The sequence below is a fragment of the Lycium ferocissimum genome, chromosome 5 (genome assembly GCF_029784015.1).
Source record: "Lycium ferocissimum isolate CSIRO_LF1 chromosome 5, AGI_CSIRO_Lferr_CH_V1, whole genome shotgun sequence".
NCBI classification, from domain to species: domain Eukaryota; kingdom Viridiplantae; phylum Streptophyta; class Magnoliopsida; order Solanales; family Solanaceae; genus Lycium; species Lycium ferocissimum.
Genome location: NC_081346.1, coordinates 11,747,698 through 11,807,559, shown reverse-complemented (window position 1 = coordinate 11,807,559; position 59,862 = coordinate 11,747,698). Strand labels below are relative to the sequence as shown.

At 33.9% G+C, this 59,862-nt stretch overlaps 3 protein-coding genes, 1 long non-coding RNA gene and 2 pseudogenes across 4 annotated transcripts; 4 read left to right on the top strand and 2 right to left on the bottom strand.

Annotated features, from left to right (window-relative positions):
- The first annotated feature begins 6,882 nt into the window (after window positions 1-6,882).
- LOC132056017 ((+)-menthofuran synthase-like) lies at window positions 6,883-8,677 on the top strand. Its single transcript, XM_059448058.1, has one exon. It carries the CDS (start codon window positions 6,965-6,967, stop codon window positions 8,462-8,464), a length of 1,500 nt encoding a protein of 499 aa, XP_059304041.1. The 5' UTR covers window positions 6,883-6,964; the 3' UTR covers window positions 8,465-8,677.
- Window positions 8,678-9,702: 1,025 nt separating this feature from the next.
- Window positions 9,703-11,900, top strand: LOC132058201 (cytochrome P450 736A117-like). Its single transcript, XM_059450751.1, has 2 exons — window positions 9,703-10,784; window positions 11,169-11,900. Exons 1-2 carry the CDS (start codon window positions 9,888-9,890, stop codon window positions 11,772-11,774), a joined length of 1,503 nt encoding a protein of 500 aa, XP_059306734.1. The 5' UTR covers window positions 9,703-9,887; the 3' UTR covers window positions 11,775-11,900.
- Window positions 11,901-34,575: 22,675 nt separating this feature from the next.
- LOC132056016 (cytochrome P450 71A3-like) lies at window positions 34,576-36,517 on the top strand. The gene is made up of 2 exons (XM_059448057.1): window positions 34,576-35,523; window positions 35,733-36,517. The coding sequence occupies exons 1-2, from the start codon at window positions 34,621-34,623 to the stop codon at window positions 36,348-36,350; spliced, it is 1,521 nt and encodes a 506-aa protein (XP_059304040.1). The 5' UTR covers window positions 34,576-34,620; the 3' UTR covers window positions 36,351-36,517.
- A 5,698-nt stretch (window positions 36,518-42,215) lies between these two features.
- On the top strand, window positions 42,216-46,255 carry LOC132056015 (uncharacterized). Its single transcript, XR_009414705.1, has 3 exons — window positions 42,216-42,417; window positions 43,918-43,996; window positions 45,711-46,255. It is a non-coding gene; the product is annotated as an uncharacterized LOC132056015 (long non-coding RNA).
- Window positions 44,380-46,070, bottom strand: LOC132056014 (cytochrome P450 71A3-like; annotated as a pseudogene).
- Window positions 46,256-46,629: 374 nt separating the features above from the next.
- LOC132056013 (cytochrome P450 71A4-like) lies at window positions 46,630-48,549 on the bottom strand (annotated as a pseudogene).
- Between the last annotated feature and the right edge of the window lie 11,313 nt (window positions 48,550-59,862).

Genomic DNA, 59,862 nt, shown 5'->3' with positions numbered 1-59,862 from the left:
TTGTCTTGGCATATAATTCTGTTATCGCTTCTTTCTTTGTTGAGTTAGTTACATAAAATCAACATTCCTCACTTTAAGGAGTTTTTACCTTTTTGCTACATTTTGTTTAATTTAGACACAAATTATTTGTATTATTTATGTTAGTATAAAAAATTTCATGCATCACTATAAAGGGTTCACGTGCAACGCGCGTTCTCAGATACTAGTTTGATGAAATGTGGCGATCCAAAAATTATAAATATGTTGCTACCTGGATCAAACACACAATCTTAGGGATCATTTGCAAATCCTTAATCACTGCACTAAATCTTCAGCTTATGTCAAGGAGTGTCAACACTAGTATACATACTTATAAAATCAAAATTTCATCTTTCTATATAATGTAATTTCCCCAGACCCCACCTGGTGGGATTATACTGGGTATGTTGTTGTTGTATACAACGTAATTTCCCGGCAAAGGAGTGTCGCTTGACATCCCTCGGGTTAGTGTAGCTCCGCCCCTATCTAACATCGGTCCATCATAATTCATACCTACATCTTTGATATTTGATGATTTTGTTATTCTTGCATCTTCTTTGTTAGAGGTGTATTTGTTTTATGAGAAAAAAAAAATTCACATCGCTAAATTATAGCCTATTTGGCCAAGCTTATTGTAACACCTAATACCTTTTAACTGAGCCTTATGCATGATTCAGGGACTTAGAAACCAAGATGATAAGTGTAATTGGGATTTGGAAATTTGCCTCAGATCGGTAATTCACGTTTTTTTGTCAGTTGTACGGGCCGTACTTGTCACCGTACGTTATTGTATAGGACGTACTTCCAGTCCGTACCTCATCAGAGAGGATTTGAGGTTTCTGGTATTTAGCATTCTAGGTACGACCTAAGGGTGTCAAGTGGGATACCGGCCTAAAAACCCACTAAAAAGTGTAAGGGGCTGGGCTAGGTGGGCTTTATTAAGGTCAGGTTGATGGCCCACCGGGGCACCGGCCCGGCCCGGCCCACTTCAAATTAAAAAAAAAAAAAAAAAAAAAAAAGATAAGTACTACATTTATTACTAATAATAAATATTTTAAAAACATTATATCCTAATAAATTAGGAGTCTCTTTTTACGGAGCACTTTAGTTTTCTTTAAAATTGTATTTTAAAGCTAGACAATCTTGTTTTCTCAACAAATATACCTTTGATACATTTAGGTAGATAGTATGTATTAGATTGTGATAGTACTTATCTCAACAAATATACCTTTGATAAATCATTCGGTTCAATTTCATGCCTTTTCACAAGTGTCTACGCAACACAAACCGGGTCGTACTTGTAGGTCCCCCATTAATAGGATAATACTACGCTCCGGACTTGTGGAGATATATGTCACCATAATGTTGACATTTAACATGTTCCTCATTTACTCGCTCAAAATGCCCTTGAAGTCTTACGAGGAGAAGGTGGAGGTAAAGTAATGTACACTAGTTGAATGACAAATTTAGATAAAGAGAGAATTGTGGAAAAATTGTGTGAAAATGAAGAAGAATGGAGGGGTATTTATAGTTTGAAAATATGACCAAAGTGAAGTTATTCATAAATTTAGGGGTTCAAATAAAATTAGCAACGACTAATTTTTTAAATTTACAAGCGCTAGCTTTTTGAATTTGACGACGACTAAATATTTTTTTAATTTAGCAATTTTATCATTAGATGTAAATGTTAATTTTATTATTATTAGTAAATGTAAATGTCTATTTTTGTATTAGAACTTAAAAAAAAAAAAAAAATCCCGCCCACTAACTATGCCGGCCGTGCTAGCCCGAGTGTGCCCCTGTCACGGAGGTGGGTGGGCCGGACTTTTCCTTTTCCCCTCCAAGCCGGCCCCCCTAACTTACGGCCGGCCGGCAAAAAGTATACGACCACGTTATACCTTGTACATGGTGCCCGTACTTCGGGGAAGAAGTAGGAGTCGGGAATTTTAATACGACCACAAAAGTATGGCCGTACATGTTGCCCATACTTTTCCCGACACAGCAAAAAGTATAAATACGGGACTTCAACTTTTAATCCTATTTTTCATACTCTCAAGCCCTAGAACGAAATTTTTTTCCTCCCACCATTAAAATACACCAAGGTAAGCCTATTCCAAGTGAATTCTAACATATGTACATGAATTCTAAATAGAAATTCATTGTCTCTAACCTAGGGTTTTCAAGAAAACCCATCATCAGAATTCAAGACTAAAGCTTTTGGATTTCTTCTCAAGTTTATATCTTTTTTACAAGTTTTGGAGCGATTAAGGTATGTAGGGTTTCTATCCATGTGTGTGAACATCATTGTTCTTCCCCACGCACGATTCATCCATGAAAATACGAAGTTCCATAAACCTAGGGTTTCTACTCTAATTCATGATGATCCTAAGTTACAAGTATCATGCTATACTATGTTTGTATTATTATTTCATTATAGTGTTCTTGATATTCCATTTTGGTTATTAAGAATTCGTCCGTAATCCGTGAACACCTATGTTTTGCATTCCATGGGTTCGTAATCGCAAGATATGAATTATTATGCTTACTTTCATGAAATTCTACATGCTTCCATGTTTTCATACAAGTTATACTATATATCTATATTCATGTTATAATACACTCATGAATCATGTTTACAATCATGTCTATGTAATTCATGGGCTGCTAAGCCAATCATATCCATGTTCGTGGTTTGAGAGTTGCACAGATTACCTAGAAGGTTTAACTATGTATACCAGCGTAAGATAAGGATCTCTCCGCCCAATTAGAATGATTCCTTCATGTTACCCATTGCGGGTTACTGGATCCATTCATGTCATGTTCATGTCTTGTACCTCGGCAAGGTACAAGATGACTTAGTTGATCGGGCAGAGATCAGACGCTATGTGCTCACGTGGTGGTTACATGTCGGCTATACTAAGGCTCTCCCACTTAAAATGTTTTACTCATGTTATATATATACAATATATATATACACATATATATTATTTCATATATATATATACACATATATAGATACACACATATATATATATATATATATATATACATATATATACGTCTATATATGTATATATATACAAGACGATGAATCTACTCGTTAGGACTATTCACGTATCAACTATTGGCGAGCCTCATTCCATTCGGGGTGTTATCTTTACTTTATTTTCATATTAGTCAAGGTACATCGGGGCCTTGTCCCGGTAAAAAATTTAGCAGTCAGACTCATATCAGAGGTTTCATAGACTAGTCAGTTATGTCATGTCAGATGTTTAGTTGAGTTAGCCTCATAGGCTACATTACTATATTTCCGCATTCATGATATAATAGATTTTCAGACTTATGATTATTGAACCCCATGTTTTCACAAGTCCTGCATGTTTAACTTATATTTCGCATAAGTTTATGTCCCATGTTGACTCAGCAAACCATGTGGTTTGCTTGGTCACATGTAGCAATTAACCGAGTGCCGTGTTACATCCAGACCATGGTTCAGGGCGTGACACTTATTTTTCGCCAAAAGTGCTTATTTTAAAAAAATGAGGTGTTTGGCCAAGTTTTTAAGAGAAATAAGTACTTTTGTGGAGTAGAAGAAACAATTTTTCAGAAGGTAAAAAAATAGTTTTTGCCTAAAAACACTTTTTTGAAAAGCACTTTTGAGAAAAAGACACTTAGAAGCACTTTTTAAAAGTTTGGTCAAACACTAATTTCTGCTCAAAAGTACTTTTTAAATTAATTGGTCAAATTGATACTGCTTTTCACCAAATACTTTTTGGAAAAACACTTTTGAAAAAAGCACTTTTCAAAATAGGTTAATTTTAGAAGTTCGGCCAAACAAGTGGCTATTAATAGTTTTGTAGGATATATAGTGCCTAGCATTCTAGGACAATTCAAGCTAATTTGTGTATTTGTTCATGAATAACATTTACATTTATATTTTTCTTTTATATCTCCAACAGGCCGGTAAAAAATAAGGAACCAAGATTACAACGGATGCCCAAAGCGACAGGGTATCTCAAAGATTGAAGAACTTGAATCAATCAACTGAGATGAAATTCCAGGTCCAGAAATTTAGTCATTAGTGGTGTGGAGCAGTAAATTTGACGAAATTGTGGAACCATTTCTTGCTAAGAATTTACTGATTTGTTTTGGTGCATACTGTCTGATACACGTCGCCAAAGATGACCAATTTAGCAAAGTAGAAGAACAAAACATGTAAACACCAGGGGCGATAGTCCAAACAATAAATACAGAGTGTATATTGAAGATTAAAATTATTTTTATGTATATAAGAAAGGGACGATCTTTTGAAAATACGAAAGAGTCAATAGTCCAAGCAATAAATTAATGTTATTATAAAAAAGGGACGATCATACGAAAGAGGAAACTAACAACGTCGACATCACGGAATGGAAAATGATAAAATATTGTCGTAGAATTCAAAGGAAAAAAGGTTAATGTAGATGGATTTTGTGGTGGAAATGGAGCTTCAAAAAAGTCGACGTTAAGAAAATCAAATCGCCAATTCTGAAGGTTGAATATAATTAATTCTTCCACGAGTATGACTAACGCTGATCAGCAGTCCCACTCTTCAGTGGAAAATCGTTTCCCATTGTCTAAATTTGATGCTTAACTTTTCCGTTACATACTTAGTAGGCGTTTGGACATGCGATTTCATGTCATGATATGAATACTTTCTATAATAACATTCCATTGTGGGAAAATAATACTCCCTTCACATGTTTAATGAGAACGGCAATCCTCGTTATATTTTTAAGTGAGCTTTTTCTTTTTTTGGGATAAAGATTTTAAAAAAAAAAACGAAAATATGAACTCTTATTTATTAAATATAAGCTGCACATATATTTGCATAAACATAAACACTCAAATAAGATGTCGATTGATTTCATATAAAATCAAATCAGATCGATTTTTCAAAAAATAAATAAATTATCTACTTGGCTTATCAGAGTGGTTTTCAAAATTAAAAAAAAAAAAGAAAAAGGTTTAAAATAATCAATTTTATGTGAAAATTCATGAAATATATCTTAGATGATAGAATTGCGACTATACTAAATAATTATTATTTTTGTGTGTTCTTTGTAATACTAACATTATTTTATTACAGTCATTATTGAACTTATCCTGAAAAAGGCTTTCTTAAACATAATTATGGTTAACAAGGTCATGTTAGAAATTCATTATCTCATAATCATTTAGAAAGTATCTAGTTGAGGTTCGTGGAAGAAATATTTGATTTCATGAAATCAGTCGGCGTCTTATTTAAATTAATTGAGTGCTTATGCTTATGCTAATATATGAGTAACTTATATATAGTAAATAAGAATTATATATTTTCGTATTTTAGTTCTAGGAAAAAGAAAAGTCTCACAAAAAAAAATTGCATAACGGTGTTACCCTTCCCTTTGAGCATATGGAGGGGGTATTGTTTCCCAACCCTTAAATATTAAAGGGGTAAAATGAAATGACTCTATGTTATATTACATGCGGAGGTGGACCTAAGGTTGAATTTTATGGGTTTCATTAACTATCTCAAATTAAACTTTCAATAATAATTGGGTTTACAATCAAATTTGCACAAGGTCTAGATGAAAGCACTTAGTTCTCGTGAACCCACATGACTTAATGTAGATCCACCCCTAATTACATGTTCTCCATAACATATTTTACTATAGCGAAATATATTCGGATAAATGATACTGTTATTGAGAGGTTTGACAGTACTTATTATGTTCCTGCATAGTCTTGAAATTATATTACGCTCAAATATTTCATATATTAATAGGGCGGGTTTATTTCATTTTGGATACAAAAGAAATAGAAATAAGTACTAATTTTTAGCATTGTAAATTCATATATCATTGCTTAAAAATGACAACTCTTAATTACTTCAAAATTTAAACCTACTGCCAAAAATTAAGTAATTAGTTCTAACTTTCTTACTTGTTATGTTTTTTTCTCACGCCTCTTATGAAAACATTAACTGAAAGGATAATTTGATTAAATTATTCTTATTTTTTTTAATCCCTATTTAATATTAATATCTCTCCACATTTATTAAGAGTAAAGATGAAAACTACAAGTAAATTAATTATATCTTGATTTTGAACAATAACAACTATTTTGAATTATATATGTTTAGTTAGGACAACAACTAAAATGGACCGAAAAGAGTACATACTACCCCTCCATTTCATAATAAGTGATTTTTTTAGGCTTATGCACACCGTTAAGAAATTATTCATCCTAGAAAATTAGGAGTGTTTTTACTAATTTATTCATAATTAATTTTGACTACTTTCAAGAAAAAAAAAAAGATAGTTATGAATCTTGACTATTTAAATAAGGGCAATCTTGAAAGAATCTGTCCAAAGTCTTTTTGAATCCTAAAATATCATTTATTTGAAAAAAAATTGAAAAAGCTAAAAACTACTCCTTCCGGATAAAAAAAAAGTTCACTTAGTCTTTTTTTCTTGGATAAAAAAAAGAGTCCACTTAGCAAATCAAGAAAGAATTAACTTTATTTTTTCATATTTGCCCCTAGTAAGTGTTATATGATCAAATTTCAATTTCTATTTAATTAGGGTAGCTTAATCAAATTATTTATTTTTATCTAGAAGTTAGTATTTTCTTAAGGGGTGTATAAATGAGTAAGTGCTAATTATTACGAAAGGATGGGAGTAATATGATTCTTATTTAATCTGTAATTTTCTTCAAATACGCTACCTCTCGCTTGACTTTTTGAAACTAGTCACTTTTGTTGTCCTTTGACGGCTCAATGCATATGCTTACACAAATATCCCCCCTCCCAATCAACATCTATAAAAGCAGAACAACTCCCCAGTTCTTAGTCATGCAAATTTAACCAAATATCTCTTCTATTTCTAGAAATTAAAGGATAAAACGAATTACAGTCGAAAAGAAAATGCTATCCATATTTGCACTTTTTCCTTTCTTAATTTTCTTGTCATTTGTTCTAATATCACTTTTCCAGCTTTCATCCAAAAAATCAAAGAAAAATCTTCCTCCATCTCCACCAAAGCTTCCATTCATCGGAAACTTTCACCAACTGGGCTTACAACCACATCGCTCTCTCCAAAAACTAACGAACCAACATGGCCCAATGATGATGCTTCAGTTTGGCAGCACACCTGTGCTCATCGCTTCCTCAGCCGAAGCAGCTTCCGAGATCATGAAAACCCAAGATAGGAGCTTTGCTAATAAGCCCAAGTCTAGCATCCCCAGCAAGCTTTTCTTCGGCCCGAAGGACGTGGCCTTTACCCCATATGGAGAGTACTGGAGGAACGCTAGAAGTGTTTGTATGCATCAGCTTTTGAACAACAAAAGAGTCCAATCGTTTAGTAAAATCAGGGACGAAGAAACTTCTCTTCTTCTCCAAAAGATTGGGGACTCAATTGATAATTCACAAGTTGTTGATTTAACGGAGCTGTTTGTGAGCATGACGAATGATGTGCTTTGCAGGGTGGCGTTAGGAAGGAAGTATTGTGATGGGGAAGAAGGGAAAAAGTTCAAGACATTGTTGCTAGAGTTTGTGGAATTGTTGGGAGTTTTTAATATTGGAGATTACATGCCGTGGCTTGCGTGGGTGAATAGGTTCAACGGTTTAAATGCCAAAGTGGACAAAGTAGCTGCAGAGTTTAGTGCATTCTTGGAAGGTGTGATTGAGGAACACAAGAAAAAGAAAACAGAGGATGGCGATGAAGGGGCGGATTTTGTGGATATATTGCTCCAAGTTCAGAATGAAAACAAGTCGGGTTTTAAGGTTGAGATGGATTCAATTAAAGCTATTATCATGGATATGTTTTCTGCAGGAACTGATACAACGTCCACTCTTTTAGAATGGACAATGAATGAGCTGATGAGAAATCCAAAGACATTACGAAAATTAAGAGACGAGGTGAGGCTGGTAACTCAAGGGAAGTCAGATGTAAGAGAGGATGACTTGGAACACATGCCTTATTTAAAAGCAGTGATCAAAGAGAGTCTCCGACTTCATTCTCCGGTGCCATTGCTTCCTCGGGAAGCAATAAAGGACACCAAAGTGTTGGACTACGACGTAGCTACCGGAACTCAAGTCTTTGTTTGTCCATGGGCTATATCGAGAGATCCAGCCATATGGGAAAATCCAGAGGAGTTCCAACCAGAAAGATTTTTGGATAGTTCTGTCGATTACAAAGGGTTGCATTTTGGGTTAATCCCTTTTGGTGCCGGCAGAAGAGGTTGTCCCGGAATTACATTCGCTAAGATTGTGAATGAGCTGGCATTAGCAAGAATGTTGTTTCATTTTGAATTTTCGTTACCAAATGGAGCAAAAGCTGAAGATTTGGATGTGGATGAAGCCCTTGGAATTACAGTCAGACGAAAATTCCCCTTACTTGTCGTTGCAACACCACGCATTATTTGATTTATTATGCTGTGGTAGTGAATTAGGAAGTTGCATTTCATGTTGGGATTTAAGCATGATACTACTCCAAGGTGGGATGCCTCCCAACCATACGCTAGGCAAATAATGTTCATCTTCTTTTGTTGTTAAATATGCTTCCTAATTTTGGTTTATCCATCAGTTCAATGTACCAACATTTTTAATAAGAATGTATCAGTATCTACAATTGAAAGACATGAGACCTTGTTTTTGTTGGAAAAATATTGGAGATGACCACATTAAGAAGATCAAAAAAAAAAAAAAAAAAAAAAAAAAAAAAAAAGACAGAGTTGAAATTTAAAAATCTGATTCAAGGCATGCTATGGATGGCGCTATCTTCGGAGTAGATTTTCGTCGCTATCCCGGTGCAAAAGTAAAGTGACGTTCTACTCCCAAGACACAATGGACCACTCAGAAATCTTCTAATGTGCACTCAAATAAAAGTTTTGGAACAACTCTTTTAATCTCTCGACTGCTTTAGTAGAAAGGAAGAGGCACGAATGCAGAATTTTATGATGCAGGAATTTTTTCTAAGCCGAGAATATTTTCTTAGTACTGAAAATCTACAGCATACCTATTATTTATAAGATGTAGAAAACAACTAACACACATTTTCAAAGAAACGATGCCACTCTTAAGATTGGATGACACTTTTTCACAATGAATAGATGTATCCTTTAAAGAATGGGTAACACCTCTTCATAATATATTATATTTTTTCAAAAGTGTGTTTAAATTTTGAATCACCTCAAAAATAAATTCTTAACAGTTTTTAGCTTATCTATTTCGCTAGTTGGCCTCTTCCAGATTTACTATCTTTTCAAGATATCTTGGTCCAACCTCCCACCGTCCAACGACTTCTCTCCCTGTCTGTATCTCTCCTTGGTACTTGAGTGCTGTCAAATTGAAAGAAAATTCTAACAAATTTACAATTAGTATATTACTCCCTCCGTTCCATAATAAGTATCGTCTTAGGAAATCAAGACATAAATTGACTAATTTTTTTCAATTCTGTCCTTAGATAATAAAGTAACATCTAAATGATGATTGAAAAAGCCACATAATAACTTGGTATTGTTAGATTCTTAATGTCAAAATGTTTACTTTTTGTGCATGCTCTAATCAAAAGGTAATTTATTTTTATTATATAGGGATAATTTGATAAACTTCATTATTGACTTTTTGATATGCATGTTTTTTTTACTAAGGTGACATTTATTATTGGACGGAGGAAGTATTTTTAAGCATGGGTCATGGCTCAGAAATTTAGTGCAAATTGGGTCTGCACTGCGATCTGAGATCAATAATTCAATTGGTAGTATTTGCTTGAAGCGCGCATCATCTGAATCGTAGAGCTAAACAACACCTTAACAGCAAAAAGTTGTCTATTGACAAAAGTACCAAAATGTTCTGCCATTCTCCCTCATTTCTTGCTGCTATATCCTCAATTCTGTTTATCGCGATCATCCTTAAATGGTTCTCTCACACCAAGAAAACGTTGCCTCCTTCTCCATGGAAGCTTCCGATTATTGGAAATCTTCATCAACTTGGCCTTTACCCACACCGCTCCCTCCAAATGCTGTCCAAAAAATACGGTCACTTCATACAGCTTCAACTAGGCACAATTCCAGCACTTGTTGTTACCTCAGCCAATGTAGCTCAAGAAATACTGAAAAATCATGACTTGGTTTTCGCAAACAGGCCTAAAACAACCTTCCATGACAAACTACTTTACGGTTCAAAAGATATGGCGTTCAGTAAATATGGTGAGTATTGGAGGCAAGTGAGAGGCGTTTGTGTGCATCAACTTTTGAGTAACACTAGAGTCCAATCATTTGGTACAGTACGAGAAGAAGAGACGTTGTTAATGATTAAGAAGATTAGAGATTTAAGCTCTGTTTCACTGCCTTCAGAGTTCAATTTGAGCGATATTTTGAGGTCATTGACAAGTGATGTGTTCTGTAGGATAGCTTTAGGTAAGAAGTATTCTGATGGCGAAATCGGGAAGAGATTTAAGTTTCTGCTGAAGGAGGCCGTTGGGTTATTAGGCGCATTCAACGTGGGGAGTTACATTCCATGGCTCCGATGGGTGAATCGTTTCAATGGATTGAATAAAAGAGTAGAATTAGTGGCTAACGAATTTGATGAATTCCTGCAAGGTATGGTTGAACAGCACATAAACGAACGCAAAGGCGGTGAAGCTGAGATTGCAGATTTTGTGGATATTTTACTTGAAGAATTTCATAGACAAGACAATGCTGACTTATCCAATCATACTGACACGGTCAAGGCTCTCATCTTGGTATGTCTTATCCTATTTTGCAACAAATCTACAATCTATTTTCTGTACCTAAACATGCTTTTTAGATCTCCACCGTTTCAATCTAAATATCTTACTTTTATTTTTAAAAAAGAACGTTTCTTTCTATATTTGATGACTCTCTAATCCGATATTCTACTTAACATTTTAAATAACACAAGATTCAAAGTGTATTCTGGTACATTATACATATCTTTAGCTTAAGATTACAAGATTCAAAAGTTCTCTTTATTTTGTTAAATTTTGTGTCTGGTCAAACTTAAACACTTGAATTGAAACAGAGGGAGTATGATGTTCAGTTCCTTCTTAGTCTATTTTCATAACTTCATCCAATGTCTGTTAATTTGCCACTCCTTTCAACAATAGGATATGTTTGTAGGTGGAAGTGACACGACATTTGCTCTTCTTGAACGGTCAATGACAGAACTGTTAAGAAATCCCAAAACCTTGGAGAAATTGCAAAATGAGGCAAGAGAAATAGCCCAAGGAAACTCTTGTATAACAGAGGATGATGTACCAAAAATGCCGTATCTGAAAGCAGTGATCAAAGAGAGCCTACGACTACATCCTCCAATCCCATTAATCCCCCGCGAATCAAGTCAAGATATCAAAGTGATGGGATATAATGTGGCAGCAAATACACAAGTTTATTTTAATGTTTGGGCACTTGGAAGAGACCCCTCGTTGTGGGAAAATCCTGAAGAGTTTCAGCCTGAGAGGTTCTTCGGCACAAACATTGATGTCAAAGGATTTAATTTTGAGCTTATTCCATTTGGTTCAGGGCGAAGGGGATGCCCAGGATCCCAATTCGCCCTCGCTGTTAATGAACTTGCATTAGCAAATTTGGTGTTGAACTTTAACTTTGCATTGCCTGATAGACCAAATACGAAGGATCTGGATATCGTGGAATCGACTGGCCTGGCTGTGCATAAGAAATATCCTTTGGTTGTTCTTGCGATTCATTGTCCTTGATAACGTCTTTTTCGTTCAATTACTCTTACTATTATCAATTTACAAGTTTCCATACTTGTGTAACTTGCCCGGTAACTTTTTTCCTTCAAAAGAAAAAGAAATCTGTTGAATTTGGATTAGTTTCTTTTCAACCTTCATAGATAAACAAATTTATGGCAGCCAGGCCTACAAATTTATGACTACTAGATAATTTATCCGCACGAACCTCATTAAGCTTACCTATGATCATTCCCTATATTTGAATAACTTTAAGGTCATTTCTTGCGAAAAGTTCAATAATTAGACCACTATTTTCGAACATAACTAAGGAGATTTGCCATTATCACATATTCCTAATTCCAACTTCTCTGAGTTTAGTTTTGATTTAACTGAGTAGATGCAGCCTGGTGCCAAGATGGGGTTTAATGTGGTTTATGAGTGTTAAGAAGAATGGCAGTCTGTTTCCTACAATTCACCAAGAAATAATTACAGCATTATATGACATAATTTTTTTGGAGGGACAAGGCAAATTCTACATTTCACCAAGAAATAATTACAGTATGGAATTTTTTTTTTTTTGTATAAGGCAAAATAAGTGCATATCCACAATAAGTGTACCCGTTGGCCATTGAACAGAAGCATGATAAGCTAGTCTAATACCATTTTCTCATCCATAAGCCATAACCAATTGACTATCTCTATAAATGAAGTATGTTCCTGATTCTTCCAAATTAAGGGTAAAGGAACACATAAAATACACTTGTAATCTAGTGCTAATTCCTTCCTCTTTACGCTATAGAATATGGAGTACACAGTACTGATTGAACCAAACAAATCAAGGATTCATATTTGATTCTTCCAAGCGAGTCTCCCACAAACATGAGTCTCTTGTTCCTCAATTTTTCAAGTGGCAACTTTGGTTTAAGCCTAAAATTTAAAAACAAAAAGTGATTGTTCAGAAGAAAGTAACATGTTATGTGAGAAATTCACATTCAGGTCCATTGTAAATTGGGTGAGACATTGTCATAAACACATCGCCCTGTGAAATGATCAATCGTCATGTGGCAATTCAACATTCTCCTCTTTTTCAATAGGCATTTCAATCTTCTCTTCTCATGCTTTGCTTCTATTTCTATTTCAGAGCTACTATATGGGTATTCTTCTTTGTGCAATTCTCAAATTCATCACTCAATAGAGCAATATCTGCTAGACTGTGAAGCATGTGAACCACAACCCCATTGCACTAACAAATCAATAGTTTTATCATAAAGTTGATCCGCCAAGCAGCTATCATATTGGTCATGAAATTCAATTATAAGTTCTTTGAGGGTGAGCATTTTGTAACGTGTCTATTTTTTTTTTTAACTCCGGGTATTCTAACATGTCTTCTATGAGGATCTACGGCTTTTACAATCTTGCTTTCCTTATGATTAAAATTTCCGTCTCTAGAGCTCCAATACGGAAGTGCCTAAAGAATATAATTTGAGAAACAACAATGAATGTTGAGTGTAGCATCTCCATGTCCCCATGTGATAGACAAATGAATATGAAAAGGTAAACTACATGATATATAATTTTTTACTCGATATGTCATAGGAATTCAATTACTTGAACTTAACCATTTACTATATATCATGGACTACAAAAACAACACTTCTCATGAGAAGTATTTCACAAGAATACCTATTAGATGAAAGAGCAAAAGAAAAATAATATCAAACTTGTAGTCTCCTAATTTGTCCAATTATCATGATCTTATCAAAAGAATTTCATAGATGGAAGACAGGTGACTCAAAGGAATCCCTTTTGGATCTCCTGACAAAGGAAAAAGGTAAGAGAAAATTAACAAACACACAAAATCCACAGGAAAAAATAAAGTACATAATCACAGGCAAGAATATTGTACTTGTAACTCTTGATATCAGTAGTACATTGGTAATAGAGTCCTTGGAGTGATAAAATGGAAAATATAATATGGTTTGATTAACAAAAAATCAGCACTTTAAAATGCATAAAATGGGTCGAATAATCATCAAGTGGTCGATGACAAGCAAAAGAGCAATCTGTCAATCACTTTAGAGGGAGGAAAACTTGAGGGAAATACGAATCAAAGACAGAAGAAGAAATAAGGAGAAGAGATGGAGGCGCTTTGTTTCCATCAATAGACACCATAATCGGTGGTCAGCGAGAGAAAGAAGAAGAGAAGGGAAATAAGGAAGCGGCTGTTGGTGGTAAAAATAAAAGTGAGTGTTGATTTTTTCCTATGCAACACACATAAATAATAAATGAAAGAAATAGGCAAGCAAAAAAAAAAAAAAAAAAAAAAAAAAAGGGAAAAGTGAAAATTGCCCAAAAAAGGAGAAAAGAGATAGATGCAATTTCTGGACATAGGAAGATGCCACATCACCTTTTCTATTCCCAGTTTTATATTCATATATATAGATTTATGGTTTAAACCTTTCTTTTAAATTTGAGTCAGCTGAACTCTCGAAAGTTGAGAAAGTTAAAACCGAAAGCTAGCAAAAGACCAAAAGTGATTACAAACGGTAAAGGTATTATAATCACATTAGGTTGTCCAAGAGAAAACATGAAGTTATGGACTTACTTTCAAATATGCACACATTGAAATCAAGCTGAAATTTTGGCAAAAAATCAAGTGAGGTTCTTTGGAAAAGGGACTCGTAGGATTGACCGGTGCAGGCATTGCTTGCTGTGGCTATGTATAGAAGTTACGTCTACCAAAGAGAATATCACAATTAACATCGCAAATTGACCTTGGACCAAATCTACCAATAATGTTTTCAATTCTACTTCTGTTACTTAATCTTCTTTAGGACCTAATGTGACACACACACAAAGAAAAAATAGTAATTTTGTGACAATAAAACCTTAGGGTAAAGGGTTACTCCTCGTTTTCTTCTTGAAAAGAAATAATCAGGAATAAAGAAATAACAGAATCCTAGCTGCGAAGAGAGAAAGAAAATTTGATTTTACAATGTAAGGTAAGGAAGCTGAACATACCATGAAATTCAACTTCATGGAAATGACCAGAACTTGTGTGGAAATTCTTCATGTATATATGAAGTGAGTGCTTCATGACATTGATCCCTATATGCTTGATCCAAATCAGGAATTTCAGTCCCAGTTGACACTTTTCTATCAATTCCACTACTTAGCATTTGTGAAACTTCGTCTGAAACGTACAACCAATAAAAAATTCTTAAATATCCAAAAATACTTAGTCAAAGAAGATGAATTGATTATATTTAGGTTTTGTAGTATGTACCTGGCGGAACATCTATATTTTCCTCTCTCTCTTCTTCCCTTTCCCTAGCTGAAAGAATTTGAGCTCGGTGATATCTAGATGTTTCTTGGACATGTTCCATGTTGGAAAATTGTCCATAAACCTCTCTTTCTGAATGGCATAGAAAACAAAATCATTCTCATCTTCTTCAATATATATAGAGTATCATCTAGATCTGTAAAGTACAAATGCTTTATCATCAAACTTGCCAAAAAATAAGAGTTCAAGGAAAAATGAGATTTTTGCCACTAATTCTTTCAGAAAAGAGCATGCCAAAAAAAAAAAAAGGACAATGGACAAAGATAATCTAAATCAACCTAAAACAACTTGAAAATTCAATATAAGTCTCAACCTACACTTCTTCAAGGCTTCACAATTATTGAGTTTTCAAAACAACACCTTGAGTCAGCATATGATTATTACAAGCAAAAGAAAGGGGCTAGCACCTATATCTCCCAATTTCAGAGGATATAAACAAATCCACAACTCTATAACCTGAGGCTTGCTCCCTCCACAAAGTCTCAGAATTCACAAAAATAATTTTACAAATAGAAAAAATGGAAGCTTCTTCAAATACAGAAAGAATACTGAAGAAAAACTAAAGAACTTAATAACTAACAACATTAATTTGATCATTCAAGTAATTAGCATCAAATACATATTTTTTATAATGGAAATTACACAAACATCAAGAAACAGAGAATGAACCAAAGGAAAAAAAACAGAAAATAGAAACCCTTTCCTTTAAAAAGGAACATAACCTGACAAAGGAAATAGTGGCCAAACATAAAGATAATAAAACAGTGATATAATGAATCCGAAAGTTCACAAAACACATAAATGAATCCGAATGCAGTGTGAAATCAAATTTATGCAAACGTGATGAATCGCCTATCATCCATAGAGACTGACTAGTTAGTAATCTCCGATGCTAATCAACTTGCCAAAATCCTATTTAATGCATATTTATTGAATCAATACCCACAAAGAACAAAATCGGAAAAAGAAAAATCTATATATGTCACTAAACCTATAGAAAATCTGAAATCAATAAGTCAAACTTAACCCAAGATGAATTCAACCTAGGTGCATATTTTGGCAATGTCAAAATAACCTTGTGGGTTGAACAGAGCAGGCTAATTCCTTGCACTTAAGAATTTACTAGCCTGAGCAAGTAGATTAATAGATACATGATTGAGAGAGGGGTCAGTAAGAAGTTTAACTAATTCAGAAACAGAACACATTTATGAAAATTTAGCTATGGATCTAAAATAACTTAATACACCAATCTGTGCTCAAAGTAGAAGGGGATTGCTGAAAGAAGTAACCTATAATTAAAAAATATAGGAAAAAATGTAAAATACTATGGATACCTTATAAGGATGGTTCATAATGGCGTCTTTACATAAGCCTTGTTGAAATCTTCTAGGGAAGCAGTTTAGGGACAGTCGGTCGCAGTCGACGATGGGTCATTATACTTTGCTACTATATTGAACCCATGCTTCGTCGTCCGTTAGGCATTAAAAAAAAAAAAGTGTGGTCCCCATATTAACACCAACCAATATTTTAAAAAAAAAAACACCAACCAAAATTAAAAAAAAAAAAACCACCAACCAATATTAAAAAAAAAAAGTGGAACCTACCATCTCCAAAATCACGAAAAAAAAAAGTGAATCCCGTATTAACAAAATCAAGCAATATAAAAAAAAAAGTGAATCCCATATTAAAAAAATAAACAATGTAAAAAAAAAAGTGTAAACTTTGTATTAAGTAGAAACACTAATATAATAAAGTTTTAGATACGAAGACAAACTACTGATGTTATATTAATCGTGTTTTGAATATATATAAGTGAATCCCCTATTAAAAAAATAAATAATGTAAAAAAAAAAGTGTAAACTTTGTATTCGTAGCAAACATTAATATAATAAAGTTTTAGATACGGAGCACAAACTACAATGTTATATTAATCGTGTTTTGAATATATATATATATATACATATTATATGCATAAATTTAAACTATATAGAAGCATGGGTTTGCACCCATGCTTCGTCCGTCTTAATAAAAAATAAAAAAAAAAATTGGGCCCCATACGAAACACAACCTAATCAATAAAAAAAAAAGTGGGTCATATTAATAAAATCAAACAATATATATAAAAAAAGGGGTAGGCCCCATACTAAACACCACGATAAAAAAAAAAAAAAGTGGACGCTTTATATTAACAAAATCGAAAACGATATAAAAAAAATAAAAAGTTAACCCCATATTAACAAAACAAATAATGTCAAAAAAAGAAAAAGTGCGAACTTTGTATTCGTAAGAAATATTAATATAATAAAGTTTTAAATACGAACGTAAACTACTGATGTTATATTAATCGTGTTTTGAGCGTATATATATATATATATATATATATATATATATATATATATATATATATATATATATATTATATGCAAAAAAATATTGCAAACTAATGATGCCCAAAAAAAAAAGTGCACCCTATAAAGGATGGGCCCCATACTAAACAACACCAAGCAATATAAAAAATAAAAAAAATAAAAAGAAGAAAAAAAAAGTGAAACCCACCATCTCTAAACTCGGAAAAAAAGTGGACCCGTTCATCGTCGTAGCCCCTTAAAAAAAAAAGTGGTAATAAACACTAACTAAGCAAGAATATAAAAAGTGAATCCCATATTAAAAAAATAAATAATATCCAAAAAGAAAAAGTGCAGACTTTGTATTCGTAGCAAATACTAATATAATGAAGTTTTAGATACGAAGCGCAAACTACAATGTTATATTAATCGTGTTTTGAGCATAGTGTGTGTGTGTATATATATATATATATATATATATATATATATATATATATATATATATATATATGCATAAAAATAGTCAAACTAATAATGTCAAAAAAAAAAAAAGCACACCCCATACTAAACAACACCAAGCAATATAAAAAATAAAAAAATAAAAAGAAGAAAAAAAAGTGAAACTCACCTTCTCTAAACTCACGGAAAAAAAAGTGGACCCCATTTTAACAAAATCAAGCAATATCAAAAATAAAATAAGTGAATCCCATATTAAAAAAACAAACAATGTAAAAAAAAAAAAGTGTAAACTTTGTATTCTTATCAAACACTAATATAATAAAGTTTTAGATACGGAGCACAAACTACAATGTTATATTAATCGTGTTTTGATCGTCCGTTAGGCATTAAAAAAAAAAAAAGTGTGATCCCCATATTAACACCAACCAATATTAAAAAAAAAAAAAACACCAACCAATATTAAAAAAAAATAGTAAAAAAAGTGGAACCCACCATCTCCAAACTCACGGAAAAAAAAAGTGGATCCCGTATTAACAAAATCAAGCAATATAAAAAAAAAAAGTGAATCCCATATTAAAAAAACAAACAATATAAAAAAAAAAGTGTAAACTTTGTATTCGTAGCAAACACTAATATAATAAAGTTTTAGATACGAAGCACAAACTACAATATTATATTAATCGTGTTTTGAATATATATAAGTGAATCCCATATTAAAAAAAACAAACAATGTAAAAAAAAAAAAGTGTAAACTTTGTATTCGTAGCAAACACTAATATAATAAAGTTTTAGATACGGAGTACAAACTATAATGTTATATTAATCGTGTTTTGAATATATATATATATATATATATATATATATATATATTATTATATGCATAAATTTAAACTATATAGAAGCATGGGTTTGCACCCATGCTTCGTCGTCCGTAGCCCCATAAAAATAAAAAATAAAAAAGGGTGGGCCCCATACGAAACATAACCAACCAATAAAAAAAAAAAGTGGACCCCATATTAACAAAATCAAGCAATATATAAAAAAAAGGGGGTGGGCCCCATCTAAACACCAACCGATAAAAAAAAAGTGGACCTCATATTAACAAATTCAAGTAATATAAAAAAAATAAAAAGTTAACCCCATATTAACAAAATAAATAATGTCAAAAAGAAAAGTGCGGACTTTGTATTTGTAAACATTAATATAATAAAGTTTTAGATCTGAAACGTAAAATACGATATTATATTAATGCGTGTTTTGGTATAGTATATATATATATATATATATATATATGCATAAAAAATAATAATCCAATAATGTCGAAAAAAAGTGCGCCTTACAAAAGGATGGGCACATCTTAAACAACACCAAAACGATATAAAAAATAAAAAAATAAAAAGAAGAAAAAAAAGTGGACCCCATTCGTCGTCCGTAGCCCCTTTAAAAAAAAAAAGTGGTGGGCCATACTAAACACCACCAAGCAATATAAAAAAAGTGAATCCTATATTAAAAAAATAAATAATGGCCAAAAGAAAAAGTGCGGGCTTTGTATTCGTAGCAAATACTAATATAATAAAGTTTTTAGATACGAGAAACTACAACGTTATATTAATCGTGTTTTGAGCATAGTATATATATATATATATATATATATATATATATAAAAATAAAAAATAGTAAAACTAATAATGTCGAAAAAAAAAAAGTGCACCCCATAAAGGGTGGGCGCTATACTAAACAACACCAAGCAATATAAAAAATAAAAAAATAAAAAAGAAGAAAAAAAAAGTGAAACTCTCACCATCTCTAAACTCACTTAAAAAAAAAAGTGGGCCCATATTAACAAAATCAACGAATATCAAAAATAAAAAAAGTGAACTCCATATTAAAAAAACAAATAATGTCAAAAAAAAAAAAAGTCACGACTTTGTATTCGTAGCAAACACTAATATAATAAAGTTTTAGATACGGAGCACAAACTACAATGTTATATTAATCGTGTTTTGAACATAGTGTGTGTGTATATATATATATGCATAAAAATAGTGCAAACTAATAATGTCCAAAAAAAAAGTGCACCCCAAATTAAAAAATCAAACAATATTCATGTAATTTTCAAAGTATCTCATTAAGTCAATAATGATGGATTCGTTATCGCGTACGTATCAATTCATTAGTAGGAGCAAATGACATTGCTTTTCTTCAAAATGTTATGTAGTCAAACCATACAATTTTTTTTTTTTTTTTTATATTAGCTTGAGATCTAATCTAGATATTAAATCGTCGTATTCTTATTCCGCCGTCATTTATTTGTTATGTTTACTAAAATAAATATACTTAAAATATTTATATTTTAAAATAAGATAGAATTTAATTACTTTTTTTATTTTTATTCTACTCTCTAATAAATGTGAAAAGAGATTAATGTCGTAAAAAAAATATACCAAATGGAGATCAAATAATGAACAAGGTAAATTAGTCAAATTATAATTCTAATAGACATTTACTTAAAAAATCATGCAAAAGACAACATGACAAGTAAAATGAGCTAAACCGAGAATATTTATCAAAAATTAAAAAAATAGTATTTCTTCGTTTAAATAGAAAATCAATTTCTATTTTGTTTCGTTTTAAACATGTAAAATTAATTTAATAATTTGAACTAGAATTATCCAAATCAAAATTTGATAAAAAATAATAAGTATTTTACACCTTTAAATTAATCGAATTAAAATTAAAAGTATCAACTAATGCTTAAATATTGCTATTATTTTATCTCAAAAAGAGGAAAATAGTTTCCTTTTAAATAAGTCTTCTCTTTTAAAAAATATTAATAAATTTGCCGATTTTGTATTCGTAGCAAACACTAATATAATAAAGTTTTAGATACGAAGCACAAACTACAATGTTATATTAATCGTGTTTTGAACATAGTGTATACACACACACACACACACACACACACAAAAACAATATCCAAACATAACTACATACACATAGATACACTATAATCTAAAGTGTTGGGTCCGTGCGCAGCACTGGCATAGACCGTCTAGTTCAGTAATAATGGTAGCAACATATGTCGGTTGGAAAGAAAGGAGTGTAAAGCGTTAAAAATTAAAGTTATTTTTTTTGGAAGAATAAATATCATAAATATCTAGAAGAGTTTCCAGAAAGTTATGTTGTAATATCCTTGATAGTTGTTGTACTTAGAAAATGTCTAGAAATTCTAGACACTTAAATATTTGTAGGAGTGGATAGAAATATCCAGATATTCTAGAGCAGTGTTAGGAGATAAAACTTACTAGATTTTTCTTATAGATGTATCTAGAAGATATCTAGAACCATCCATATACAACTATAAATAGGGGTAGTCTTGTACATTTGTAATCAACCCAATACAAATCTAATTCATAGCCAATTCAAGAAAGTCTTCATCCATAACCAAGTTCTCCTTCTCATATCTTCCTCTTTTTAATTGAATCTTATGATTTTAGTTAACAATCTTGGGCTAGCAGAAGGTCTCCCCAGTTTAATTTTTCTTCTGCTAATTCTCTACATGGTATCAGAACCATAACCATACGTTGGCTTCTGAATTTTTATTTCAAGATCGGGCTAGTGGTAGATTCAACTGGTTTTCTGAATTGATTTAAGCGATCGTGTTAGTGGATTGGGGATAGAGTTGTTGAACCAGTCCAATTATAAGGTATGGAAGACATGTATGGAGTGATACCTTGTGGGCGAGGATTTGTGGGATGTTGTTAATAGGAGTAACACAAGTCCTCCCGCCGACAGACCGAAAAATAGCAGCGTAAACAAGAATTGGAAGCAGATTAATGAGAAAGCGGAATTTGTCCTAAAGAGGTCCATCTCCCACAATTTATTTGATCATATATAAGGTGTAAATCAGCTCATGAAATATGAAGGACCCTTGATCGCTTGTTCAACAAGAATGATGAAGCTCGGCTACAAATTTTGGAGAATGAATTGGCTAACACCACTCAAGGTAATCTATCTATTGCCGAGTATTTTTTTGAAGATTAAGAATTTATGTTCACAGATCTCTTTATTGAACCCCGACGAGGCTATCTCTGAAGCACAAATGAGAAGAATTATCATTCGTGGTTTGAAGTCAGAATATATTCATTTTGTTACATCAATTGAAGGATGGGCTCAACATCCGTCCTTGAAGGAGTTTGAGAATTTATTATCATCACAGAAGCTACTAGCCAAACAAATGGCTAGTGTGTCTATTAAAGAAGGGGAAGGAAATGCCCTTGTAGCCGACAAGAGGAGCTTCAAAGGGAAAACAGTCAGAGATAGGCCACACTTTCGATTTCAAAGTAGTTCAAGTTCGCCAGAGAAGGAGGGAGAGTCTACTAATAACTATAAGAAGACTCTCAAATGCTATCGGTGCGACAAAATAGGGCACAAAAAAAAAAAGATATTGCCGAGCAAAAGAGAGCAATATGGCTCAAACTAAGAAAGTTGTTGAAGAAGAAGAAGAAGACTGGGGAAGGTGCTTCATCGCCGAGATTCGAGCAGTAGATGCTATGGCTTCTGTCAATTTTGAAAGAGACTGGATCGTTGATTCAGGATGTGGGCAGCATCTCACTGGAGATCGATCCAAATTTTCCACCTTTCGCTAATACAATGGACATGATGTCATTGTGACAACTGATAATTCAGTCCAAGGTGTGGAAAAGGAATGCACTGTTTTCATCAACGAGAAGCAAGAAGACCCTATTACTCTCAACAGTGTCTTTCATGTTCTAAGGTATGAAGAAAAAATTATTTTCAATTGCAAATGCAGTAGATGCGGGATGTTATCTACTTTTCGGCCCACATGACATGAAGTTCCTCCGAAATATCAAGGAACTCAAATTAGATATCATTCATATCGGTAAGAGGGTTAACGATTTCTATGTTTTATCAGCTGCTAATTCATATGTTGAGAAGATGAGTAGCAACGATAATACACATATATTACATGCTAGGCTTGGACATCTTAGCATGGATAATTGAAAGCCATGCTACTACTCGAATCTAGTAAAAGGATTGCCCAATTAAACCATTTTGGTGGAGGAGATGTTTGTGAAGGATGTCAATACGGAAAGTCACATCGACTTCTATTTGACAGATCCGTCAAGGGTGAAGGTCTCCGCTGAGAACCAGTTCACGGAATTTGACGGGGCCGAAGCACTTTCTTTTGTTCTCTACCTTATACGCTAATTTCATTGACGATTTTACTAGATTCATGTGGGTTTATTTTGTGAAGCACAAGTCAGAAGTCTTCAACAAGTTTATGTAATTCAAAGAAACAATTGAAGGCGAGCTAGGTTCGAGGATAAGGCGGTTGCGAACGGATAATTGAGATGAGTACACTTCTGATGAATTTCTCTCCTTTAGTCGTCAGCATGGAATTAAAAGAAAAGTCACCCGTGTTGATACGCCACAACAAAATGGAGTGGTTAAAAGGAAGATTCGACACCTAACATAGATATGTAAGAGTTGGCTTTATGCTAAAAGTTTACCTAAAGCCCTATGGGCTGAATGTAACATCCCGTAAATCCGAATTAGGTATGAATGTATGAATCTAGTATAAAGGTGATATTTTAGCTATACGAATCTATTTGGGACGAACACAGTGATAAAAATACTGCTTTGAAGTCAAACCAAAAAGTGAAGTTCTTAAGGCCTTCTAAATTTGTCTAAGTCTAGGAACCGTAAGCATGGCTCCGTTTTTTACCGCTTTGTGGAATTTCAGAAAAACGTCCTTCTTGAAAGTCAGAGTCTTTTGAAATACCTTTTCAACGATATATTACGGGGGTCAAGGGGACATCTGTATAAAACGTTATGGCCATTTTACTAAAGGATTATAGGCGTACCGTTCATCGATCATGTTATACGAACTCGTTATATCGCCCATAATTTTATACGGACCGTATAACTCGTCCATGCTTCAGACGCTCCAAATTGACATTCCTACAAAGCCATGATAAATATGGTCATATTATACGGACCGTATAACTTTATACGGACCGTATAATATGTCCATATAACCTCCGCCTTACTTTTGTATAAATCCAAGCCTCGAGTTCTTCTATTTCATTATTCACAATTCCATGCCCTAGCAACAATACAAAACATCAAGGTAAGTCAATCCAAACCCTTCCAACTCAATTCTAACATATATTCTAATAATCTAAGCTAGAAATCATTGTTCCTAAACTAGGGTTTTCAAGAAAACCAATCTCAAGGTTCAAGAAATAAAGACTTAGGAAATCTTCTCCAAAATTCAAGTCTTTAATCCAAGATTTTGGATCAATTAAGGTATGTAGAACTTCCATCCACATGTGGGAATCTCTACGTTCTTCCCCATGCTCCGTTTCTTGATATCCATGAAGTTCAACTCCTAGGGCATTAAACCCAACATATTGGTAGCCCGTATTTATGTATTTGTGTACATGCATTTTGTATCTATATTCGTTATTGTATTCCTAATCTTCCATTACGGTTATTAGGAACCCTAGCTTAATCCATGAATCATGAATTCTTCCTCATGTATTCTCATTATGTTTATATTAACTTTTATGATTTTATGCAGTAGTTAAAGTTACAAAGATGTTTTCAAGTCAATTATATATATAATTATGAACTATTGTTATTACTCATGAATCAAGAACATGTTTGCAAGACTACGACAAGTTATCTCATGAAACCCTATTACAAGATATTTCATGAAACCATGTTACAAGTTATTTCGTGAAATCATGATTACAAGTTATTTACAAGTTATTTCACGAAAATCATGGGCTTCTTAGCCAACTATATCATGTTCATGTTTTTGGGATTTGCTTAGTTAACCGAGAAGGCTCAGATAGCCTGAAACTACGTAGCCACCGTAGGATAAGGGTTGTCAGCAAGGAGGCAATACCTTCATTATGCAGTTTGGATCCTTACATGCTTATTATTACTTAAATCTCATATCCCTAGCAAGGTGTGAGTGTTCTGCTAGTAGGACGCAAGTACCAGATCATGTTGTCGGATATACTATAGCATTCCCCACGTTACAAGCAGTTTTATATACATGTATTTCCATTGATTTACTGTTTTTAGACTTTACCCACGTTTTATGCTCATGTTTAAGTTACATTCAGTTTCAGTTCATGTCCTATACCTATGTTGTGCCATGTTCTTCATTTCAGCAGGTTTTACATACTAGTACTATTCACCATGTACTAACGTCCCTTTTGCCCGGGGCCTGCACTTCGCGGTGCAGATACCGATTTTCAGGAGCATACGCCTGCGCAGTAGGATCACCTCAGTTATCAGCTTATTAGTGAGCCCCACTCCTCTCGGGGTTCAACATGGAGTCTGCATTAGTATTCAGTTTATGGTAGTCCAGGGCCATGTCCTGGTAGTTAGTATTCAGACATGTTTTAGAGGTTTCATAGACAGATATTAGCTCACAGAGTCAGTTATGCTTTCATGTTTGCAGACTATTACGTTTTCATGAATTTTCATGCTATGAGATAATTTCAAGACTTTATTCCGCAAATTACATTTTCATGATTCATTTAAATTGCATCATATAGATTATATCGTTTTGATGCCCATGTTGACAAGCAAGCCATGAGGTTCGCTCGGACACATGCAAGCAAGGCCCGAGTGCCGTGTTACGCCCAGGCCATGGTTCGGGACGTGACAAAGCTTGGTATCAGAGCCCTAGGTTCAAGTGTCTTAGAGAGTCTATGAAACCGTGTCCAGTGAGGTCACTTTTATATATGTGTGGGGCCCACACATATAAACAATTGACCACCAAGACATTTAGGATTGTCTCACTTCTTTTAACTCTAGATCGTGCAATAGAGCTATGTTCTCAGAAATCACTCGGACTCGTGTGTTGTTTCCCGTTCTGCTGAATACGCCACGTCTCAATGGATGAGGAAGATGTAAATCTAATCATTATCAATGTGTTGCTTTTAGATAGAGTCATCTGGAATTATTCTAATTCGTATGAAGCTTAGAGTGTAAGTAACATTCTTTTTCCATCGAATTCAACGTATCAAATGTGTAAGCGGCAAGAAAGAAATTCGAGACCCAAGACTTGCTAAATAGTGCATGGTGTGTTTATCAGGTGTTAGTACCATTTGAAAGACAAATTTTGGTATGGTAGCACACGTAGGTTATATATACCCTAGAGTAAGTTTATTTGGACTCTTTGACTATGGAGCTATAGTATAAGGGTGATGGTTCATATTTAAGACCCCACGAGGTAGCGTGTTATGAAGTTAACGCAAAGCAGCATAAATTGTCCACGGTAGTTTTGAGTAGGAAATAGCCTAAGAGCCAACCACCGTAATACTAGAAAGTCCCGACTTTTTCAAGGATATATATATTTTTGCCATATGATCTATGCATATGACTAGGAAGGAACTGATGCGATAAGAAAACCACAAGCAGACGATATTGAATTTTTTTAGGGTTAGTTTTAAATTATTTAAGCTTATTCAGATCAGACCTGGAGAGTATGACGTTAGTAAGTTACCACAAGAAGCAGATATTACTATGAGATAAAAGATATGACAATTCCCTCTTAGGTCATGTGATTAAGTATTTATCCCTGATGTGTATAGTATGATATAATTTTGAAAGTGTATAGGGAGTTTGGGGCTAGTTGTTACAATAGTATCATATAATTTTTAAAATGTATAGGGAGTTTGGGGTTAGTTGTTCCAATTCCTTGTTTGAGACAGATGAAATTTTCCTAAGTGTGATCCATGTCTATAGTTCGAAAGATAGTATACAACCCCGAATTATAGTCGGACAAGGAGGAAAAGTTAGAAATAATCGTATGCTTCACTTTAGTACTCAGAGAAGAATTAGAGAATATGATGCTAGCAAGTGGTTAACAGAAGCATAGTGAGTAAGTTTGAATGGATACAGTGAATTAGAAATTTTCAGCAGAGTTAGTAGAAGTACGATTTAGCACTACTAAGTGGATAACTGTCTGAATACACCAAAGGCGTATTAGAACCCAAAGGGTTTAAGTTAAATTTGAGGTATAGAAATTGTGAAAGAAGAAAACCATCTAAGCAAAGAAGAGAGAAAGCTACAGAAGAAGAGCCTTTAAGAGTTATCAGAAAAGAGTTTTCCCCAAGACTGACAAAGCTAGTATGCTAGTTATGTACATTAGAAACCCGTTCATTTAAGTAATTCAGTTTTCGTAGTAAGTAATACTTGTTTGAAGTAAGTCGAAGAAATGAGTTGTCAGTATGTTGGAGGAAATTAGCGAAACCACTAGATGACCACTTATTGCTAACTCAAGGGATCCACAGGCTTTAAACGTCAGCTTTTGAACTAAGGGGGAGATCGTGTGATAAGTTGCCAATATGGATTATGTGTTTCGTAAGTTGATAGGTGTTAAGGAGATTATGTCAGAGGATCACAGTTTCATGTAGCCAAGATAAGGTGCGTAGAATGTGATTTTTGTCACGTCGTTGAGATCAAGTACTAGGTAATTATGTTATGAGATAAAGTTAGATCGAATAGCGAATTTTAAGGGTATAACGGTTCCAATTCCAGAATAATTCATGCACTATGTAGTACCAATGCCCAAACGTACTCTACACATGCCTAGCATACCTCTCTTATGCCCTTGTTAAAGCTTTACACTCCATATTTAAGATACAAGAATTAAGACTTCATACGATAGTAAGCTATGCAAGGGAATGTTCTTTCATGTTTCTCACATCAGGTTGTACTCATGTCCAAGGTTAAAGACCGCATTCATGTCTCACGTATTTATCTTGCTTTATACCCATGATCACGTTCTAGCTCCTAAGTGATTTCTTATTATGATGTTGACGTTGATAAGGATCGAAGGGAAGGTAACATAATAGTTTAAAGACTAAGAATCCTATGGAATGCACACCTATTCCTTGGACAAGAGGAAAATGCCTTAGGTAAATGACTTATTTCGACTCCAATGGTATACTACCTATGTTTTCACGTACTCATGTCCACGATAGACTTATTCGAGCATCCACCTAAAGAAATAGTATAAAATGATGTTGGTAGGCAATAATGAGAGTAAGTCATGATGGATGTCCTATCCACGATTCTATGTAACACATGCTTATGTCCTGTTTTACAATCATTATGACATGATCCCTTTCTCCTTTCGCTAAATATCTATGTCTCGTTATGTTCAAGGTGACTATCTACCTATGTCTTAGATGCTCGAAGAACGAAGTATTCATGCCTATAATCCATTCTTTCATGAACCTTATTTATATAAAAAAAAAAACAAAAACAAAAAAAAGGGCGTTTACTCACGATGATAAGAGTAAGCTATGTTGAAACATGTCCCATTCTTTCGGTATATCTAAATCCTAAAGGTAATGTTTTATCCATGCCTATGTCTCCGACTCAAAGTGAAGCCTACAAAATCGTGCTCATCTGCAAGTCACACTTATGTCTTAGTCATACTCCAATACTCATAAACTCAAGTCCATACGCTATGGTATGCAGGTACCCATGTAAATTCCATGTTTCTCATGTAGCCATGTCCCATGTCCTACTACTCACGTATTCATGTTTCATGCCATATTAATCCTATTACCATGAATGTTCCATGTTATGTCCTTCCGTTTGATGTACGTATGCCACGTTTATGTTCTAAGACAAAGTGCCTCGTATGATTCGAACGAATGATTCCTCGCTCTCAATCCTTTATGATCCGCGCACGATAATAAGCAAGGTATGCCAAGGTATTCCTATCTATGTTTCAGAGCAAACAAGAGTTCCCTTCCTTCACCCTATGGGGCTTATCTCAGGAGTATTCTACTCAAATTCGACGTATTTATGTCATGCCTATGCTAGACCTTTATGAATATGTAGGTAGGATAATGTTCCTATTATATGACTCAAATCTGTCTCATTCGCATCGAGTTGTGCTCACATTCAAAGCCTAAGTCGTACTCATATCTTATATGTCAATCGTGATGGTGATATACGAACATCTATGATCAAGCCTCTAAGTGTTCAGATCTCATCTCCGCTCATCATACAAATCCCCTGTTGTAACAATCATGTTTCTGATATTCAGATCTCATGTTATGATATCCATGTTTACACGCATTCGTATCTCATGACAGTTTAGCACTCATGTATTCATGCCAGATAGTTTTCATGTATTTATGTCCCATTTCATGCTCTTCAAGCCCGGATAATCATGTAATGTTCGTGCCTATTTTCCAAGACTCATGTCATTCGTGCCTACATTCTCTTCCAAACTCCATGTATAGTAATCATGTAATCATTCGGCTAATATCCGTGTGTCGGGCTAGCTCGCATTCATGTTAGCCACATTCAAGATTCGTAAATCACGTTATGTCACATCACGCGTAATAAGATACTGTGAGTTGTGTGTTGGTACTTTAGTTAGTCAAGGGGCGTTTGAGAAATGTCGTAAGGGTCTCGAATTATGAAGGAAGTCCGCCATAAAATTTTCTAGATTCCGTAGTTAGCAAGTGATTCTTAATCTCTATTCATAAATCAGGACGTTGTTTCACGATTCTCATTCAGTAGTACGACTCGGTTCATGCTCCCATGTATGTTTCTATGTAATGACATATTTAGTTCTCATGATCCATGACCATGTTCCCACGTAATCATGTTGAGATTTTATGTTTCATGTCATGTTTCTTCACATTCATGTATTCAAGCCATGTCGGTCCATTCTTAACCAAGACCCATCATTCGAGGACGAATGATCCCGAGGAGATATTGTAACATCCGTAAATCCAATTAGGTATGAATGTATGAATCTAGTATAAAGGTGATATTTTAGCTATACGAATCTATTTGGGATGAACACGGGTGATAAACGATCGTTTTGAAGTCAAACCAAAAAGTGAAGTTCTTAAGGCCTTCTAAATTTGTCTAAGTCTAGGACGATCATGTAAGTATGGCTGTTTTCGAATACTCGCACTAGGAATTTGTGAAAACTTCCTTCTTGAGTTGTAGCCCTTTGAAATACCTTTCCAACGGTATATTATAGGGGTCAAGGGGACATCTGTACAAAGAGTTATGACCATTTCTTGAAGGATTACGGTGCGATCCGTTCTCGATCATGTTATACGAACTTGTTATACGGCCCATATAATTTTATACGGACCGTATAACTCGTCCGTACTCTCGGGACGCTCCAAATTGACGTTCGTTCAGCCATGATAAATATGGTCATATTATACGGACCCGTATAACTTTATACGGACCGTATAATATGTCCATATAACCTCCGCCTCACTTTTGTATAAATCAAGCCTTGAGTTCTTCTATTTCATTATTCACAATTCCAAGCCCTAGCAATAATCCAAAACTTCAAGGTAAGTCAATCCAAACCCTTCCAACTCAATTCTAACATATATTCTAATAATCTAAGCTAGAAATCATTGTTCCTAAACTAGGGTTTTCAAGAAAACCAATCTCAAGGTTCAAGAAATCAAGATTTAGGAAATCTTCTCCAAAATTCAAGTCTTTAATCCAAGATTTTGGAGCAATTAAGGTATGTAGAACTTCCATCCACATGTGGGAATCTCTACGTTCTTCCCCCATGCTCCGTTTCTTGATATCCATGAAGTTCAACTCTAGGGCATTAAACCCAACATATTGGTAGCCCGTATTTATGTATTTGTGTACATGCATTTTGTATCTATATTCGTTATTGTATTCCTAATCTTCCATTACAGTTATTAGGAACCCTAGCTTAATCCATGAATCATGAATTCTTCCTCATGTGTTCTCATTATGTTTATATGAACTTTTGTGATTTTATGTAGCAAGTTACAAGCATGTTTTCAAGTCAATTATATATATAATTATGAACTATTGTTATTACTCATGAATCAAGAACATGTTTGCAAGACTACGACAAGTTATCTCATGAAACCCTATTACAAGATATTTCATGAAACCATGTTACAAGTTATTTCGTGAAATCATGATTACAAGTTATTTATAAGTTATTTCACGAAAATCATGGGCTTCTTAGCCAACTATATCATGTTCATGTTTTTGGGATTTGCTTAGTTAAGCAGAAGGCTCAAATAGCTTTCGAAACTACGTAACCACCAGTAGGATAAAGGTTGTCGACAAGGAGGCAACACCCTCGTTATGCGGTTGGATCCTTACATGCTTATTATTACTTAAATCTCATATCCCTGGCAAGGTGTGAGTGTTACTGTTGGTAGGACGCTTGAAGTACCGGATCATGTTGTCGGTTATACTATAGCATTCCCCACGTTACAAGCAATTTTATATACATGTATTTCCATTGATTTACTATTTTCAGACTTTACCCATGTTTTATGCTCATGTTCAAGTTACATTCAGTTTCAGTTCATGTCCTATACCTATGTTGTGCCATGTTCTTCATTTCGGCGGTTTTATATACTCGTACTATTCACCGTGTACTAACGTCCCTTTTGCCGGGGCACACGCGCGGTGCGGATACCGATTTTCGGGAGCATACGCACGCGGGGGAGGATCACCTCAGTTATCAGCTTATTAGTGAGCCCCACTCCTCTCGGGGTTCAACATGGAGTCTGCATTAGTATTCAGTTTATGGTAGTCCAGGGCCATGTCCGGTAGTTAGTATTCGAGACATGTTTTAGAGGTTTCATAGATAGATATTAGCTCGCGAGTCGGTTATACTTTCATGTTTGCGGACTATTACGTTTTCATAAATTTTCATGCTATGAGATAATTTCAAGACTTTATTCCGCAAATTACATTTTCATGATTCATTTAAATTGCATCATATAGATTATATCGTTTTGATGCCCATGTTGACAAGCAAGCCATGAGGTTCGCTCGGACACATGCAAGCAAGGCCCGAGTGCCGTGTTATGCCCAGGCCATGGTTCGGGGCGTGACACTGAAGGTATGAAATGTGCAGCATATGTGATTAACAGGATGCCACTTTCTCCGAACAACATGAAGTCACCATTTGAATTGATGTAGCAAAGCCAAGTGTTAAGCATCTAAGAGTTTTTGGCTCTATATGTTATGTTCATATTCCGGATTCTCAACGGAGTAAGTTGGATGCCGAGGCAAGGAAATACATCTTTGTTGGATATGACAAAAGGAAAAAGGGATGGAAGTGCATGGACCCAAAAACTCATCGCTTCGTCATTTCTCGGGATGTCGTATTTGATGAAATCTCCTTGTACTATGAAGCTACGCCAGAAGGAGTAGGTTCTAAAATCTTGAACCCTGGAGTTTCAAACTTGCCCATCACAAGCGTTTTCCAGATATTACAACTGTCGAGGAGCTAAGAGAAAGGGAGAGTTTGAAAACTCAAGAACATGAAACTCAGGATGGAGATGATTCAGGTGGTTCACAAAAGCCCAGAAGAACTATTAATGTCAAGCCAGCCCGCTACACAGATGAAAATTTCGTTAACACCTATTCTTGCTTCTTTGCAGGACCAATTAATGACGAAAGACCTTCATCATTTTCAAGAAGCAAGAGGAGTCTAGAAAATACTTATGATATCTTTACTAAGGGACGATCAAAAGCTTCATTTGAGTTTTGCCGCGACAAGTTTGGGATAGCTTCCAAAAAATTACTTAAGGGGGAGTGTGAGAAATTAAAGTTAATTTTTTGGAAGAATAAATATCATAAATATCTAGAAGAGTTTCTAGAAAGTTATATTGTAATATCCTTGATATTTATTGTACTTAGGAAATGTCTAGAAATTCTAGACACTTAAATATTTGTAGGAGAGTATAGAAATATCTAGATATTCTAGCGTAGTGCTAGAAAATAAAATTTGCTAGATTTTTCTTCTAGATGTATCAAGAAGAATATCTAGAACCATCCATAGACAACTAAAAATAGAGACGGCCTTGTACATTTGTAATCAACCCAATACAAATTCAATTCAAAAAGTCTTCTTCCATAACCAAGTTCTACTTTTCTTAACTTCCTCTTTTTAGTTGAATCTTCCGATTTTAGTTAATAATCTTGGATTAGCAGAAGGTCTTTCTGATTTAATTTTGTCTTCTGCAAATTCTCTACAGACGATGAGTTATTCACTCTGAGAAAGAAGGAAGAGGCGTAGGGCAATGAAGAAAATTAAGGGGGCGTCTTTTTCTTTTGTTGTACAATTGCTAAAGCGGCATTTGTGTTTGGCGGAAATAGTTGTTTAGGCGTGGAAAATTGGAAATTAATTGTCAAAATTTTGTAAAAATAGATAAATGCAATTCTTGTGTTGTGGTTGTGCCACGTCACCGGGCTGATGTCCTGCTTTTATAGATTTATATAGATATACTATTGTAGGCTTCAATGAAAAAATAATGGTCAATGCTGTAAAAACAGAGTTTTTTCATTGGCCGACATATGCAATCATAAGATTCGCGATAAGTATTGTGCCGTATGTTACGTTAACTACGATATCCTTTCTGGATTGGGCTCCTCTCCATTTCCCTTCTGTCCATTTTCCCCAAGTTCTACTTTAGATTAGGGATACATGATATGGGTTATAATTAATGGCTAAGATTTAATTGACCAAAACAAGTCCCTAACCATGGTTTATATAATTAATAACTTATCCATAAATATATTAAGATATTCTCTCTCTTCCTATTTTAGTTTCCCACTTATTCTTTTTTCCTGTGCAGAATTAGACTCATTATTCAATTGGTGATATACTAATTATGTGATATTACAAATTCACATAATATATTCCATTACTAATTCACATGATATCACCATTATTCTACCATAACAGGCTACGGGTGTACCGTCAGAAAACCCAATCACTGAATTGCCTCTCAATCCAAAATTAATAAGTATCTGCTTTGTGAAATCTTCTTTATCAATTCCACTTTATTCAGGTTCATTATACTAAGATAAGAGGATTATAGAATTTATCATCATTAGACATTTTTATACTGGTCGTCAACGTCCACATTTCTTCTCCTTTATCTGGGGCTTGGGATGGATATGCTTTGTGAAACTCACCCATCAATTAACACACTAAGAAAAGGGAGAGAAGATCGGGTAAACTGATAGGGAGAAAGGGGATTTTGGATTTTACTGCTAGGAAACTAAAATGGGAAGAGAGAATATTTTAATATATTTATGGATAAGTTATTAATTATGTAAATCATGGTTAGAGACTTGTTTTAGTCAATTAAATCTTATGCCATGTATCCCTAATCTAAGGTAGAACTTGGGGAAAATGGAGAGAATGAAAATGCAGAGGAGCCCAATCCATCCTTTCTCTCGTATATCATATCACCATTTCATTGATGATTAATTTTTGCACGTGTTTGAATTTGAGTTTAAAGTTGCACAAATTGAACAAAGATACCATCAATCACAATTGCACCAGACTAAAATCAGCTTCTTCTTTTTTCTCATTACAGAAGGCTGTAATTAACCAAGAAGAAAAGAACAGAAAAGAAAGAAAATAAAATGTACTAGGGAACTTACGTTACGAAACAAATTTGGGGTTAAACTGGTCCCGCCTTAAACTGGTCCCGCCTTTCTATGTCATGCAATCGATCGTCTCCCTCAGTTTGTGTGGTGATGGTTGTCTAAATATACATGCACACAAATAAAAATCAGCTTAAGCGGTACTAATTCCTCAATTCTTTACACTCAATTCTAGATTTCTCTCCTCAATATTCCTTGCCAAAAAGAAATGGATCTTCCCTGGTATTCTCTTCTAATTCCTCTGCTCTTCTTCATTTTCTTCCTTCATCAATGGTTCTTTAGTACTTCAAATAACAAAAAAAGGTTACCACCATCTCCAAGAAAGCTTCCAATCATAGGAAATCTGCACCAACTAGGGCCGCTTCCTCACCGTTCTCTCCATAAACTATCAGAAAAATATGGTCCACTGATGCTACTTCACTTGGGCAGTAAGCCAGTGCTTGTTGCTTCCTCTGTCGATGCTGCTCGCGATGTCATGAAAACGCACGATCTCGTCTGGTCAAACAGACCTAAATCTAGAATGGCTGATAGACTCTTTTATGGCTCCAAGGATGTGGCCTTTAGTCCCTATGGTGAATACTGGAGACAAATTAAAAGCATCACCGTGCTTCACCTTCTCAGCAACAAAAGAGTCCAATCTTATCGTGATATCAGAGAAGAAGAAACATCGAGTATGATTGAAAAAATCAGAGAAGATTGTGGTTCTTCGAGTTCAGTGATTGATCTAAGAGATCTTTTCTGCTGTATGACTAATAACATAGTTAGCAGAGTGGCCTTAGGGAGAAAATATAATAAAGGAGAAAGTGGAATTAATCCTAAGGTCACCCTTGATGAAGCTGGTGAACTTTTGGGTACTTTTAACGTTGGGGATTATATTCCATGGCTTGTATGGGTTAATAAAATCATTGGTTTGGACGCCAAAGTGGAGAAAGTAGCTAAAGAGTTGGATACATTTTTGGAGAGTGTGATTGAAGAACACATTATTAGGAACAAGAAAGGAGAAAACCGTGCAGGTGAAGCTAAAGACTTCGTGGACGTTTTGTTGGAAATTCAAAATGGAAAAGAAACTGGATTTCCTCTTCAAAGGGATTCATTGAAGGCTCTCATCTTGGTAAGCATCTCTCATACTATATTCCCTCCTTGGCTTGTTTTGTTTTAATTTTTCTTTGAAGCATTTGAATATAATTCGTACTACTTATTGTTTCATAGTTAAAAATTTGGTGACATGGAATATTATTATGCTTCCACATATAGTCATTTACACATATTCCAGCATAACAATTTCAGTTTGTTTTCTATGTGTTTCTTTTTAATGCGTAGGATAATTTTGCTGCTGGTACGGACACAACGTATACAGCTTTAGAGTGGATAATGACAGAGCTTTTGAGGCATCCAAGAGCCATGGAAAAATTACAAAATGAAGTGCGAGGATTAGCCCAAGGGAAAGCGGAGATAACTGAGGACGACTTAGGAAATATGCGTTATCTGAAAGCAGTGATCAAAGAGGCTCTCAGGCTTCATCCACCAGTTCCACTACTAGTTCCTCGAGAATCAACAGAAGACATAAAATTACTTGGCTACCATATAGCTGCTAAAACTCAAGTCATTATCAATGCTTGGACAATCGGAAGAGATCCTTTATCATGGGAAAATCCAGAGGAGTACCGGCCAGAAAGGTTCTTAAATAGTAATATTGATGTTAAAGGACTAAACTTTGAGTTGATTCCCTTCGGAGCTGGTAGAAGGGGCTGCCCAGGAGTTGCTTTTGCTATTGTGATAAATGAGCTAGCATTAGCAAGGCTTGTGCACAAGTTCAATTTTTCATTGCCAGGAGGGTTGAAACCGGATGATTTGGATATGACTGAAAGCAGTGGCATCACTAGTCGTAGGAAATCACCTTTGCTAGCAGTGGCCACTCCATGCTCTAGTTATTATTAGGAGTGTGTTTATCTCCATTTAGTCCTATATATTATGCAGATCACTTATCTTAATTGCCAATATATGCCATGGAACATTTTTGCTAATAACTTCACATGATGTGAAATAAGTGTACTGATCGATTCCCTTTCTGATTGTTTTATACATTGGCCAAATAGTTCAAGCTATTCTACACGTATATGTAAATATATTTTTTTTTGTTTCGATCTACTAATAGGCCTTCTTGCCATTTGATATTTAACTATCCAACTGGAGCTTTTCCAAATTTAGTTGGCATATGATCGATTGCAAAAGAAGAGGAAAAAGAAGAAGGTTGAATGAGAAATGGTTTGACTTATCCTTTAATTAGCTGCTCAAATAAAGTCTAGGAATAAAGATAGATTGCTCTCTTAAATCTTGATTTTCACATAATAGATAAATATATATGTGAGGGAACAAAAAAGGTATGAATATGAATTTCGGAAACGAGTATCAGTAACCAAACAGACCACATCCACATGCATGGCACTTAAATTAAAGTTGAAACAGAAAAATGTGTATCTCAACATTGTACAGCCACCACAAAATGCAAGCCAACGTGTTACGTGCCCTGATTCTATTTGCTTTAGTCCATGTTTGAGAGAGGACACAAGGACCAAATCTTTATTCCAATAACATGAAAATATCAAAATAAATCTTCATATCCCTTGAACAGAACCACTTAACCCCCCTTAACATTTAATTTGATTAGGAAACAATACCCTTCAAACCTTTTGAATGAGAACGATACCCCTCAAATACAAGGGTGGACCCATGTATTCATTTTTGGTACTCGAGCATTCATTAACTGTGGCGGATATTCTACGTAGACATATAGAAACTATTGAAATTTTGGTAATAAAATAATAAATAGCACCCAAAAAATAAAAAATAAAAACTTGATGCTCTGGTTAAAAGGTGGTAGCCTTTAGGCTAAGCCATTGAGGAACCGAGTTTGAATCCTACTCAAGGCAATATATTTTTTTCTGATTGTAAGGTTAGCATCTAGGAGCATTGAATTCTGGGTCCGCCACTACTCGAATAGTATTTTCCGGTGATCGAACTTTAGATATGATTAATCGCATTCTGATCCTTTCCTAACTATGTTGTTCATAAGCTTATTTCGTGTACGTCCAAACATGTTTGTTAATCCATATTGGTTTCTTTCTTCATTAGGTAAAGAGGCAGATAATTAGAGAATACATGTTTCTTTTCTCGTTGTAAATAAAATGAGAAAAATCAAAATAGAATAGTACAGTCAGACCTCTCTATACCGGCACTCGCATATAACGGCATCTCTCTATAACAACCAAGTTTTTTTAGAACCGATTTTTTATATTATATTTTACTTCTCTATAACAACAACAACCAACTTTATAACAGTAAGCTCTTCGTAAAATTACCCCCCATATAACAGCTATCTTCTTTTTTTGGAATTATAATAATTAACCATTTTTATAAAAATAGCATATCTATGATTACCAATAATAAGTGTAAAGATTTTGACCAAATATTTGATTATTTAATACACTATTTATAACAAAAAAAATATCATATCAATATATATATATATATATATATATATATTCATCATTAAACGATTTTCTTTCGTTATACAAAGTGTGATTAAGCTTAGAATTTTACAATTAAAAATAAAAATTAGATTTTATGCATCTTTTTTCCCCCATAACAGCGAAATATTATTTAAATATCAATGTTGTTATAGGTGTATAACAGTCATTCTCTATAACAGCTGAAAAATTTCGGACCCAATAATCTTTGTTATATAGAGGTTTGACTGTACATGTTTCTTTTCTCGTTGTACAGAGGACAAAGTGGAATCCTATTTTTATGCATTGAACGCTCAATGCTGCAATCAATGCCCCAAAAACCAGAGTTAATATGTTCTCGGTAGAAACTAGCAATCTTAAATTAGAGTTTCCTTACGTGTTGGAGAGTTTCGTATGTATTCCCTCCACCCCAATAGTTTTTTTTTTGGTAACCGTGATGTCCGGGTCAACTTGCACGTATCTCGATTAATTTCACGGAATACCTGCCACCTCCCTCCCTCCTGATTTATGTGACAGTGTTCGAGTTTCGAGAGAGACCGTAATTTTTTCATATATCTTTTAAATATCAGAAAAGGGTCAAAAATGCCCTGTTACTAATTAAGGTGTTTTTTTAACACATTCTTTTCTTAATAAAAATATTATTTTTAAAGAATCCTTCTCTTGATCTTTTTCTTTTAAAATCCCTTTAACTAATAAAAAAGTGGGAAATAATCTTTTTTTCTTCTTAATAGCATTTTTCAATTAAAATAGAATAATCCCATGAACTTTTTCAACTGATAATATAAGTCATATATATAAGATCATAGTAACCCCATCATTAACGTTCATTTAGATAACGATTAAAAAAAATTCTAATAAAATAGAAAATATTTTTATTTCTTAGTCTTTCCAAATTGAAGTAGGATAAACATTTGCTAATATAATCCTTGGTTTTAAAGTTAAGATACGTATAATGCTATAAAATACAAAAAATTATTTTAAAGATATTTTGTGATTTGAAGCAATGTAATGATTTTTTGTATTTTATGGCATTATGATTGTCATATCTTAACTTTAAAACCAAGGATTATATTAACAAATGCTTATCCTACTTCAATTCGAAAAAGAATAAGAAATAAAAATATTTCCTATTTTATTAGGAAAAAGAATTTTATTGTTATCTAAATGAAAAATATTGTCAATGTAAATGGTATATGTGGTTATTCTATTTTAATTGATAAAAGAGATTAAGAATAAAAAATGATTACTTCCCACTTTCTTATTAGTTAAATGGATTTTAAAAGAAAAGAAACAAGAAAATGGTTCTTTAAAAATAATATTTTTATTAGGAAAAAAATGTATGTAAAAAGAAAAGAAATAGGAGTAATATGATTATTAGGAAAGGGCATTTTTGGATCAAACTATTAACGGAGGGCATTTTTTGTTCAATTCCCATTCCGTTTAAATATTCTAAATTATTAATTATTGTGGATTATAGTACTTTTTATATAATTTCCAAGTATGTAATTTTATTTCGAAAAAATTAAAGATTCTATGTTCAAATACATAGTCAAAAATAAGAAATTTAAATCTCGAAAAAAATAAAAAATGTCACATAAATTGGGATAGAGAAAATATCATATATGTCCAATTTCAGATAATCAACCATTGCTGCAATCAACCTATATTGTCCTATTCCTAAAGTGTTCATATAACAATCCTCCTTTAGAAATCTTAGGATAAGTACTACTTTAGTGTTTTGTGCTTAATTTGTGTATTGAACCTTTAAGCTAGAAAAAGAACAAGAAAGTATAGTAATACTTTTTTACTTGTATTAAAATTCTAAAGTTCACCGGTAAAAATGTTGTTAACAGTTTTTTATTTTTTAAAATTTTATTTTATTTTTTTATGACATAGGGGGTAGGGAAAGGGGAGATGAAAATGGAAAAGGAGATTACAACGTGGGGATTCGAACACTCACCAACAAGGTGAAAATTCAGGTAGCCAACTAACTGACCTACTAAATCCCTACGCTAACAGGGTTATGCTCCCATTTAAAAGGTGAAAGAGTAATGTTTTCTAGCCATTAAAGCTAAGGAGGTTAAATGATATTTACTCTTTTGCACCTTAGCTTTATGTGTATATCCCAAATTTTAACTTTGCGTCTCATCATGTTATTTTTAGTAAACTCCCCCTAACTTGTGCATTTCTTTACATAAAACATTAAAATCTGCATTTTGTGAAGGATGAAAAATAGAATAAACTAAGAAAAGGTCTTTCAAAATTATCCCTTAATTTAAAGAAATGAGTATTGGAATCTGAAACGCTCCACCACGTCTCCTTTTTTGTTTTTTCTAAACATTAAAATATCACCTATGGATATTTTTAACTTTCCTATCGTACTCATCCATCAATTTTGTGTCATTAGCTTAAATTTCAGGCAACTTCTCATCCATAAATATCATTTACTATGTATTATATCGACCTTTGCTTCTCAATCTTGGCCCACTACATGCATCATATAGACCTTTGCTTCACTTGAGTAATGCCTCTCAGATTTTTTTGTTTTTAATTTTCTCATTTTTATTTACTGCCTCTCACCATATTTTTTTTTTTTAATATTTTTTTTCTTTCTATTTAGGTGTTCAATGTATTTTGTTGTATTGGCTACGAGTGCAAATTGAAAATATGATTACATGAATGCAATGTGTTGTATTGGACCGTACATTTTGGCAAATTCTCAAATGAAAGAGTACATCGAAATCTTACAACAAAATTTGTTTTGCTAGCCAAGAACCTCTGTAAGCCAAGTATTTTTAGCACGTGACTTTTTCCTTCACATGTCACTTCCGGGTTTTGCTCTCTTATCTCTTGACTTTTTTTAATTTTTTTATTTTCTTCTTTAAATGGAATGGACTCCAAAATTGCTCCTTGACTCATGAAGTGAAAATACTTCTTACCTTAAAATTTATCGGGTGTTTACACGAGCCAATGAATATGTATGACATGAATTTAAATATGTATAGCTATCACTTAACCATGATTAATTAATATTCACATTTATTTCATTAAATAATTTAATCATGATAAATTATAATGATTTTATATAAACATCCGGTGTGAGTGTTTTTACCATTCTACCTTTATGGCTCTGTGTATATTAATCCGACACTTCAATTATATGCATGCTTCGTTTCCTCTGCTTTTGCAATCAGTTATATATCCCAACTAAACCTGGCAAAGCTTTAGTTGGAGAGTTAAGAGCCCGTTTGGATTGGCTTTAAAAGTTGATGCTGTTTTCAGTTTTTTTTAGTGTTTCATTTACACTTAAAATCGTTTTGTCTTAAAATAAGCCTAAAAAATAATTGAAGATTCGAACATTTCTATCTAAACTTATAGTTTCAAAAACAACTTATAAATAGTTTTTTTTTTTTTAAGCCCATTCAAACGAGCTCTAAATAGCAAGATGGCTTATTAGTGTAGCAAAATAGTAACACATATTTTGATCCTTACTTGTTACTATCAGGGCGGCTCAACGAAATACCTCTATAAGAGGCCTTAAAAATATCTAATAAAATTTTACATATATTTTTATTCTAATTTTTTTGTTTGTGAAAATGGTATATAGTTTATCTTATATATCTTGATTATTCACTCTGTTACATGCTAGTTTCACTATTAAAGATATTTAGTTAACTCTATTCACTAAAATTTAAATAAAAATTTGTGTAAGAAACATATATAGATGGTTACGATAATATTTTTCTAACTTCTCATAATCTAATAATGTCAATTTCGTAACACTACGTAGATGTCAAAATAATTTCATTTATTTAGAACAATTCAAGTCTATTTTGAAGTTAAAATAATGGTTTAATCCAGTATTTATAAGAAACAATCAAATCTACAAGAGACTTCATCATTTTAAAATTATCAAAGTAGTCATCAATTTGTTCACTTTTATATATTGCATAATGTTTATTACTTTCTAATTTATGTGATTGGACACGAAGTATAAGAGAAAAAGAAAGATTTTTGAAACTTTTGATTTAAAATACGCAAAAGAAATTATGTCAAAAAATTTATAAATCATCTCATAAAAGGTAAAATGAGATGCCATTCTTTTTTGGACTAACTAAAAAAGAAAAAATATCACATAAATAGGACGGAAAGAGTATAAAATCAAAATTATTTTTTCAATAACCTCTATCACATTTCAAAAAAAGAAGTATAAAATCTAGTCTCTTTTATTTATAATTTTATAATATATAAATAATGTATATAAAATAATAATAAAAAAATTGGGGGCTGCATTTTGGGGGGCCTAAGCTACTGCTTTAGTTGCTTCGCCCTCCAGCCGGCCCTGGTTACTCCAACAGAACAGCCTTTATGGCATTTATTTAATGGCAGTAAGAGAATTGCCAGTAATTTGCTCAATGAAGTCAATTATTAGGGGCATCTCCGACGAACTCATTGAATTTCTTCGATGAAAATGACTGGTAAGTTCCTCCATATGCTAACCTATTTTTTGATTGATTTGGGAGAACAGAAAAAAAGAAAATAAAGCTTGTGGCTAACCTGTTTGTGAAAATGTCACACAGACTACCTTTTGCATTAGAGAATACTTTTTCATATTTCCCTGCGCGTTGGATTCCTAGTTTCAAAGATGCACAAAATTTAATCTTTTGGTTGCTAAATCCAGGTTAGGTTTAGCATTTGCAGGGGTTGACAAAGGCTAAAGCTATAGGCTTTGATCATGCTGTGTTCTTTTTGTTTGAATATTAACAACTTTTTCTTCAATGTCAATGGACTAACCATATACATGATAATGCCTGATAATTGCATACGAACATGCTGTTTCTCATTGACTGGTATCTACAGTTTCCTTCTGTATGCTGTTGAATATTCACAAGTTTTTCTTCACTGTTAGTCAACTAATCAAATAGTGATTATGTGTGGTACTTGACTTACATTAGCGCACTCAAACACAATGCCAGGAAGTTCTGTTTTAAGCTGGATATGTACCATCAAATTCCGAAAATTATCCATTTGGAGGCATTCATTTCACTCATTGGAAATGCTTTTCATTCAACCCTAGAATTGATATGCTCAGGCGATGCCCTGGAGGAACTTTGTAATGCTTCTATAAGAATTTTGAGGTTGGTCGTATCTCTGATTCTCTGACATAAATACTAGAATAGATGCGATGTGATCAGTGGCGGATCTAAGATTTTCACTGGGGGATTGAAAAATAAAAATGTGGTGACTGAGACTTGAACTTGGAACCTCAAGATGAACCTTGAACCCCTAAACCATTGAACCAACATCTTCTCTTATGTTCAAGCTATTCAAAATCTATATATGTATATAAAATATAAAAATTACCTTATATAGCCGAACACCTCGGCAGGCCCTAGATTCGCTCCAGGTTGTGATCTCATATTTAATGTTATGTAACAACGATGCTGATAGCATCAAATGAAAAATATCAGACACAATGTTGCCTCTGTAGAAATCTTTGTCAGTGCTTGATAAAAAAAGAAATCTCCGTCAGCATCGACGTAGTACCTTTCGTTCTGTAAACTTCTTTGCTATTGTGGACAGTCTCACCTGTAGATATCACATGACCATAACGCAGAAAAGTTCATGATTTAATCGTTAAGGACATCTATGTCAAGGGCCACTAAGGTTTTGTGCATTGCCAAAAGGCAAACTGATAAGACAGGTGAACAGAAGACAATGACCTTCCTTCTTTTTATTATCTAGTACCCGCTTGGTCGTCCCTTTACTCATTATCTTACATGTTAAGAACATGGGGTTTAGGACGAATATGGGTTCTATTTCGATGTTCAGATTTCATTCATCATACAGTTCCTGGAATAAACTAATTTCATGTTTATTTTAAATCACTATTATTAAAGGACTCTCACTCCCCTATTCCTAACCCCAAAATTAGAAGTGAATAACAAACATGTGCTTCAATCCCATCTTTTTTACAGATTCTTGACTGTGCACATGATACAAGCTCAAGAGGGTCATGTCATCAGTACATCAGCTTGCCAGCCCATGGATCATGGGGTGAGATCTATTCCTCTTTTTTCTTTGTTTTGGCCGCCTATTTTCTTCTGTTTAGCTTAATTAATTCTAAGGTAATAAAAGTATTATCTACATAACAAACATGAAGTTTTGGGAGCCATTCTTACCATTGTTATCCGAAACGGGAAATTAATAGTTCGAAACAAGAGTCTGATGTTCCAGTTGATGCTGATGAAGTACTAGCAAACAGAAGAATTGGCACATATACAAATTGATGTTTTTGGCATATTAATATTATCGGCAGAACATGTTAAAAGAGAAGAAATCTCGCATAAGAATATAAAAGAGATGTAAAAAACACCCAAAAAGTGAGTAGACCAGTACATCTATTTCAGATCGTGAAATCATTAACTTACTAGCAATAGTTAACTAGACTGTGAAGTAGCCATTGCTAGCATAGGTGATTTCCTACGAATAGTGAGGCCAACGCATTCAGTCATGTCCAAATCCTTCGGTGTTATCCCATCTGGTAATGCAAAATTAAACTTGTGCACAAGCCTCGCTAATGCTAGCTCAATAACCACAATAGCAAAAACACTTCCTGGGCAGCCCCTTCTGCCAGCTCCGAAGGGAATCAACTCAAAATTTAGTCCTTTGATATCAATATCACTATTTAAGAACCTCTCCGGTAGATATTCCTCTGGATCATCCCACAACGACGGGTCTCTTCCAATTGCCCAAGCATTAATTATGACTTGAGTTTTAGCAGGTATGTGATAGCCTACTAATTTTACGTCTTCCATTGATTCTTGAGGAAGTAGTAGTGGATTTGGTAGATGAAGCCTAAGAGTCTCTTTGATCACTGCTTTCAGAGACTGCATATTTCCTATATCATCCTCTGCTATCTCCGATTTCCCTTGGGCTAATTGTCGCACTTCATTCTGTAATTTTTCCATGATTCTTGGATGTCTCAAAAGCTCTGTCATTGTCCACTCCAAAACTGTATATGTTGAATCCGTGCCAGCAGCAAATGAATCCTATGTAGAGAGGAAAAAAGAAAAAAGAAAAAAAAAAAAAAACTAAGCTTGTGAGGTCCCTTTTTACTTCCACGAGCTTCCCAAAAGCCACTAACAATGGGTGGAGTCCATTTTAGTTATGTGAGTTTTAATGATTAACAAGAGAAATCACTATGTGAAAGCACGAGACGCTTACCAAAAGGAGAGCTTTCAGTGAATCCCTTTGAAGAGGAAAGCCCGTTTCATTTCCATTCTGAATTTCCAGCAAAACATCCACAAAATCTTTAGCTTCACCTGCTCAATATTCTTCTTTCTCGTTCCTAATCACGCGTTCTTCAATCACACTCTCTAAAAATGTATCCAAATCTTTAGAAACTTTCTCCACTTTGGTGTCCAAACCAGTGACTTTATTGACCCATTCAAGCCATGGAATATAATCCCCGATGTTAAAAGTGCCCATAAGTTCCACAAATTCATCTAGGGTGACCTTAGCATCTATTCCACTTTCCCTTTCATTATATTTCCTCCCAAAAGCCACTCTGTTAATAATGTTATTGGTCATCCAACAAAAAAGATCTCTCAAATCTATTGCTGAACTTGATGAATCACACGTTTGCTTAAGTTTTTCAAGCATGTTTGATGTTTCTTCTTCTCTCACATGACGAAAAGACTGAACTCTTTTGTTGCTGAGAAGGTGAAGCACAGTGACAGTTCTAATTTTTCTCCAATATTCACCATAGGGACTAAAGGACACATCCTTGGAGCCATAAAGGAGTCTATCAGCCATTCTAAATTTAGGTCTGTTTGCCCAGACGAGGTCATGAGTTTTCATAATATCACGAGCAGCATCGACAGAGGAAGCAACAATGACCGGCTTACTGCCTTAGTGAAGTAGCATGACTGGACCATATTTTTCAGATAGTCTATGGAGATAAAGGTGTGGATGCGACGCAAGTTGATGGAGATTTCCTATGATTGGAAGCTTTCTTGGAGATGGTGGTAACCTTTTTTGGGTGTTTGAAGCAGTAAAGAACCACTGATTAAGGAAGAAAATGAAGGCAAACAGAGGAATTAGAAGAGAATACCAGGGAAGATCCATCCCTTTTAACAAGGAGTATTAGGAGATATATCTAGAATTTGGTGCATTTATATTGGGAAACAAATATCTCTATCTTGAAAGCTGATTTTAATTTATATGCCTGCATATTCAGAGAAGCTACACCACACAAACTAAAGGAGACAATCCACTGCAATTATTATTTGCATTGTTTGACAAAAAAGATAACCACAAATTTGGTCTTGTTAACGTAATTAAGTTCACTGCATTTTCTTTTCTTTCTTGTTTGTTCTTTCTTATATACCAGTACAAAAGGTTTACTTTCAAAATATCAGATGAGCTCATAATAGCAAAGAGAAAGGATCTAACACGCACTAGCAATGCTTTAGTTGGATAATTAAATATCAAACGGCAAGATGGCTTATTAGTAAAGCAAAAAGGTAACACATCCTTTGGTCCTTACATGGAGAATAGCTTGCAGTTTTTGGCATATTAATGCTATCTGCGGCACATGTTAACATAAGATATCTTGCATAAAAAACATAAAAGAAATGTACAAAAGAAGTACCCAAAAAGGGAGTAGAGCAGTACACTTATTTCACATTGTAAAAATATTAACTTTCTGGCAATAACTAACGACGGTCTGGAGTAGCCACTGCTAGCAAAAGTGATTTTCTACGAATAGCAAGGCCAGTACATTCAGTCATATCCAAATCCTCCTTTGTTATCCCTTCTGGTAATGCAAAATTGAACTTGTGCATAAGCCTTGCTAATGCTAGCTCAATTACTACAACAGCAAAAGCAGCTGCTGGGCAGCCCCTTCTGCCAGCTCCGAAGGGAATCAACTCAAAGTTTAGTCCTTTAACATCAATATTATTATTTAAGAACCTCTCTGGCCGGTACTCCTCTGGATCATCCCATGACAACGAGTCTCTGCTGATTGCCCAAGCATTAATAAAGATTTGAGTTTTAGCAGCTATGTCATAGTCTAGTAATTTTACGTCTTCCATTGATTCTCGAGGAACTAGAAGTGGAACCGGTGAATGAAGCCTGAGAGCCTCTTTAATCACTGCTTTAAGATACTGCATATTTCCTAAGTCATCCTCCGTTATCTCCACTTTTCCTTGGGCTAATTGTCGCACTTCATCCTGTAATTTTTCCATAACTCTTGGATTCCTCAAAAGCTCTGTCATTACCCACTCTAAAGTTGTATATGTTGTATCCGTACCAGCAATAAACGAGTCCTATGCATTATATATAAAGAAACACAAAGAACAAAATTAGTATGTTAAAGAAATAATATTCCAAGTGACCAAGTTTTTAACTCCCAAATAATATATTAGTACCAATTATATTCAAACTAAATGAATTAAAACATGAGACACGCCAAGGAGGCTGGAACAAATAGTAGCATTAGAGATGCTAATTAATTACCAAGAGAATAGCTTTCAATTAATCTCTTTGAAGAGGAAAGCCAGTTTCCATTCCATTCTGAATTTCCAGCAAAACATCCACGAAGTCTAGCTTCACCCGCACTGTATTCTCTTTTCTTGTTCCTAATAATTATGTGTTCTTCGATCACGCTCTCTAGAAATGCATCCAAATCTTTAGCTACTTTCTTCACTCTGGTGTTCAGACCATTGATTTCATTCACCCATTTAAGCCATGGAATATAATCACCAATGTTAAAAATACCTAAAAGGTTCTTCTAAGAGAGCCTTAACGTCTATTCCACCTTCCCCTTCATCGTATGTCCTCCCTATGGCCACTCTGCTGATTATGTTATTTGTCATACAACTTAAGAGATCTCTCAAGTTTATCACTGAATTCGAAGAATCACACCCTTGCCTAAGTTTTTCAATCATGTTTGATGTTTCATCTTCTCTCACATCACGATAAGATTGAACTCTTTTGTTGCTGAGAAGGTGAAGCACGGTGACACTTCTAATTTGTCTCCAGTATTCACCATAGGGACTATAGGCCACGTCTTTGGATCCATAAAGGAGTCCATTAGCGATGCTAGAATTAGGTCTGTTTGAACACACAAGATCGTGAATTTTCAAGATATCACGAGCAGCTTCAGCAGAGGAAGCAACAAGCACTGGCTTACTGCCCAAGTGAAGTAGCATGACAGGACCATATTTTTCAGATAGTTTATGGAGAGAACGGTAAGGATGGGACCCAAGTTGATGCAGATTTCCTATGATTGGAAGCTTTCTTGGAGATGGTGGTATTAACCTTTTTTGGCCGTTTGAAGTGGTGAAGAACCACTGACGAAGGAAGAAAATGAAGACAAGCAGAGGAACAAGAAAAAAGTACCAGGGGAGCTCCATTTTTTGTTTTAGCAATTTGGAGTATTGAGAAGAAATCGAGGATTGGAAACAAATATCTCTTACATATGTCAGTACCACCTTTAAAACAGACGTAATTAAAGGATCTTGTTAAATTTCTTGCAACTTGATGCACAAATTTTGTGGTCAAGGTACGCACGTTTGATTGCGTTATCCTTTTGCTAAAAATTATTCGGTGTTTATATCAAACCAATGTATCCAAAATATTCTTCTTTCAGGAATCAAAAATTGGAGACAAATATCTGTTACATATGTCAGTACCACCCTTAAAACAAACGTAATTTAAGTATCTTGTTTGGGTTTCAAATTTCTTGCAACTTGCATGCACAAATTTTGTGGTCAAAGTTAGAATGTTTGATTGTGTTATCCTTTTGCTAAAAATTACTCGCTGTTTATATCAAACTAATGTATCCAAGATATTCAGAAATCAAGAACTGGAGACAAATATCTCTGGCATATATCAGTACCACCCTTAAAAACAAACGTAATTTAAGTATCTTGTTTGGGTTTCAAATTTCTTGCAACTTGCATGCACAAATTTTGTGGTCAAAGTTCGAATGTTCGATTGTGTTATCCTTTTGCTAAAAATTACTCGGTATTTATATCAAACTAATGTATCCAAGATATCCATCTTTCATGTATACATTTTGTACCTAATTATGGTTTAATGTTATGTATTTTTACTTTAACTGTTAACTGCTAAGTTAACTACAACCAGGGGCGGAGCTTGTGTGTACGTTAGGGGTGTGACCGAACCCAATACCGTTGGTCAAAATCTTGTATGTCTTAAGAAATACTAATATATATAAATTATTAACTTAGAACCCAGTAACGTAATAGGTCTCAAATCTCGAACCCATAAGCTTCAAATCCTGACTCCGCCTCTGACTACAATAGTGTGATGTATGGCGTTTTATATACATATTTATATTAGAATTGATCTAATATTATCTGCTCGCACCCATGCTCCAAAAAGACTGAATGATGCATTTGGTTGAATGCTAAATTATTTACCCAAAAGTTTGACTATTTACACCGAGTATGAATAAGAATTTACTAATCCTATTTGTCACAGTTGCGTGGTGAAGCTTTACATCCTTTACTTGCTATTTGTCCACATATAACAAAGTTGTTTTCTCAGACGACATACTCTGCTAACAGAAATTGTTGAAGAAAATAACTTATATAATAGAAAAGTCACTCTATTTTTAGCATTTCACACACAAATTTCATTCACAACATTTAATATAATATTTCCGGCCAGTTAGCTAAAGTTTCAATACTTTTTGAAGGCAAAATCACCCATCACACTCTTCAATTTTAAAAAAATCCCATCTGACTCACAAGGTCCATGCATTTGCTACTGCAACACACAACCACACCCCAAAGTAGTCCACAAACAGTTACATTACGCCTAGCCGGAATAACTTCATTTCGACATCAAGAGTGATAAAATAGAAAATAGTAGAGTTAAGTGACTGGAAAAATCATCTAAGTATATTGTGAGTGACTTCTAATGGCAAAAATAGAAGTACATTTATTTTACAAATTAAAGAAAAATGACTTTCTTCAGCAATTCTATTACTAGTTGAGTGATCGAGAAATCAACTCACATATAATATTAACTAGTGTTATTTGGCCCGTTCTAAGTCCGGGCCCAATCTACATTAAAATATATATTTACAATATTTTGTGTGTTTTTTGTTGTTGCTACTTTTGCTTTTTATTTTGTTTTTGTGACACTATATTAGTTATTAAAGTAGTTCGACAATTTCTCAATATTTCTAAAATATTGAATCAAAACAGTTTTTGTAAGTTAGAAAACAACATTCTTCTTAGAGTATATTTAGACTTCCTTTATATTTTCAAGCAAATGCATGCACGAAAGCTCTTCCCCTTTTTATTATACTGAGATTTTTGGGGTTAAATTTAATGATTCAAATTGAGTTTTATCTTATGTGGATTAACTTTTATTTTTTTGCTCAAGTAAACTTATATTGGCTAAGCCTTTTTTGGAAAAATAAAATAAAATATTTACGGTAGTCAGGTAATATAAAAAATATTGATGTTACAAATTGTTGTATGATGACGTCAATAAAGTTAACTTATAAATAAAAATAGCATTTAAAATAAAAGTTTTGATATGACAAAATACTTTTGTAGATGTTCCTTCAAATTAAATCATACAAAAGGAATTGAGAAGTTAATGAAACTATTTATTTTCTTACTTTAATCTTTCCTTTTTCTTAAAAAAACCATGTTAAGAAATGATGCATTTTTTATTTTTTCTTAATTTAATTTATTTTTAAAAAGAAATTTATGCTGTAATTTCTTAAACATGTATTATTACTTTTTACAAATACCTTTAGCTATATATAAAAGTAATTATTAATTTAATAATTAAGCATGTACTAAGGTAGAAAGAGAATGTCACGATAATTTTTTACTTGTCTATAATAAATTTTATAGGAAAAAAATAATTTGAAACAAGTTTAATAATCATTTCTACAACTTTTTGATCAATTTTAAATTTGATTGAATAAATTGTTTTTTTTTTGTAGTGTCATTATCACCTTTTCCACATCATCACTTCTTGTAGCATTAGAGAAATCCCATATAGTTATTCAAATTTACAAAAATATGTGAGAACTTACAAGGTAATTAAAGCTTCAATTAGGAGTAAAATGGATAAGAAAACATTTAAATTTGAATGGAAAATAGACATTTTTAGTGTCATTATCACCTTTTACATATCATCACTCTTTGTAGTATCAAAAAGCCCATATATATAGTTATTCAAATTTATCAAAATAAATAATAACTTTTAAGGTAATTAAAGCTTTAATCGGGAGTAAAATGGACAAAAAAAAAATCATGTAAAGACTACAAAAATTGGAATTCTTCCTTATATATAGTAGTAAAGTAATATGCCAAAGACTTCCAGCTATTCTACACGTAAGGACCAAAATATGTGTTACTTTTTTGCTACACTGCCATCTTGCCGTTTCTTATTTAACTATCCAACTAAAGTTTTTCCACATTTGGTTGGGTTATAACTGATTGCAAACGAAGCGGGAAAAAAAGCCTGGTATTTTGACGTGTTCTTTTCTTTTTTTCCCCAGCAAACTGCGATAAAATTGAAGCGTGGGAATTACAAGCCGTAGAGGTAGAATTCTGTTGAAATAAATATTTTCACGAGCAACTATGGGGTCCATCCCATTTGAAGAAGAAGAGTTAAAAAGAAATAGTCAGAGATAAGAGGACAAAACTCGATAGTGACATGTGCAGGAAATAGTCACGTGACTCGAGCATAACAAAATTTGTGGTAGACAAATTTACATTTACTATTTTATTTTTTCTGGTCAAACTTTGCCAAGTTCACTTTGCTACTTTCCTTCCTCCGAGTTTACACAACAGTGTTTAAATCGACACGAAATTTCAGAATAAAATGAATACTTTTAAAATTTATGGTCTAAAACAGGGTAATAAGTATTTGTGTGGCTATGATTCATCTTGAAGAAATTGAACTCCGAGATTTATGCGCAATATATATACTTTCTTTTCTAAGATTGATGTGTTTTACTACCACCAATCACCAATTGCCAAACGGTTTCTTACAAGATCACTTGTCGAGTCTTGTATATTATCCACAACAATAACACTCTAATCTAAAGATGTTTTTCTCTCAATTTGTGGTGTGTTGAATGACCTCAAAGTCATCTCTTTTTATAGTAGAAATGACCTCAAAGTCATTCCTTTTTATAGTAGAAGAAACTATCTTTAACTCCCACTTTCTTTAAGAGCTTAATAACTCTTCTTCCATTAACGAGGTAGTTACTATGGAGTCACAATTTTCTCTATTCATGAACCACATTCATGTGAAAAGTAACTGATGTATTCTCCCTTTAAGAGAGGAGTTACATTAGTTCTAACATCTCCCACTCACATATAATGGAATGAATCACATATGTAGCCACTTTGAAAATAAACATCCTTTTAGATTTTCATACATAGTGTCCTGTTGTGACCGCTTGGACACTAATTTTGGGAGCTCTTATACTAGAAATCCTTTTTGGGATTAGCATAAGAGTCTACAACCCTTTTATCTCTTATGATACCATATCATGTTATATAAAGTGTCACAGATGCCCTAGACATGTATATATACATGTGGCTTCTCTAACCCTCGTGTCGTTCTTATTTCAAATATGCCTTGTGTCCACACTTATGATGCCGTCTAAAACATGCTTCATAATGGACCGGTCTAAGACACAAGCATAATATGTATACATTTGACATATCTTCCTTTCGCCCACATATCATTAAGATCAAGATTAGCTGCTTTTCTAGCATTACTCCTTTAAGTCATATTATCAAAACTTTTGGCTGCATACTCAAGGAGCATACACTAACCCATCACCTCATGAAATTATCAAAGTCATAAGAGCACCAATGAAAGGATATATTTCTTTCTGGGTTTCACACAGTAGTGAAATAGGGTTCATTCACTTACCTCCCAATTAGCGGTTATACAACAGATGCAGTATGAAATGCATATTACAGTGTACCTTTGATTTTCAGAGTGTTCGATTTTCTTTGCTTACACTGTACATATCTTGATCCAGGTAAATAGTTTACCTTACCTAAGTTCTACCACTCTGCTAGCCTCTTATGGCCTCTAGATGAGATCTCACATCTAGCTACATATATTATGAATGGTGGGAATCCATAATTCAATCCTTATATTTAACTTTTCTTTAAGGATCTCATCCTAGTCATCCACTAGGGCGACATTAAATGATATGTTCTTACTCGCAGTATAACATTTGTTAACTGCCTTAGCTATAAGAAACATGAATGTCACATCTTGGCTCGCTCCCCATAAGTGCCCAAGGCGGTTGCTCGTGTGAGAAAGCCAACCTTATCATCATGTACGACATACTCTAATATCGTGTATGTGCCAATTAAAAAATATGAATGAAGTATTCATCAAACAAATAAATATATATATTCTTCAAAAAAGGAATATCCAGATATAATATTCAATTAAGGAAACACAACACTCTACTATTTGTGCAAGCCTAGAGATTTCACATGCTCAATAAATACATCCCTAGGTATTGGCTTTGTAAAGGGACCAACCACCATTTTATGTGTTGAAATGTACTGAAGAGTGATTTCCTTATGTGCTATGATGTCTCTAATAAAGTTATACTTTGTATCTATGTGCTTAGTCTTATTATGATGCTTGGGATATTTTGTATAAGCTATGGATGCTTGGCTATCACAAAAGAGTTTCACTGGATCCATTTACTTGTCAATGATCCCTAAGTGTTCCATGAATCTCTTTAGCCACATAGCTTCTTGTACTGCTGCAAAACATGCGACAAACTCTGCTTCCATAGTTGACAAAGTTATGCAGGTTTGTTTCTTGCTACTCCACGAAATGGTACCATTATTAAGCAAGAATATATAACCAGAAGTGCATTTAAGTCTCCGTCCCTGTCAGCATTAGAGTAACCTACCAATTGTAAGTCACTGCCTTGGTAACATAATTTATAATCAGCAGTGCCCCTCAAGTATCTCAAGATTCACTTAACAAATTTTCAATGTATTTGTCCTGGATTGGACTGATAACAACTTACAAGACCAACTGCATAACAAATGTCAGGATGTGTACACAACATTGCGTACATTAAACTCCGAATTGCACTTGAATAGGGAACCCTCTTCATGGCATCTTTTTCACTTTGAGTTGTGGGACACATTTCAAGGCTCAAACTTTTATCTTTAACTAGAGGAGTATCTATTGGTTTGCAGTTTTTCATCCTAAACCGTTTAAGAACTTTTTCTATATATGACTCTTATGATAGAGCTATTAGATTCTTAGAGCGATCTCTATGGATTTTAACCCCAAGGATGTAATCTGCTTCACCCGTGTCGTTCATTTCAAAATCGAGGGATGACCAACTCTTTATATTATTTACCAAATTAAGGCTATTTCCAGCTAATAGTATATCATCCACATAAAGGGATAATATTTCAAAATTACTTTCAGACCGCTTCATATACACACAATGGTCCTCATCAACCATATTAAAGTCATAAAACGTAATAGCTTGATAAAATCTGAAATACCACTGCCTAGATGATTGCTTGAGTCCATAAATGGACCTTTTGAGTTTGCAAACTTTGCGCTCTTGACCATTTTGGATGAAACCTAATGGTTGTTCCATAAAAATTTCTTCATCTAGTTCTCCATTGAGAAATGTGGTCTTTACATCTATTTGATGTAACTCCAAGTTCATGCTTTCAACTATAGCTAGAATTAGACTAATAGAGCTGAATCTCACAACTGGAGAGAAGATATTTTCATAATCAATACCCTCTTATTGTGTGTACCCCTTGGCCACTAAACAGGCTTTGTAATGTTTAATAGAGTCGTCCACCTTTCTTTTAATTTTGAGAACCCATTTGCTCCCAATTCCTTTCGGCTTGGCGGAAGATCATCTAAATCCCAAACATGATTTGTCCCATGGACTCTATTTCCTTTTCCATTGCTTTCATCCACTTATCCTTAGTAGGGCCTGAAAGAGCCTCTTGAACTGATTTTGGCTCTTCATCATCTTGCGGAGTTACTATTAATGCTTCCCCTTCGATATTAGAATGACGTCGGCGAACAATACCTCGTGTACTCCTATGTAACTGTGTCTCTTGGGGAATATCCTCTAAATGAATAATTCTCCCACTTGGATCAACAGGAGAAGGTACAACTTCTTGTTCCTCACTTCTTTAGTCTTGAAGATTCTAATGCTGATCCACAACTTCATAAAATGACACAGTTCTATCAATATTACCTTTATTAGGAAATTCTGTCTCTATAAATGTGGCATCTCGTGACTAAAGCTTTGTTATGCTTCCATCTTCATTTTCTCCTATGAAGATATAACCCTTTGATTGCTTTGAATAGTCAATGAACATGCATTTCTTGCCCGGTGGCCCCAAGTTCCCATATTTATGAGAAGAGTCATGCATGTATGCTACAGACCCCCAAGGTCAATACATTTAAGTCAGGTTTTCTACCTGTCTATAATTCATAGGGTGTGGAAGTAACAGATTTAGAGGGTACATAGTTAAGGACAAAAGCTGCAGACGTCAATGCATCTCCCCAAAAGGAAATTGGCAAGTTAGGCTGAGCCATCATAGACCTAACCATTTTAAGCAAAGTTCTATTTCTTCACTCGTCTACTCCATTTTGTTGAGGAGTGTATGGAATTGTTAACTGTCTTACAATTCCTTTTTCATCACATAGATCCTTAAATTGATTTGATAAATACTCAGGTCCACAATCAGTTCTTAGTTCTTTTATTCTTTGGTTTAATTGATTCTCTACCAAATTCATAAAATATCTAAAGCATTCCAATGCTTCTGACTTATGGGAGATCAAATAAACGTGACCATAACAAGTATAATCATCTATGAATGTGATGAACTATGAGGCTCCATTTATTTCCTTTATACTCATAAGACCACATATATCAGAATGAATGAGTTGCAAAAAGAAACTCAACTCTGGTTCCCTTTCCAAATGGTTTTCTAGTTGTTTATCTTACTAGACAATGTTCACACATTGACATTTCAATTTTAATTAAGGATCCCAACAATCCTTCTTTTGCCAATCTATTCATCTTTCAAGACCTATACGTCCAAGTAATCTGCCAAGTATTTACGTCTAAATTAGGGGTTGTTGTTAAAGCAAAACAACTATGATTATTAGATATATAATAAAAATCACAAATTATGTCCAACACAATAAAACCATCAGATAAATAACCAGAACCATAATAATTAGTGCCATGAACAATGTCAACAGAATTATTGTGAAAATCTAAATTGAAATCTAATTTAAGAAGAGAAACAACTAAAACTAAGTTCCGCGGAATATTTGGAATAAATAAGACATCATGTAGAAGTAAGGTTTGACCGCCACACAACTTTAGTTTGCATGTACCAATCCCTTTTACTTCAACTGAAGCATCATTTCCTACATAAAGCTATCTACTTAAGGCAGCCAATGGTACTCAATAAACGATCCTATCCTCTATCTCTGGCTATGCGGTCTGTGGCACCTGAGTCTACAGTCCACAAAGAATTAGCATCAGCCATTAATGTTGTACTAGAGACATAAACAAATTGAGGATTTTCAGTATATGATGTTACCTTATGCCGCTCCGAGTAATCCCGCACAAAATGACCTATCTTGTGGTAGGAATAACACTCCACTTTGGTGGTATCAACCTTTTTATCACCACGTTTTCCTCTCTTCTCAAATTGAGGTTTACCTTTTGATTTGGCTTACAGATCCCTTCTTCTTCCAAGCTTTCTTGTTCGTGTTCTTTTGCTTAGGATTACAAGTCCCAGCAGATTCAGCTAGAAAATCTTTTTCATTTGTTTTAGAAGCGCCACGACGCTCATGTTCAAGAACTAGATGGTGTTCAATGTCTTTAAAAGACTTGATACTTTCATTGTGGGTCATATGAACTTTCATATATTCCCAACTAGCAGGAAGAGATCTAATAACAACTTGCACTTGCTGTTCATCAGAAAGATTATGAGCAGTTGATTTTAGCTCTCTTATCATGTTTGACATATCTCTTAAGTGCTGCCTCATTGATATGTTAGGGTGCAATCTACATGTGTCAAACTTTATGGTCAAGCTCCTAAGTTTCATGGCAGAAGTGCCGCCAAACTTATCTTTCAGTGCCATCCACATTGCTTGAGCCTATGGATACGATTCATATTCACGCATCAGATCATCAGCCATACTGCTCAGCAACGTTATGAGAGCAATACTATTCTTTTTCTTCCAGGCTTGAAAAAACCTCTTTTTCTTTCTTATGTTGCTCTGTGTTTCCCCTAAACAACTCAACCATGACACTGTTGAGAGTCTCCAAAACATCATGCTCTTCAAGGACGTATTGGATTTAACAGTGCCAAATGTCATAATTGTCACCATTCAGTTTCTTACCCTTATTCAATTCAGCAATGCTAGTCTTTGAAGCCATTTCTAAAATTACTAAGCACATAACACATGTGAGCACATACACAATATATATATTTGCTTCAAAAATTACATCTAAATTAATATCGGTATACTATAGGCCCATGCAAAAGTCTACATTTGTCTTACTTTCATCACATGTAACCTTAACCAGCCCAATATTTTCTAGATCAACTATGTGCAGATCAAATAATTTAATATTTCTAAATGAGCAAGTTGTCTACCAATTTAGAACACTCCCACTCGGAAAGAAAATGTCATTATTTTTTTTATAAAAGTGACATAAACTATAAACGTGAACATTGCACTTTGTTAATTTAAAATTAAACATCTTCATGAATCAGTTACAAAAAAAAAAAATCACATTTTCTTTTTCAATTTTTTTCAGATTTGTAATTTTTTTTTTCTTGGTGAAAATTAATGAATTTTATACCCTTTTTGAGCAGGCAACTTTAGACGTTAATTTCTCCCTCATGTTATATCAAAATTTTACATATGATGTCATTGGAAATATCTTGAAAATATCTTTCCAATGATATATGGGTTGCTAAATAATATAGTCAATGGTTGGAGAAAAAGTTCGCTAAAACTTCAGGACTTTGTGCAGAAATTTTCAGATTTCTTTCTTTGCGGAGCAGTCAATTTTTAACACTCATACCTCCTTCATCCGATATCGAAATTTTACAAATAACATATAGTTAGAATGCTACTGAAAAGATCTTTCCAGTAATACAAGTCTCAATTACTGAAATAGCCTATAGAAGGAGATAATACAGTCTAAAATATGATTGTCAATCATGTTTTTTATTTTTCAGAAAACATTTGTCATGTAATATTAATAACGTCCAAATTCACTCCTCAAAAAGAAAGTGTACACGGTCGTCGCAATATAATTAACCCAACTATGAGTTGGGGTTGATCCCACAGGGAACAATATACTAGGCGATTTAAACAAGTAAGGAATTATCACTTCCTAAGCTAAGCCAAACACTTGATAATATATTGATTTTTGATTTAAAAACTAACAAAGCTAAAACTAATCTAGAAAGCAAGTAAAATAATCAATGGCCATAAGAATGGATACAAAGGAAACTACGCTCAAGTAACGATCCAATATATTTCATGATTTACAAATAATGGTGAGTTTATATTACTTAGCCTCGGATAATGACTCTAAATTAGCTTCTTCCGAAGACTAACTAGACTACCTAATTGAATATCCGTAAAGCAATTAGGAGCATTAAGAACACCCGAATATGGCTACAAGTGGTGTCGCCTATCCCTAGGTCGATTTCCATTAGATGAGGGTTAACTCCCCAAATTCTTGTTAATTATTCTTTCCCAATCTCGAGTTTGCCTCTTTCCAAGTTTAAACCAAAATAAATGGGCGAGTCCTAGGGTTAGAAATTCACTTAAGAAACATTAAAGAACAAGAATAATTAAAACAACATTAACTCACTTCTATTAATTATAAAATCATTCAACACATAAGCAAAATAAGAGATTCAATCCAAACTTAAACAATGTATAATTCCATAAACAAGGTTCAAGTATTGAAATGAAATGCTACACACATAAATATTCAATACATAGCAAGATACGAAGAAATGGGTAAAGAATTTCTCATTGGGTACCTCCAAATCTTCTCTTCCAAAGTGTGAGGATGAAACCCTAGCTCTCCAAAGCTCTCCAAGACTTGTGTTAAAATGCCAAAGATGCTAATATTTTCTCTCTCATCTTCTTTTTATAGTCCCACAATTTTGCAATCAAAAATATGTCCAAAGCAGCCACTGATTTTCGGAATTTGCAAATCTGTCCCGTTTTTGTAAAACTGCGCAGTTTTTGTCCAATTTGGCCTCTTTTTTACTTTATTTTCACTTGGTTTCTTCCGATCAATTCTAAATCACATAAAACCTGTAAAATAGATGTAAATGATATTAAATGCACTACTTTCTCAATCAAACATAGCAAAAATATAAAATTAAAGAAGAGATAAGTTGGTAAAATACCAACTTATCAAAGCCCCCAAACTTAAACTATTGCTTGTCCTCAAGCAATTCAAATCATATAATTTCCTTCAAAGGACTCCATTCAAAAGTGCATCAGCATCATACCACGTCTAAAAGATCCACTTTAAGCCCCAAAACATGACTTTGATTGGTACAAATAATTAGGCTACAAGCATGTGAAACTTCAACCAAATAATTCCCTCCTTTCAAAATACAACTTCAAGAATGCAATGGAGTTTCAAAACAATTAAGCGACAACACTCAAGCCTCAATAAGTGACTCAAAACCACTAGCTTACTAGACATGCTCATTTCACTCAACTTGGATTTTTTCAACATCACCAATCTATCGTAATCCATATGACCTCATAAGAAAGAAAGTCCCAAAATCACTATATTCACAACAACAATACAA

Coding starts and splice junctions, on each gene's coding strand:
- LOC132056017 (XM_059448058.1), top strand. CDS start 6,965: ATGCTATCCATATTTGCACTTTTTCCTTTCTTAATTTTCTTGTCATTT.
- LOC132058201 (XM_059450751.1), top strand. CDS start 9,888: ATGTTCTGCCATTCTCCCTCATTTCTTGCTGCTATATCCTCAATTCTG. Junction 10,785..11,168: donor CGGTCAAGGCTCTCATCTTG/GTATGTCTTATC, acceptor TTTCAACAATAG/GATATGTTTGTAGGTGGAAG.
- LOC132056016 (XM_059448057.1), top strand. CDS start 34,621: ATGGATCTTCCCTGGTATTCTCTTCTAATTCCTCTGCTCTTCTTCATT. Junction 35,524..35,732: donor CATTGAAGGCTCTCATCTTG/GTAAGCATCTCT, acceptor TTTAATGCGTAG/GATAATTTTGCTGCTGGTAC.